The following is a 72089-nucleotide window of genomic DNA, read 5'->3' as shown; positions in this document are numbered from 1 at the left end:
ACATCATTCTATGAAGGTCACTTGAATTCATGGCTGGTAGATTTTTGGTGGTTATTAGAGACAGGCTTGGGTATTCATTATGCAGTGCCTGTGCCGAGCCACAATAATGCCATGGTAATGGATTCCTCAAGTGAAGTAGAACACTGTGACCAAATAATCTTACTGCCTTTATTCATAAAGATGTCCTCTGCCTTCTAGTACTGCATGATGCTTAATGAACAATAGAAGAACTTCATTACACTTATTTGAATGTATTAATATTATCCATCCATTTTCCAACCCACTGAATCCGAACACAGGGAGCCAATCCAAGGGCACAAGGTAGGAACCAATCCTGGGCAGGGTGCCAACCCACCACAGGACAGACACAAACACACCAAGTGTCAATTTAGAATCACCAATCCACCTATTCTGCATGTCTTTGGACTGGGGGAGGAAACCCACACAGACACAGGGAGAACATGCAACCTCCACACAGGGAGGACCCGGGAAGTGAACCCAGGTGCCCTAACTGCAAGACAGCAGCACTACCACTGCGCCACCGTGTGTATTAATATTAACTATATTTAAAGTTAAAGAAAACAGGTAAACAATGTTTTTCAAATAGTAACCAGTAGCTGTAGTGACCATGCTTTTTTCTCTTTTCAGCTTTTCAGATTGAAGCTGCAGAATTAATATGACAACACTCAACTCACTGACAGTGTTCAGCTACCATTTGTTGTTTGTTTTCAGTGAAGCCCACCACATGCTGATAGAATGTAGCAAACGGAAGGAAAATTCCCACAGCATAGTATCTACTGAGAGGGAAACTCTTCTCCACACCAAGCCAGAATTCACTCATCATCTGAGATATGAACTGCAGTCTAAAGTTAGAGTTTCCTCCATCCACTGCTTCCTCTCAGCAGAGCTAAAATCAGCAGATGCTGGAGCACTGAATGAATCTGTCTCAGGCAAACTGATCACTGATTACTGTGAAATTTTGATTTATTATTATATATTATTATATTTTATGATTGAAATGAGCTCCATAAGACAAGCAATTTCAGTGATTTATTTCACGTCACTACTTTTAATTATTGAAGCCATGTTCTCAAACAAGCCAGTGTTTCCTTGTTGACAAATCCAGCTGCATATCTTAGTTATATAGGCAAAGAGTTGATCTTGTCAGCTATATGTGACAGATACTTGTCTTTGTCCTTCAAATTTACTTTTAGATGGTATGCCAGTGAAATTGAAAGGTTTTCATTATCAAACTTTTTAGTAAACTTGTTGAAGATGACACTGCATATTTAGTTAGCATGTACTATTACTGGAAACAGCCAACTGAGGGACCCATAAGGCATTTGTTTCTCAAACTACATACTCTGATGTACCAGTGTATCCTCTTGTGTAGCTGTGCATCTGTGCCGTTACTTTTTCTATACTGATATGATTTAGCTTGTCTTTGTCTGCCAAGACAGTGATTGACACCTTTATATTAAATTTTTAATTTCCTGGCACATTGTTGCATGGAATAACCTTCAGTTTGCAAAACAAAAATAGAAGTATATGTTTCTTAGCCATTTTCTAACCAGAATTGAACTTTAGGAGTGACAGTACCTTGAAATCCAAGGAAGACAGTTTACTTGCCTAAATGAGTATAATAGCAAATAACAGCTGCACAGCTGAAAAGCAGGCTTTGAAGCCATATATAATACATTATAAATCATTTCTTTTTAGCATTAATAGTTATTTACAACATTTGCAATGTTTTAATATGTTTTTAAATCAATTATATATACATAAATCTATCTGCATAAAAAAAGTGTTGATTTCTATCAAAAGTATAAATATTACTGTGTGATTCCAAACTTTAGAATGATGGAGGTAGTAGTAGAGGAGCGAATGAAGACAAATGCCATTATGATCAATGTTGCACACTTACACACTGGCACTGAGTACTTTTAGCCAATTGATTACTCAACAGAAGTGTGTCAAGAAATGCCATAGGCTCTCCTCTATACCCCTTCGTAATGCCTCACTCTGACTATGAATGTTCCTTTTACCTTTAAACAAGTGAGACCTTTTTTTTCTTTTTAGAAATTCTGATTTTAATTTCAGGGTTATTTTTTTGTTGTTGTTATTATGTAAAAAGCTAAATTTTCCATTTGGCACAAATAAAGTACTCTATATATCTACTATCTTTCTATCTATTGCAAGGGTCCTCAATCATAGTCCTGGAGGACAGCAGTGGCTACGGGTTTTCATTCCAGCCTGTGTCCTTATTAGAATTCAGTCCTTGCTGATAATGAAAGTTGATGTTTAACTCTATGCCTTGTTAGTGGCCTTTATTCATCAAAGACAAATTTTAGTTACTTTGTAGCTGCAGAGTGTTGTACCCTGTTAACCATAGACTGATACAGGAGAAACTGTTACTTTGTAGATCAGAGGTCCTCAATTACAGTCCTGGAGGTCTGCTATGCCTACAGGTTTTTACTTTAACCAATTTCTAAATTACTTAATTAATTAATGAATGAATGAATTGATTAATTCACTTGCCTGATACCATTCAGAACCCTTAATTTCCTATTTTAGATTTTAGCAGCTGCAGAAAGGACTGAAAAATGGAAGCTGCATCATCTGTGTCAGTTCTGTCCTGAATTCATGTCTGCAAAGACCTCTCCACAATTTTGCATGTTTTTTTTCATTCTGCTTTCCATTCAATTATACTGGGTAACCAGTCTGATAACCCTACTCTTTGACTTGTCATTCTTGTCATTTCTATCAGTCATCCCGGTTATTTTTTAGTAGGTGCCAGGAAGGACAGGCATTCTGTATGGGTTAAAAGTAAGGATTCTTACCTGGCTGGATTGCTATAATGGATAGAATGAACTTACCAGGAGCAGTTCCATACACAACACAACAAGTGGCAGTGTTCCATATGGCTGAACTCATTTACGACACCCACAGGTTGGCATGAGAGATAGAGTCCAGAAACACAACCCTCTGAGGGTCTTTGGGGACGGCCAGAGGGCACTGCTGAAGGAGGACTGCCCCAGTTTCCACACAAATCGGAAGTGTTTTGGACAGGAAACCAGAAGCAGTCCCTGGGTGAACTTTAAAGCAAAGCCTCCCGCCTTACTTAAACAAGTCAGGAGTCAATGGGCAACACTGTTTTGGAGGTGGAAGGAGATTTGATGTGCTTTGCTGGTGTTCTGATGAAAAAGATTTTTTGTCAAATAAAATCCTTTATCTCAATTTGGAATTTTGTTGGGCATAATTGTGTCTGTGGTTTGGGTAATTTCTGTTCTTTAATAATACCATATTTTACAATTTTAAACTACAGCCTCTGCTTGTAACAATGGCATTCACAGTTGCTCTACAGTTTGATTGACCTTCTGGTGATACTGTAAGATGTCAAATACAGAATGAAATCTATGCATCCTGATTAAAGTTGTGCTGCTCACCTATCAAGATTGTCAAAAAATGTTAGGTTAACACATTTGATTTATTTGGTTGATTCCTTTAATCATGGTGACTCACAGCATTTTTTGAGATGCAATTGATTATTTTTCTTTTGTTTTTCCAGTTGGATCACAGGCAGGTGAAGTGACCTGTTTGTGGTCGCAAAGTGTTAGTGGAAGGATTTGTACCCACAATCTCAGAGTTTGCAGTCCAAGCCTTAATCACTATTCCTTAATAGAAACTTAAATGTGTTATTCCAACACTGATAGTCCCACCATGATTTTGGAATTATCAGGTTTAAACTGATTTTTTGACCTAAACTATCCATCCCGCTATATCCTAACTACAGGGTAATGGGGGGTCTGCTGGAGCCAATCCCAGAGTGCAAGGCAGGAAACAAACCCTGAGCAGGGCGCCAGTCCACCGTTGGACACGCACACACACACACACATACCAAGCAAACACTAGGGACACCACTAGGGAATCACCAATGCACCTAACGTGCATGTCTTTGGACTGTGGGAGGAAACCCTCACAGACACAGGGAGAACATACAAACTCCACGCAGGGAGGACCCGGAAAGCGAACCTGGGTTTCCTAACTGTGAGGCAGCTGTGCTACCCACAATGCCACCGTGCTGCCCCTGACCTAAACTAGTTAATTATAAATATTTTACTGATATGATACTGCATATATGTGTGATTTTTAAGCTAACATACAGTTTAATAATATTAATACATTTAAAAAAATGAAAAGATTGTATAAGTCTCATAATTCAAATAGTATGCCATAAAAAATATATAAATCATGAATGAAACAGCATTATTGATGAAAAACAGTTCTGCAGCATTAACATATAACACTCTGGATTCAAAAATATATCACCAGAATTACTATTGCCACAATAAATGTCCAACTGTTCACAGTGTATTACTCTCAAAGGTTAAGAACATAAAGATTTTACATAATACATGGCAAAATGAACAGTGCAACTGAGACATTTACAGGTAGTACTGGTGGTCATGCATCATGTTTGTATGGAAGAAGGGTCTTATGGTCAATTATACTTGTCAGTTATGGTCAGTTAAAGATAGTATTATGTGTTAAGGACATGCAGGCTAAATAAGATATTAATGACAAAAAACATCTATCTAATTTTAAACCTTAAATGTAGTTTTTGTTCAATTTATATTATAGTAATCCTTCCTCGATCGCGGGGGTTGCGTTCCTAACCCCCCCGGAATAGGTGAAAATCCGCGAAGCAGAAACCATATGTTTGTATGGTTATTTTTATATATTTTAAGCTTTTATAAACTCTCCCACACTGGTTATACACTCACCTAAAGGATTATTAGGAACACCTGTTCAATTTCTCATTAATGTCTAATTAATAATGCGATTATCTAATCAACCAATCACATGGCAGTTGCTTCAATGCATTTAGGGGTGTGGTCCTGGTCAAGACAATCTCCTGAACTCCCAACTGAATGTCAGAATGGGAAAGAAAGGTGTTTTAAGCTATTTTGAGTGTGGCATGGTTGTTGGTGCCAGACGGGCCGGTCTGAGTATTTCACAATCTGCTCAGTTACTGGGATTTTCAAGCACAACCATTTCTAGGGTTTACAAAGAATGGTGTGAAAAGGGAAAAACATCCAGTATGCGGCAGTCCTGTGGGCAAAAATGCCTTGTTGATGCTAGAGGTCAGAGGAGAATGGGCCAACTGATTCAAGCTGATAGAAGAGCAACTTTGACTGAAATAAAAACTCATTAAAACTGAGGTATACAGCAAAGCATTTGTGAAGCCACAACATGCACAACCTTGAGGCGGATGGGCTACAACAGCAGAAAAACCCACCGGGTACCACTCATCTCCAAACATAGGAAAAAGAGGCTACAATTTGCACGAGCTCACCAAAATTGGACAGTTGAAGACTGGAAAAATGTTGCCTGGTCTGATGAGTCGCGATTTCTGTTGAGACATTCAAACGGTAGAGTCAGAATTTGGCGTAAACAGAATGAGAACATGGATCCATCATGCCTTGTTACCACTGTGCAGGCTGGTGGTGGTGGTGTAATGGTGTGGGGGATGTTTTCTTGGCACACTTTAGGCCCCTTAGTGCCAATTGGGCATCGTTTAAATGCCAAGGGCTACCTGAGCATTGTTTCTTACCATGTCCATCCCTTCATGACCACCATGTACCCATCCTCTGATGGCTACATCCAGCAGGATAATGCACCATGTCACAAAGCTTGAATCATTTCAAATTGGTTTCTTGAACATGACAATGAGTTCACTGTACTAAAATGGCAGTCACCAGATCTCAACCCAATAGAGCATCTTTGGGATGTGGTGGAACGGGAGCTTCATGCCCTGGATGTGCATCCTACAAATCAACTGCAAGATGCTATCCTATCAATATGGGCCAACATTTCTAAAGAATGCTTTCAGCACCTTGTTGAATCAATGCCACGTAGAATTAAGGCAGTTCTGAAGGCGAAAGGGGGTCAAACACTGTATTAGTATAGTGTTCCTAATAATCCTTTAGGTGAGTGTAAATATTCCCTGCACAGTTATACAGCATAATCCCTTTGTATTCTCTTAGATATTAGGTAAGATTCATTGAAATTATGTATAAATATATGTATAGATGGATAGACAGGCCACCAACAATAAATACGTACAATGCAAGAAAAATAGTATACAGTAAATGTGTGTACAGTGACACTAAACGTACGTACATGTACTAAGTACTGTAAGTAGAAAATTAATTATGGTTACTAACCAACAATGACACGATGACTTGTCCGATAACCATAAGCTTACTTTTACTGCACAACAAAGGAGAGCATTACAACCCTTCTAAAGGAGCCTCTTCAGGCGATTGTGTAGCACTGCCATTGTTCTTCTTCTGGCAGTCTTCAACCCAAATCCCTCAAGCAGATTCCATCCAGACTACTGCCTTATTACATCCACTTACAACTCATTTTGCACCCTGGTTAAAAGGACACTGCGGCCGTATATCTTATATTCCTTTCCTACTTTTTAAATAAAAAGAATCGTAGCCTCATTGATGCTGTAATAGCGTCCTACAGCGGTGTAGCTTTTCCCTTCCTTCAACAAAACATTTACCTTTTCGGCAATCGTTAACATCTTCCGTTGGCATTTGGGCACGGCCCCTGAAGCAGGAGCAGATCTTTTTGGAGCCATAATGAAGGGCTTGACTATGCACAAAGATAAACACAAAAGAGCACAAAAGTTAACTCTTTACACAGCAAAACACGTTGAGACGAGACTTCCTGGTTAACACTGCATTCAGCACACAGGAACTTAACTGTGTGCTCTGATTGGTTAGCTTTTCAGTCAGGAGAACTTAACTGCGTGCTCTGATTGGTTAGCTTCTCAGTCATCTGCCAATAGCGTCCCTTGTATGAAATCAACTGGGCAAACCAACTGAGGAAGCATGTACAGTAAGTAAAAAGACACATTGTCCGCAGAACCCGCGAAGCAGCGAAAAATCCGCATTATATATTTAATTATGCTTACATATAAAATCTGCGATAGAGTGAAGCCGCGAAAGTCGAAGCACGATATAGCGGGGGATTACTGTATTCTTTATTATAATCAACATGTACTTCAGGGGCTAACAAAGAGGTCTTAAAGTCCCACAACTAATTAAGGTCCAAATATGCCAAAGATTGAAACAGCCTGATTAACGTGTACATGGTCACAAAAACTGCTGAATTACAAGAAAGACAAACAGAGATGTCTTTAGTATGCCTAAGGTGGTGCCGCACTGAATTCTCTGGACTGTGTGATGTGGCAGTACAGGTAAGTGATGCCTGTACCGTAAAGCAGGAAATAGGAGGGCAGTGCGAAAAGGCAGCAGTATATGTCAGTTCCGCTTGCCAAGTAGCCACACCTCCTACAGGGGACACAGCTGCGATGACTGGGGGCACAGCTTAGGGAGGGGCACTGTGGCGGACGGTCCTGTTGGGCTTCGTGGTCATCACTGGGAGGTGCCGCATGGCTTAATGAGCCTATGTGGGCTGGAATGCAGCCACACTTGGACGCAGCCACAGAGTTCAACAGGGCTGACCCCTGAAGTCCCACACCTGTGCCTCTGATGTAACCCAGGAGGGCAGCCACTATGCATTGTGGGGTTCGTAGTGTGCATCCCATGGCTGCTCCCCCAGATCCAGTGTCAAAGGGGCATCCTGGCCAGGCATGGGACCTGGCCGTCTGCCACACCTTGTTTATATTGATAACGCCAATCTTTTTCCAAATATTTCGAGATTCATAAGGATATGTCAGTTCCGCTTGCCAAGTAGCCACACCTCCTACAAGGGACACAGCTGCGATGACTGATCGTGCGGCAGAAGTGTGTGTAAGGAGGCAGCTGGTGCATACTAGCTGCCAAATTACCTTTCCTCAACTGCCGGCGTCGGTGTCGCAGGCATCTATCAGGGCGCAGATGGCAAGGCATCTCTTTTCTTCCCATAAGGGGATTCAGACCGTCATTGTGCTCCAGAGGAAGAGGAGGACCCGGAAAAGAAAAATGGGGACTCTGAACAGTCCGCAGTATGAGGCCGTCGGCTTAATGGCAGTCGGGGGCTGCTCTACAGAGGAGCAGAGCCACCAGCTACCCTCAGCTGAACAGGGTTCGGAGCAGGAATTCCCAGCCTGTTTCCAAACCCGGAGGGCTCATAACAGAGGGGATTGGCACTGCTATAATTGCAATCATAATGGCCACGGCTGGCGGTGTTGTCAGTGGAGTATGCCTGGAGATTGCAGGCGTCAGGGCAACACCTCCCAGTCTGTTCATCTTGTTTTGACAGGACAGAGCCGTGGACCAAAGAGCGTCGACTCCCCTTCCTGCAGAAGACCAGCCCTCATGGGACCAGCTGTTATGCCCCATGGGGCACAGCTTAGGTAGGGGCACTGTGGCGGATGGTCCTTTTGGGCTTTGTGGTCATCACTGGGGGGTGCCACATGGCTTAATGAGCCCATGTGGGCTGGAATGCAGCCACACTTGGAAGCAGCCACAGAGTTCAACAGGGCTGACCCCTGAAGTCCCACACCTGTGCCTCTGATGTAACCCAGGAGGGCAGCCACTATGCATTCTGGGGTTCGTAGTGTGCATCCCATGGCTGCTCCCCCAGATCCAGTGTCAAAGGGGCATCCTGGCCAGGCATGGGACCTGGCCGTCTGCCACACCTTGTTTATATTGATAACGCCAATCTTTTTCCAAATATTTCGAGATTCATAAGGAACATGTAAAAGAAGTAAGTTTTGAAACATTTAAGAGCCAGTCATCTATTTGTGGAATTAAAAATGTGAATTTCATAAGGGTAAAATAATCTTTCTGGGTTATGAAGTTACTTGTAAGGGTCTGAAATTGGATTAGTCAAAGTTACTATAATGTAAAATCGAATTTACACTATAACATGGCGTAAGCACAAAAGCGGAAATGTGCTTACACACAAAAAAATCCAGATGCATGATTCTGCGCGAATGGCAACTTCCACGTTCTTCCTCTACATAAATCCTGGTCAGTGTGAAAAGTAACGCATGTGCTCGCTCCTGCGGTCCCGCCCCGTATCCTCCCAGAATTACGCTTCTTTGAATATGCAAATCAATATAAATAGCCCTTAAGCTCAGCGTTCTGAAAAAAGGCAATGGCAAAAGCACGGGGGTGAAATAGAAGAAGTTCAGCGAATACCAAGTGGAGGCAAGGAAAAATTTACTGTTTGTTGGTTTAAACACTGGTATAAACAACAACAGGAAGCTGATTGAGTGACATAGAGTGTCGGAGAAAAGTTCATAAAGTAACACAGTGCCTGAAATAAAAAAGAAATTGTCAGATATCAAAGTCGCAGTGAAAAGGTGAGTCGTAGCCCACTGTCTGAGTGTCATATGAAAGCTTATTAGGGTACAGAGAAAAGAAAAATAGGCACACAGTGGGAAAAAAGCATGAAATGTCAACTTTAATCTCGAAATTTCCACTTTAATCACGTAGTTTATTTTGTCATTAAAGTAGAACATTAAAAACTTCATCTTAAAATCATTTAATCTACTAGTTTCTCAAATCCCATCGTAACTAAAGTAGCACGTTGCTTTGTTTTATATTTGATCTACTGTGCTCTATTTGTGTGAATCACTACGTGCTTCTGGGCTTTCTCTTCCTCCGACAGGACACAGAATCTATTACATTTGTAATATTACAGCTCTCTGAATAATTAAAATACAGAGATGTATACTTGATAAATGAAGATATGAGTTAAAGCATGTTATTAAACATGGGAACACAGTGATACAGTGATTGTGTGCAACCTTCGATGAAATAATTTATTGCAGCAGTACTGTCTCTTTCAAAAGTACTAACCCCCAATTCCTATCCTTACTTTTGTTTCTCCAAACACCCTACACAATCAGCTCTGTAAGAGATGTTAAGCCATCTGTAAGCTTAGAATGCAGATTCTTTAAAACTTTTAAGGAACATTGAAATATCTTCGTAGTACATGTTTAATTATTCTATCCTTCCAGTGTTGCGCCAGTCCCAGCAAGCATACAGCGCGAGGCAGGAATAATCCATGAAAGGAGCACCAGATCCTTGCTAGCGCAGCGACACTGTGTCCTCACACGTTTAATTATTAACAATATAGATTATTTAAATGAAAAAAGTTTTATCTGTATAATATAATAACTATATTTTGCTGCATTTCATCTTAAAAATGATATCATCATCATATGTAAATACGCACTTTATAAAGTGGCTCAGGTTGTGCAATATTATAACTGTAGTGCAAGTTTACAATGAAGTGATTGTAGTAATAAATACAAAGAGTTCTACAAGGAGCACTTGATGGACTGATTGATTGCGTTTATAGTTCTTTCAATAAAACTGTTTCTGAACCACGAGGTCCATACAGGAAAGGTTTTAAAACATTTGCTGTGTGAGAGCAGTTCAAATGGGCAGCATGGCTGAGGCAGCGTGTGCTTGATGCTGTATACTTTCTGAGCAGCTGCTGTAGATCTGTAATTCCCCACTCAGATATAGTGATATAAATACTCTGAGTGGTGCAGTGAGAGTAATATGGAAAAAGATGATCCACTGTGGCAACACCCAATGGGAGCAGTTGAAAGTAGAAGAAGAAGGTGCAGTGAGAGTAACAACTCTAAAGTAGCTATGGTATTTGGAATAGTTTGGTCAATCCGTGGACCATTATATTGTTACAGGTTAATTACAATTAGATGCATTAAACTAATAAACAATATGCGGTTAATTTCAGTATATTTATAAAGCTGTGTCAGGGATGTGGGTCTAGAAGAAAGGGAAACAACACTGGAACAGTAACACTGCTTTGACGCTGCGCCAGTCTGCAAAACCGAGTGCAGAAATTGCATATGCCAGGGTATGAGCTACCGTGGAAATGTGTATGGTTTTACACCAAGTGTAGGTTTTATACATCGTGATTTTAACGTGGAAGCGGGCTTACGCAACATTTTTGTGCGTACGTATCATTTAAACATGAGGCCCCAGGATATTATATGCCATATCTTGATAGAAAGTATAATAAAAAAACAGATCTCTTGGTTGTGGAGACTTTAGAATTGTTATTTGTTTATACATTAATTATTTTTTACCAATCCACTTGTAACTTCACACAAGAAGTACAAGTTAACTGCAGTATACTGGGTTCTTCTTAACTGGCCATCAGAATTTCAAAGCAATTTCAATTCAATAAAGTTAGCACCTTTAAGCAAAAGTGCAGATGTAAAAGAGTTTGGTTATGATGCTTTTGTTGATAAAAGATTTAAAGATGCTTGAACGAGAAGGTTTGCATATCAGTAAACTTCTGGAAAAATCATAGGGACTATGTTTGTGTGTTTCTCCTAAAAATTGTATTGCAGGATTTCAGGAAAGCTTCAAGAAAGACAAACTGTTGTTTCTGTTTAGCATCATTAAGTGACATTCAGAAAATAGAAGTACAACAAGAAATGTTTCAAGAAAGAACACAACAGGGGCATGATGATTTAATTAAAGCAAACCACAAGTCTGTCAGTGGTGTGAAAGCTGAATGTGCGTTGAGTAACCATATGACTTTTCCTCACCCTGTAAACTGTCCTTCTTCACCATTTTCTTGAGGCTGTTGTGCCTTTTTAGTTGAGTGTTTGTTTGCACAATTTTCCATATGACCACTCTAATAAAGTTAATCGGCCACAAAAAAATTTCACAAGCCTTTTGTTCCAAAAAAACAAATAGTGGTACACTGGACACTGTTGAGACTCTTACCTTTGAGGAATGATAGTTTAGTGCTCAAAAAAGAGAAGACTTGGCAAATTTTTATAGACTTGAACGATATTATGGAACTTGCATTTTCAAAGAAATTTTCTGAGGAAACATTGTGCTCTTTGGAGTTAAAACTCTCAGGACACTGATAACTCTTTCAAGAAGTGTTTCCAAATGAAAAGCTAAAACCCAAAAACCATTTCATAGAGCATTATCCAAATATGATAAGATGTTTTGGCCCCTTAGTTGATCTGTGGAGCATGAGATATGAATCTAAACATAGTGTTTTCAAGAGGGTAGTTCACATTTCATTCAATTTTAAAAATATGGTAGTTACTTTGGCAAAAAACAGCATCATTTATTGCAAGTTTGTGTTTTGGACACACCCAATGTTTTTAAGCCTTTATTGCAACCTGGCAAAGGGGGTCCATATCCAGTTTCTTCAACCGAGGCTTAAGGATGTTATCAGTAAATAGTATCCATAACAGAACAATTTGTATCTCATAGATATTATATGCTTGCGTGGAACTAGTTACTCAAAAGGTTTGGTAATATCTGTGGGTTCTTCTTCTGGTCTACCTGACTTGGCTTTTTTTTAGAATATTTTAATAGTAAATGGTGAAGTTTCATTTGTTGTTGAAAAACAGAGCTCATGGTACCCTGAACATCTTCGGTCATATGAAGTTACAAGGTGCAACTATGGAGATGTAAATATTGTTCATCCAGACTCTCATCCTCTTACACCTTACAAATTCAGGGCAAAGCTTTTAATTTCTCAAGAGATTTATAATTTGTTAGCCATTTAATGTAATTCTGGGGAACTTGTTTTTTTTTAATCTTGTTTTTTAGTCAAATTTGTCACTGTTTACTTCGAGTTATTTTCTTACCTGACAGTATACAAAAAGTGTCCATTCCCAATCATTCTTCACTTAATGACCTCAAAGAAATTCTATCTGAAAAACTACAGATTGAGAAAAGATTTTCAATGCAGTATGAAGATCCTGAATTTGATTATCTATTATCTATCTACTTTACTGCAATCTATGAAATGTCCAGGAACTTCCACCTGACATAGCCACTATAAGCCTTTTTTGAGAGCTAATGTTGAGCCCAATAGAACAACCTGACAAAGAGTTATTAGGTATTTCTTTTGACACTTTAGATACAGCAAGTCTCGTATCAATATAATTTATATCAAATCAGAGTATAAAAAATAACATGCATTTTTATTTCAAACAAATCTAATCCACTTCAGGTGTGTGGGGGTAGTATAAGACAGTATATATGTTTCACATGAACACTTAATCAGATTAAGCTAAAAGAAACAGCACCCTCAAATTGAAAAAGAGTTTAACAGATTTGTGTAACTACAATACTTTGATGATTTTTTTCTACACCTACATCTACACCTTTTGGCAGAGTAAGTTTATTTCTGAGAGAGCCAGGTTATATGTTCAACGTTTACACTTTTACTTCATAGAAAATATTGAAGATCATTATAAAGTGTGTTTGTGGGCCACTGAAGTTGCAGTTAGTTTCACAGGTCATGGTATGTCATTTTTTAACTGGATCAGTCCAGAGCAGAGTCACGTGGTGTAGGTTTGTGCATGAGCCTAACCGAGCAAGCATTAAGTGTAATGCAGGAGCAATCCCCTGGACAGGTTGCCAGTCCAACCAAGGGTGAACACACACATACACACACACACACACACTACCCGCACACAACCCCAAGGCCAGTTTCACGTCACCAATACAACAAACCTGCATGTTTTTAGACTATGAGAGGAAACTGGGACACCCAGAGGAAACTCATGCAGACATGGGGAATGCATGCAAACTCCACAAAAGAAGGTCCCACGATGTGACCACAGGCCACTTTACTGCGAGGGAGCAGTGCAACCAATTCGCCATCATGCCACTCTAGTTTCACAGGTACTGAAGCAAATTTGTGCAAATTGATGAAAGTATCCTTGAGAGACTGAGGGATGGAGAGGACATCCAAATGTCATACAGTAATCCCTCCTCGATCGCGGGGGTTGCGTTCCAGAACCCCCCACGATAGACGAAAATCCGCGAAGTAGAAACCATATGTTTGTGTAGTTATTTTTATATATTTTAAGCCCTTATAAACTCTCCCACACTGTTAACATTATTAGAGCCCTCTAGACATGAAATAACATCCTTTAGTCAAAAGTTTAAACTGTCCTCCATGACAAGACAGAGATGACAGTTCTTTATCACAATTAAAAGAATGCAAATAGATCTTCTCTTCAGGAGCAGAGAATTTCAGAGGGAGAGAGAGAGAGAACGCTCGCAAAGAAAAGCAAACAATCAAAAAATCAATACTTGTGGTTTTAAGTTCGCCGCGGCATTTTTTAGAGGAGCGTCAGTATCTTCTAAGCAAACAGCTCCTCTGCTCACATCTCCTCCGTCAGGCGCAGAGAACATCAGAGAGAGAGAGAGAGCGAGATTAAAGCAAACAATCAAAAAATCAATAAGTGTGCTGTTAGAAGCACCGCGATAAAGCGGCCGGCTTTTCTTAGAAGTGCGTTCGTATCCACTAGGCAAAAAGCTTCTGTGCAAACAGCACCTCTACTCACAGCCCCTCCATCAGGTGCAGAGAATGTCAGAGAGGGTGAGAGAGAGGCAGAGACAAGCAAACAATCAAGCTCCGCGCGGGATGCATATCTTATAGCATTGAGGAGTTTTAGTTAATATGTAATACATGCTCTGATTGGGTAGCTTCTAAGCCATCCGCCAATAGCGTCCCTTGTATGAAATCAACAGGGCAAACAAACTGAGGAAGCGTGTAGCATAAATTAAAAGACCCACTCTCTGCAGAAATCCGCGAACCAGCGAAAAATCTGTGATATATATTTAGATGTGCTTACATTTAAAATCCGCGATAGAGTGAAACCTCGAAAGTCGAAGCGCGATATAGCGAGGGATTACTGTATTCCCATTCTGTACATCTTCATTTTTTCTGTTGAGAAAGCACTGTATACAATCAAGTTCAATATTTAATGTTTTTATTAGGGATTCTATAGTCCTGAACAACTGGCAGCAGACACTACTTGCCTTCATGCAAACTAAGAAATGGAACTTGCAGTAATGAAAAATGTCTTTCCAATACATCTATAATGGAATAATAGTTATTTTATTTATGATGGTGATTTATTGGTAACATATTTGGATATGAAGCTGTCTAAGTCTGCTGCAAACTAATGAAGATGTATAGACTGTAGTTGTATATCTAAGGAAAGACTAATGATTTCCTTCTTTCCTCTTGCATGAATCTGTGTCAATATACAGTATATATGAGAGAGGTATAGAGAGCAGAATGTGATTTCTCCATTACTTGTTTTTGCTCAGCATGTTCCTCTGTTTTTTTTTCTTTTTTTGGTCTCTGTTTTTTGTAGCTTACAAACACACTATTTTGAAATAAACTATTTCAGAATCTTAGAAGAATACACAGTTGCTATCCTGTGAATCAAATTAACTATAAATGGGGATAAAATATATTAAATGCAACTGTACTTTTATGAGTAAATCTATTTAAAGCTAAAGTTAAGTATCTGGACAGCTTTGATGATATCCAGTGGTGGTATTATATTATTATTATTATTATTATATCATCCATAACTATAGATGATTCAGGAGCAGTAACAATTTCTTTTTAGGATTTTACAAGGAGTCCTTTAGTTTTTCGGACACTTTAGTTGCAGCCACTGAAAAGTATGTAGGGGAACACAGAGAATCTTTGTTTCTTTAATTCGACGCTTTGACAATAAAGACAAATATTACATAAACAATAATAGTTAAAAGCACGAGCAATTCATTTTCAAAGGAAGAATGTTTAGAGTGTATGTGTTAAGTTAGTTAACTTACCTCTTTATTTGTAAAAATTAGAAAACCTTAGATGACAACATGCCATTTGGTCCAACAAAGCTCAATAGTACAATTCACTTAATTTTTCCAAAGTAACAAGTCAAGTTTTGAACGTCCCTAAAGTCCTACTGTCTACCTCACTAGTAGTCATGCTCCGTGTCTGTTTCTGTGTGTCAAGAAAAACTTCCTAATTTTTGTGCAAAATTTAACAAGTTTCCAACACTGTCCTTGTGTTCATGTTGAACTCATTTAAAAGTAACAATCACGCCACCCCCTGGTCTGGCGTGGAATTACTCTCATTCAGGCCCTTTAGCTGCATCCCATGCGCACCTATGTGACACACTGTATTAATTCTCTTCATAATTATAAAAACTTAAGTTATGCCACCTCTTAACCTCCTTTTGCTTAAAATGGAAAGGCTCAGCTCTTTTAATCATTCCACTTAATTCATTCCTAGAATCAGTCTAGTTACCCTTCACTAGAATTTTTTTGCTTCAACGACACTTGAAAAGTCTCAGATTATTAGGGTAAATGGCTCATTTCGACCACAGATCTTATTTCTATTTAATTTTCTTTCACATTTACATTTTGATTATAAAAAAAATTCTTTCTTAACTTACCTGAGGTCATGGCTTGAATTATTTACAATGTGACAGTTTAACACAGTGAATGTATTCAGGGTTCTCCCGTAACCTATTCTTGGTTATATACTGAATTAAACTTTACACATACATTGCTCAAATTTCTTTTCAGTAGTTAACTTAAACATCTTTTGTTATAACACACAATATGTCTTTAGTCACCATAACCCGAGTGCAGGTCACTCCATTTTTTTCTAACAATGTAATAAGCTTAAACAACAAGGTACGAAATTGTGCTGCTTTGCCCATCCTGTCTTTTTTGAGCAGCTCAAAATCTGTCCTCATCATTCCAGTTAGAATATACTGTAAATATCAAGCAAAGATGAGGACAAAACTTAGGTGGTTTATTTTCTAAAAGCAAATTTATTACGGAAGAACCTGGTTTTAATATTTACGTTATAATAAATTTAAATCCCTTTCTAAACCAAGAATAAAAAAGTCCATAAACGAGCGGGTTCAAGGCAAAGTTGAACAAAACACTAATATTCAACAATATCCAAAGCCAAAACAGATATTTTTTTTTTTGAAGTTTTATTAATTTTATTGCAATCCATACAAATCAATCACTTTTTTACAAAAAGTAAAATTGAGTTAAGAACAGATCGATCCCCACCCCTGAGAGAGAGAGCAAGGTAAACGGCGTGAAATTTAAGGCTTGTAAACATACCTAAATTAATACATTTGATAAGCCAATAGAGATGGATGCAGAAGACAGAGAAATATGGAAATAATTGCTTCCTCTGTGCTTTAAGAGCTTATTTTAAAATATTACTGATTAGATCCTGCCATGTTTTGAAAAAAATCTGTACGGATCCTCTAATTGAGTATTTGATTTTTTCCAGTTTCAAATAGTATAACACATCGGTTTACCACTGACTTAAAAGAGGAGAGTTTGGGTTCTTCCAGTTTATCAGAATAAGTCTGCGTGCCAAAAGTGTAGTGAATGCAATCACAATTTGTTTGTCTTTCTCCACTTTAAACCCATCTGGAAGAACCCCAAACACAGCTGTTAATGGGTTAGGAGGGATTGTGAGTCCAAGGCTGTCTGAAAGGTAATTAAATATTTTGGTCCAGAATAATGTTAATTTGGTGCAGGCCCAGAACATGTTACCCAGTGAGGTTGGGACTTGGTTGCAGCGTTCACAGGTTGGATCATGCCCTGGAAACATTTTGGAGAGTTTTAGACGAGACAGATGTGCTCAATATATAATTTTGAGGTGTACAATTGTATGCGTTGCGCATAGGGAGTTCGAGTGAATTCTCTGCATTGCTACTTTCCACTCCTTTTCTGATATATTAATTGAGAGATCTTTTTCCCAGTGTCCTCTTGGATCTTTGAAAGGGAGGGACTGTAAAATGATTTTATATATTGCAGAGATGGTGTCTGAGTCCTTGAGATTGAGCAATATTTTTTCCAGCATGGATGAGGGTGCAAGATGAGGAAAATTGGGAAGGTTCTGTTTAACAAAGTTCCTGATTTGAAGATAGTGAAAGAAATGTGTAGCTGGAATGTTAAATTTGGAATGTAATTGTTCATAGGATGCAAAGACATTGTCTATATAAAGATCTCTAAGCAAGTTAATTCCAAATTTTTTCCAGATATTAAAACTGCATATGTTTGCGAAGGTTGAAAGAGGTGGTTCTCTTGCAGAGGTGCCACAGATAAAAGCTTCTCCATCTTAAAATGCTTTCTACATTGGTTCCATATTCTAAGTGAGTGAAGCACAATTGGGTTATTAGTATATTGCCGATAACTTGTGTTTATTGGAGCACAGAGCAGGAATATAAAGAAGTACTGCAGGATTTTACTTCTATTGCAGACCAAGCCTGTATATGTTCTTTTATTTGTGTCCAGGTTCTTATCGCCTGTATATTTGCTGCCCAGTAATAAAACTGGAAGTTAGGTAGAGCCATGCCACCTTCTGCCTTTTGTCTTTGTAGGGTCGCTCTTTGGATGCGTAGATGTTTTGAGTTCCAAATAAATTAGGTTGTTGTTGAATCTAATTGCTTAAAGAATGATTTATTAATGTATATTGGAATGTTTTGAAATAAAAAAGGAGCTTAGGAAGAATATTCATCTTAACAGTGTTAATTCTTCCAGCTAGTGTGAGATGAAGGGTTGACCATCTATGCAAGTCTTGCTTAATTTTTCCATGCAGATGGTGAAATTTTGTTGATAAAGAGCTTTATGTTTACTTGTGATGTTTACCCCTAGGTATTTAAACTGTTCTGCAATGATAAAAGGTAGAGTGTCTAATCTAATATTATATGCTTGAGAATTCACTAGAAAGAGTACACTTTTATTCAGATTAATTCTGAGACCAGAGATCTTTTGAAATTCTGTGAGTGCTGTTAAGACTGCAGGCACAGAATTTTCTGGGTCTGATATATACAGTACCATATCATCTGCATATAATGAAATTTTCTGTTCCAGTCCTTCTCTGATAATCCCTTTATCTGATCAGTATTTCGACAATGTATTGCCAGTGGTTCAATGGCATTCGCAAACAGTAGAGGTGACAAGGGGCATCCTTGTCTAGTACCACGTTCTAGTTTAACGTAGTCTGAACAAATGTTGTTGATAAAAATTTAAGCTTCTGGGTAGTATACAGTAATTTGATCCATGCACAAATGTTCGGGCCAAACCCAAACTTCTCCAATGTAGTAAAAAGGTATTTCCATTCAATCATGTCAAATGCTTTTTCTGCATCCAATGATAATAATATTTCTGGGGTGTTTGATTTAGTTGGTGAGTATATTACATTAAACAGGCATCGAAGATTTGAAGATAAGTTTCAGCCCCTGATAAATCCAGTTTGATCTTGTGATATTACCGAGGGGAGCACTTTCTCCATCCTTCTAGCTATGATTTTAGAGAGTATTTTAACATCATCATTCAGAAGTGAAATTGGTCTGCATGGTGCACATTGTAATAAGTCCTTATTTTGTTTTGGAAAAACGGTGATTAGTGCTTGGTGAAAAGTTTGAGGAAGAGTTTGGTTGTTTCTGGCTTCTGTAAATGTTGCCAATAGGAGGGGAGATAGCTGAGCGGAGAATTTCTTGTAAAATTCTGCAGGGTAGCCATCAGGGCTACTGCTTTCCCGCCTTGAAGTGACTTTATAGCATCTAGTAATTCTGATAACGCCAGAGGTTTATCAAATTCCTCCGCACTAAAAGTGTCTATTTCTGGTATTTGTAATGTATCCAGAAATGCATTAGATTGTGTGTTGTCTTCTTTAAACTCAGTAGTATACAGTAATCCCTTGCTATATCGCGCTTCGACTTTCGCGGCTTCACTCTATCGCGGATTTTAAATGTAAGCACATCTAAATATATATCAAGGATTTTTCGCTGGTTCGCCGCTTTCTGCGGACAATGGGTCTTTTAATTTAGGTCACATGCTTTCTCAGTTTGATTGCCCAGTTGATTTCATACAAGGGACGCTATTGGCGGATGGCTTAGAAGCTGCCCAATCAGAGCATGTATTACATATTAACTAAAACTCCTCGATTATATAAGATATGCTTCCCGCGCGGTGCTTGTTTGCTTCTCTCTATCTTTCTCACTCTCTCTGCCTGACGGAGGGGGTGTTAGCAGAGGGGCTGTTTGCACAGAGGACACGGAGGCTCCTCTACAAAATGCTGTTTTATGGCGGTGCTTCTGTATACTTAAAAGCACGTATTGATTTTTTGATTGTTTGCTTTTCTTAGCGAGAGCTCTCTCTGACATTCTCTGCTCCTGAGGCGCGCTCTTTTGAAGATAAGATATGTTTGCATTCTTTTAATTGTGAGAAAGAACTGTCATCTCTGTCTTGTCATGGAGCACAGTTTAAACGTTTGGCTAAAGGGTGTTATTTCATGTCTAGAGGGCTCTAATAATGTTAACAGGGTGGGAGAGTTTATAAGGGCTTAAAATATTTAAAAATAACCATACAAACATATGGTTTCTACTTCGCGGATTTTCACCTATCCCGGGGAGGGTCTGGAACGCAACCCCCACGATCGAGGAGGGATTACTGTATAGGGATTTATAGTAGTCTCTGAAAGTATGCATTATATTTTTGTGGTCGATGATTTTATCTCTGTTCGTGTCGGTGATTACTGAGATTGCGTTGCACACTTCTTGCTTGTGAATTTGTTGAGTTAAAAGCTTATTAGCTTTCTCTCCATGTTCATAGTAATGATGTCTGGATTTATAAATTAGTTGTTCAGTTTCTTTAATTGTCAAGAGGTTTAGTTCTGAATGCAGAACCTGCCTTTTCCTATGTAAAGTTTCGCTTGGTAGTCTGGCATGTTCTTCATCTATTCAAGTAATTTATTATCTTTTATTATTTTTTATCTCTGCTACTTTCTTGGTTTCTAATTTATTTCTGTGGGAAAGATATGAGATAATCTGTCCTCTTAAGAAGGCCTTAAGAGTTTCCCAGAGTATTCCTGCAGAAATCTCTGAGGATGTATTTGTCTCTAGGAAGAAATTGATTTGTTTGGATATGAATTCTGTACAATTCTCGTCTGCTAATAGAAGCGGGTTGAGACGCCATCTGCAAGGTGAGTGTGTGGGGCTTAGTAACTTTAGCTCCAAGATCAGAGGTGCATGGTCAGAAATAGCAATAGCATTGTATTTGCAAGATTTAATCATAGGCAAGAAGTTATCTATAAAGAAATAATCAATCCTTGAGTAGCAATGATGTACTGGTGAGTAGAAAGAATATGTTCTTGAGTTTGGGTTTAAAAACCTCCAGGGGTCTGATAAGTTGTGATCAGTTATAAACTTTATAATTATCTTTGCGGTATTAGATGCTGTTCCCCCTGTGGAAGAAGTCCTATCTAAGAGTGGATTTAACACACAATTAAATTCCCCAGCCATTATAATTTTATGAGTGTTCAGATTGGGAATGGATAGAAATAAATTATGTATAAATTCCTTTTTATCAACATTAGGTGCATAAACATTTATCAAAATCATTTTACAGTTAGATAAGTCTCCCATGACCATTACATATCTCCCTTCAGGATCCAATACTACATCTGATGCTACAAATGAGACTGTTCTATGTATGATAATTCCCACACCTCTAGTTTTCTTTGTAAAACTAGAATGGAACATTTGGCCAGTCCAGTCTTTTTGCAGCCGGAACTGATCCTTGCTTAGTAAATGGCCCTCCTGTAAAAATACTATTTTAGTGTTTAGACCTGTTCGGTGAGAGAGTACTTTCTTTCTGTTTAAATCGTGATTCAGACCTTTAACATTCCAGTTCACGAAGTTAACTGTCCCATCATGGAGACATTGATTCTGAGTTTTTGATGTCATTTTATAGTCTTAACTGGAAGTGAGACAGCTTCAGCCTTAATTTCCTATTTCCCCAAGAGTTATTGCCATGCAGCCTATTATTACGTTGGTAGTTATAATTATAAAGATTAAAAGGATAGATTAGGTATAGATCAAGCCTGCTCTCTTTCTCTCCCCCCCTTAACCCCCCACCCTCCCTTTTTGCCTCTCCACGTGAGGCTAGATCCAACTTTACACAGTCCCAGTCCTCTGACATACCCAGAGACAGAGCACATTCAAAGCAACACAAGCCCCCACGCAGCGGCATTTTAGGATTAAAAAATAGAGATCTCTATTACTAATATAGTCTAAAAACCTGTGCACTTAGAAAATATATTTAATCTAAATTAAGATAATACACCCGGATAATAAACCCGGGGAATGGTGTTAAAAAGTGGTCCAGAATAAGCATAATAAGTCTTAATGCAATAATAGCAATAATAATAAACCAAGGGTATGATGTTGAACAGTCTCGTTTAGGGTAGAGAGAAAATCTATACTAATAAAAGGCAAAGCCCTCACTGACTGACTGACTCACTGACTGACTCACTGACTCATCACTAATTCTCCAAGTTCTCGTGTGGGTAGAAGGCTGAAATTTGGCAGGCTCATTCCTTTCAGCTTACTTACAAAAGTTGGTCAGTTTTCATTTCGAAATTCTATGCGTAATGGTCATAACTGGAAGGTATTTTTCTCCATTTACTGTAATGGAGTTGAGCTTGAAAGCCGTGGGGGCGGAGTTTCGTGTGACATCATCACGCCTCCCACGTAATCACGTGAACTGACTGTCAACGCAGTGCCTAGAAAACCAGGAAGACCTCTGTGGTATAGCGGGTCCACAGCTCACTGAGCAAAGGCCATTTTTTAAATAATCACCGCACCCGAGGCGGCTTTGTGAGGGGGGGCGATGTTGTAGCGAGCCGCGGGGCAGTCGTTGATGTGGGCGTTTCTCACCGTGTGCACAGGTGAGGAACTGCCCACATTCGTGATTGCTCCCGTGGCTAATGCCACAGCTGTGATGGCCCCTCACGTTATAAAAAAGAAGCGCAAGTCGGTTGAAGGGTGAAAAAGAATTGATCGGAGAGAAAAAGGAAAGGAAAGAGGATGGAGGTTACAGGGAGCGAGGAAGCATGCGGTGACAAACACGCGGTGCGTGCGTGTGGTGAGCGCGTGATCGAGCGCTCTAGGGCAGCTGTAAGGAAGCTGGGTGTTGGGCCAACACCCAGGCGTTTCAGTTGGATGTCGCTCCCGCTGAGCGATTATGTAGCGGGAGTGACCAAGGGAAGGCGACTGGCCGCAGAGAGGCCACGGAAAGGCAGCGAAAGTCGGGAGACTTGGTGGTTGGAATCCCCAACGTGGGCGACCTGGCCATTGGTGGAAACCAAGTTCTCCGAGGCTGGGATGAGTGCCATACCGGAGCCAGGGATCGGGAGATCTCCAGTCTCGAATGTGTGTTGTAGGAGGGCAGCTGCATAGAGAGTGTGGCTCCTCTGTTGCGAAGCCTGGACAGGGAGATGCAGGGGAGTCACATGTTAAAAGAAGCACCGAGCTTGTTTGTTGTTTTAAGACTGCTTCCTAAAGAAGATTTTTAACCTCTCGTTTTAAAGGATTGTTTGTTCTATTGGTTTTAACCTCCACATGTTTTATTGGATTATTTATTGAATGAACTGCACTATTTATTGGAACACTGTTTTGTTTTGATGGACAATTTTAAATAAAAGCCCTATTCACTTTTTGCACCACCCCTTGCTCAATTGTTTGTTTGCCTCCATTGACTAGCTCATCGGTGACATTACCGACGGTGTTGGGTTCAAGGGTTCCCAAAATCAGATGGGAGTGTGGAGCTAGAACCCACATCGTCACAACCTCCAAAAAGCTCTGAAGAAAACATGCATTATATAATTGAGAAGGCAGCGAAACAATAAGAAGTGAGCGAGTGACATATACTACCATATTCACGAGTGCTGCTACTTCGGAATGAAAGCACGGTGGAAACCTAAAGTTTAAATTAAGTTCATAGACAGGCTGCCGCTGGCGTTTCTCATGCCCACGGGTAATACGGGATACAAGTTTAATGAGAGGACGCAGGATATAAACGAGAGTTTTGATCACTTTGTAACTAAGTTAAAATTGCAGGTGAAGGGGTGTGCTTATGCAAATTCCGAGAGACTGTGTTTGTGGGGGATTGACAGTTAAGGCGGATGGGGGAGTCACGTCATCATATCCCCTCCCATTTACCTCATTTCGCTCTGAGCTGAGCTCCACGGCTAACGCCGTCTTTCAAAGCATCTTCGTCACACTGCCACCAAATACTCACAGAAAAATCCACAAGTTAATACACACGCTGTCTCTAGAGTTTCTCCATACTGAATCCTCCAGGCACTACTTACAAAAGGTTACATTGACAATCGTGTTACGTTATTTTTAAAATCTTTCCTTTTCTTAGCACAAGCACAGCTGAGAAGCTTCGATGCATGTGCTCCATAACGCGTTAAAAAATAATGCATTTAATCACACTTTGCATTACAAGCAAAGGGGAACTTTTGTCAAAGCATGATTTCCTGGTACACCGATTACATTGATCAGCGCACCCCGATTCATTTTACCCTCGCACCACCTTGGTATGAGAAGAAGTATGAAAAAATATGAGGTTAACACAGAAAAACAGAATACCAATTCAAGCTTTATGAATAATCGATTCGTCATCAATAATTGTTTTGGTAAAGCCATACTCAGTGTAATCCTCCTTCCATTTTATAATTTTTCCGCCACTAGCCATGATTAAATGAACGGTAAAAAAGTAAGAGCGAAGCGAGGGTGACTTATTTAGGCAGGCATATATATGACAGCAACACTCATGACAATGTCAATCATGTTACGTTATTATTAAAATATTTCCTTTTCTTTTTCATTACTTCTTTAACACATTACTTCTCTGCTGCGAGGCGCGGGTATTTTGCTATATATATATATATATATATATATATATATAAATATGAATGACCTCCAAAGAGCGCTGAGACTTTTGATATCGTAAACGTGTCTGCAAAAACTGAGGTCTCCTGCCCAGCAAAAGTCGAGCAGCCGGCGCGCGCGCATAGCTGTGCCGGCCTTTGAGATGCTGACTGCGCTTCTGCCTTAAGTCAAAGTGAGCACTTTTAGTTTTTTTCATCCTCCCCCTGAGCTATAGCCCAGACAAGTGCAACGGCGAACTAATATTAAGCCGATTTGCACTTTCTATTTTGCACGCATATGATTATGAGGTCGTCAGCTCGGATTATGAAGACACGCACAGGAGTGGAGGACTGACAGTGCCATCACAACCCTGGAGCCCAGCACTTCCGCCACACCAGGAAGTGCTGGGGGAAGACGACATGGGACACCTGGACGGCTTCCGGGTGTGCAGCCGGCACTTCCGCCACACTGGGGTGTGGCTAGGACTGATTGCCGGGAAGCAGCTCGAGCCCATCCGGGTTCCTATTAAAAAAGGTCAAAGTTCACAATATACACACACAAACACCTATCTACATTATATATATATATATACACACACACGTACATACATCATTAACACACTACTTCTCCGCTGCGAAGTGCAGGTATTCTGCTATATATATATATATATATATATATATATATATATATGCCAGCAACACTCATGACAATGACAAAACAATTACATTGTCAATCATGTTACGTTATTATTAAAATGTTTCCATTTCTTTTTACTTCTCCGCTGCCAAGTGGTATTTTGGTATATATATATATATATATATATATATATATATAGATAGATATAGATATAGATATATATATATATACAGATATGAGAACAACACTCATATCAATGAAAAAACAATTACATTAACAATCATGTTACGTTATTTTTAAAAATTTTTCCATTTCTTTTTCATAACTTCTTTAACACACTACTTCTCCGCTGTGAAGTGCGGGTATTCTGCTAGTATTTAGATAAAAGAAAGAAAAAAAAAGAAAAATTAATTAAGCACACTAAAACATAAACAGATAGCGCCCGAGTAATAATGAGTGATAATGAGAATATATAATGATAAAAACCCGTATATTAAACAATTAGATCAGACAGTAGATTATTAATCCTTGCCATATCATTAACGGCCATGACTCACTATTATGTATCAGAATAGTCCCGGGATCAGCTTTCTTAATTCCTTTTCTGCTTTTTCCTTGCTAGCGAAGACATAGAATTGACCCTGCAATTCCACTTTCAATTTGGCCGGATACAAGAGGCTGTATTTGACGTTGGCTTGCCGTAACCGCTGTTTAATGTTGTAGAAGGCTGCGCGTTTAGTAGCTGTTGCTGGAGAGAAGTCAGGGAAGATAGGAATGTGGTTATTTTCATATATAATCTCTTGCTTGTGTCTGAGGAGTGCCATCACCTCTAGCTTAAATGATAATCTTTCAAAGCGGATAATAATAGATCTAGGTCTTCTGCTTCCATCTTCCAAAGTAGCCAGTCTGTCTCTGAGTTTTTTGAATTTGGAGCTGACATTTACTGCTTTTTCTTCGGCACTGGCAGCTAAATTTTCGGCTGTTTCAATCCGAGTCGTGAATGTCTCCTTGACATCCTCCAGTTGATCAGTAAGTTTGCTCAGTTTAACCGTGTTTTCCTGAATGTGCTCTTCAATTTTACCCAGCATATCTTTAAAGACTTTATTATCCTGCTGCCGCATCTGTTGCAGCTCCTGTCACAGCCTTTCATTTGCCTGTTGCAGCTCCTGTCGCAGTTTCTCATTTGCCTTTACCCTTGCCTTCTCATTTGCCTTCTCGCTATTCTTTATCTCTTGCATCAGCTCAGCGAACATCACCTTCAGTTCAGACAGTTCAATTGTGCTTTCTTGCACTGTAGGTGAAGCGGCAGGGTCTATTGTAGGCCGCTATGTCCCCGCTGTTCCCAGCTCACGTGGAGTAATTGAAACTGCGGACTGCAAGGCCTTTTCCAGTTTCAGGTGATCTTCTCCAATCGGCGACCTGCTTCACTCACGATCTTACATTCACTCCCCTTTTCAATCTCAGCTGGCGACGATGTAGCGAACTGTGGTCCCGAGGAGTCTGTACTTTCCCCCATCTGATCCAGGTCTGCCTCTGAAAGGCTGTATCTTGAACTAGGGCTTGCTGATCTTAGCTGGGTGCAGCTTTAGTTTTCGGTTCTTTCGGACCCCCTTTCTTGTTGGCCATGTTTATATATGCTTACATATACTGTAGCAGTGCCCCTCAGGTTGAATAAATAGAGGATATCTCAGGATAATAAGCAGATAATATGAAAAATAACACCGCTGCTAGCGGAGCTCCACTTCAGACGTCCATCTCTCGCAATAGACGAGACCAATTCCTCAAGCCAAAACAGATATTGTGATGAATTTTGATTAAAGCGCATATATATAAAATTGACTAATAAATGAAAAAAATGTGACAATTAGAATTCCTATCATTATTGTAGCTTTATTTTGCATCTCTGTAAATACTTTCTACTTCTTCTTCTTTTGCACAGTCTGAACTTCATCTCCTACATTCCTTAATGCTTTTGAGTGCTGAATTCCAACAATCAAGATCTTAGAATACTTAATCAGCGTGACAGAAAATGGAAGTAGACTATTAAATAGCATATCAACTATAAAAATTATTATAGTAAAAACAAACAAACAGATTCCTACATAAACATTTTTGTCACTATATATAAGGGGGAACTGTATATAAAATAGCAAAGTAGTGTAGCAGATCAAAAAACTCCAGACTAATTGCAGCAAATACCCAGGCTCTGTTATTGTAATTTTTGTTGAATAATATAATGGGTAGCAAACAGCATAGTATCTGTCAACAGAAAGAAAAATAAGATATGTAACAGAAATTGCAGTAATAGCACCATAGCAAAATACCATTACCATACAAGTATGAATTCACAAGGCCCAGCATTTATCCGTTGTTTGAATCAGTTTAACAAGCATAATGAATATTCCAATAAGAAAGCTGGCAACAGTCATAGAGAGTGTCAGTATATTGGTAGGTGTGTGCAACGGTTTGACATGGATGATGGAAATGATTACCACAAGGTTTACAAATGTTGTTAAAAGAACTCCAATCATAAAGACAATGAAAAATGTGGCTGATTTAGATAGATAGAAGATAGATAGATAGATAGATAGATAGATAGATAGACAGATAGATAGATAGATAGATAGATAGATAGATAGATAGATAGATAGATAGATAGATAGATAGATAGATACTTTATTAATCCCAAGGGGAAATTCACATAATCCAGCAGCAGTATACTGATAGAAAAACAATATTAAATTAAATAGTAATAAAAATGCATGTAAAAGCAGACAATAACTTTGAGTAATATTAGCATTTACTCCCCCGGGTGGAACTGAAGAGTCGCATAGTGTGGGGGAGGAACGATCTCCTCAGTCTGTCAGTGGAGCAAGACAGTGACAAAAGTCTGTCACTGAAGCTACTCCTCTGCCTGGAAATGACACTGTTCAGTGGATGCAGTGGATTCTTCATGATTGACAGGAGTTTGCTTAATGCCCATCGCTCTGCCACAGATGTTAAACTGTCCAACTTTACTCATACAATAGAGCCTGCCTTCTTAACAAGTTTGTCCAGGCGTGAGGCGTCTTTCATCTTTATGCTGCCTCCCCAGCACACCACCGCGTAGAAGAGGGCACTCGCCACAACTGTCTGGTAGAACATCTGCAGCATCTTATTGCAGATGTTTAAGAACGCCAACCTTTTAAGAAAGTATAGTCGGCTCTGACCTTTCTTACATAGAGCATCAGTATTGGCAGTCCAGTCCAATTTGTCATCTAGCTGCACACCCAGATATTTATAGGTCTGCACCCTCTGCACACAGTCACCTCTGATGATCACAGGGTCCATGAGGGGCCTGGGCCTCCTAAAATCCACCACCAGCTCCTTGGTCTTGCTGGCATTAAGGTGTAAGTGGTTTGAGTCGCACCATTTAACAAAGTCTTTGATTAGCTTCCTGTACTCCTCCTCCTGCCCACTCCTGATGCAGCCCACAATAGCAGTGTCGTCAGCGAACTTTTGCATGTGGCAGGACTCCGAGTCGTATTGGAAGTCTGATGTATATAGATTGAACAGGACCGGAGAAAGTACAGTCCCCTGCGGCGCTCTTGTGTTGCTGACCATAATGTCAGACCTGCAGTTCCTGAGACGCACATACTGAGGTCTGTCTGTAAGATAGTCCATGATCCATGCCACCAGGTATGAATCTACTCCCATCTCAGTCAGCTTGTCTAAGGAGCAGAGGTTGGATGGTGTTGAAGGCGCTAGAGAAGTCCAAAAACATAATTCTTACAGCACCACTGCCTCTGTCCAAGTGGGAGAGGGATCGGTGAAGCATATAGATACAACAACAACAACATTTATTTATATAGCACATTTTCATACAAACAGTAGCTCAAAGTGCTTTACATATTAAAGAATAGAAAAATGAAAGACATAATTATAAAAAAATAAATCAACATTAACATCGAATAAGAGTAAGGTTCAATGGCCAGGGGACAGAAAAACAAAAACTCCAGACGGCTGGAGAAAAATAAAAGCTGTAGGGATTCCAGACCATGAGACCGCCCAGTCCCCTCTGGGCATTCTACCTAACATAAATGAAACAGTCCTCTTTGGATTTAGGGTTCTCACGGAAGGGCTTGATGATGATGATGGTCACGTAGACTTCTTCCTTTTAATCCGTCCATCATTGTTGGAGCATCATGAAGCTTTGAGTAGGTGGAGGTGGCGCAGGCCACCACCACAAAGAAACCGGAAAAAGAAACAGAAAAGAGAGTAGGGGTCAGTACCGATTTTAGAGCCACCATGAATAGTTGTTATGATGAATTGAAGATACAGAGTATCAGGATTAAGTTAAATTACGATTAAAATGAAGTTATAAAAAGGCCATGTTAAAGTAATGTGTTTTCAGCAGTGTTTTAAAGTGCTCTACTGTATCAGCCTGGCGAATTCCTATTGGCAGGCTATTCCAGATTTTAGGTGCATAACAGCAGAAGGCCGCCTCACCACTTCTTTTAAGTTTTGTTCTTGGAATTCTAAGGAGACACTCATTTGAGGATCTGAGGTTACGATTTGGAATATAAGGTGTCAGACATTCCGATATATAAGATGGGGGAGATTATTTAAGGCTTTATAAACCATAAGCAGAATTTTAAAGTCAATTCTGAATGACACAGGTAACCAGTGTAGTGACATCAAAACTGGAGTAATGTGTTCTGATTTTCTTTTCCTAGTTAGGATTCTAGCAGCTGCATTCTGCACTAGTTGCAAACGATTTATATCTTTTTGGGTAGTCCTGAGAGGAGTGCGTTACAGTAATCTAGTCGACTGAAAACAAACGCGTGAACTAATTTCTCAGCATCTTTCAGTGATAAAGAGGTCTAACTTTACTTATGTTTCTTAAGTGAAAAATGCTGTCCTAATGATCTGATTAATATGTGATTTAAAATTCAGATTACAGTCAACAATCACCCCTAAGCTTTTTACCTCCGTCTTGACTTTTAATCCTAATGTATCCAGTTTATTTCTAATAGCCTCATTGTATCCATTATTGCTGATCACTAAAATTTCAGTTTTCTCTTTATTTAACTTGAGAAAATTACTATTCATCCATTCTGAGATACTAGTCAGACATTGTGTTAGTGAATCAATAGAATCGGGTCATCAGGTGCTATTGATAAGTACAGCTGTGTGTCATCAGCATAGCTGTGGTAGCTCACGTTGTGCCCTGAGATAATCTGACCTAACGGAAGCATGTAGATTGAGAATAACAGCGGACCCAGGATAGAGCCTTGTGGAACACCATATTGGATATCATGTGTCTTGAGTTGTAATTCCCAACAACTAACAAAATATTTTCTCCCTGTCAGGTAGGATTCAAACCAATTTAAGACACTGCCAGAGAGGCCCACCCATTGACTAAGGCGATTTCTAAGAATGTTGTGATCAATGGTGTCAAATGCAGCACTCAGATCTAAGAGGATGAGAACAGATAAATGGCCTCTGTCTGCATTTACCCGCAAGTCATTTACTACTTTAACGAGTGCAGTTTCTGTGCTGTGATTTGTTCTAAAACCTGACTGAAATTTATCAAGAATAGCATGTTTATTTAGGTGGTCATTTAACTGCATAATGACTGCCTTCTCTAGAACTTTACTTAAGAAGGGCAGTTAGAGATGGGTCTAAAATTTTCAAGAGCGAGGGTCAAGATTATGTTTCTTAAGTAGGGGTTTAACTACAGCAGTCTTAAGACAGTCTGGGAAGACCCCAGTATCTAGTGACGAATTTACTATGTCAAGAACATTATCAATTAGCACGCCTGATACTTCTTTGAAAAACCTTGTTGGTATCGGGTCAAGGACGAGGTGGAGGGTTTTAATTGAGATATTATTTTTGTAAATCAGGTAAATCTATCCTAGTGAAAGAGTTTAATTTGTTTATAACAGGATGTTGGGGTTTAGGGGATCCTTAGTGTTGGGGAGATATACTATGTTATTTCTAATATCATTAATTTTTGATTGAAGAATACAGCGACAGCCTCACAGGTTTCACTGGAAGCACTTAGGAGGCATTCCTTTGAGCTACCTGGGTTTAGTAGGCGATCAATTGTTGAAAATAAGACTCTAGGATTACTAGCATTGTTATTTATAATATTAGAGAAATAGCAGCGTCTCTCAAGACGGACAGTGTTATTGTATTCTGTTATTTTGACTTTTAATATTTCGTGGTGGATAGTAAGTTTACTCTTCCTCCATTGACGCTCAGCTCTACGGCATGTTCTCTTTAAATCAGACACTCTTTGGGTCTTCCATGGTATACCAATGCTAGAAGATTTTTTCACTGTCTTTTCAGGTGCAACTATGTCAACAGCAGCTCTCACTTTAGAATTAAATCTTTCCACCTTACTATTTACATTGTCCTCGCTATTATAGCTGGCACTATAAACGGACTGATTGCTTAAAATGTTTGTAAGTTTTAAAGCTGCTGCGAATCAAAGAAGCGTTTTTAACAATATGCTTCTCATGAGTGTTTTTATCATTATTTCTATATTAAAAAGTAGAAGAAAATGGTCTGATAGACCAATATCAATGATCTGTTTTATATCAACTTTCAGTCCTTTAGTAATCACTAAGTCTAATGTATGACCTGCTTTATGTGTAGGCTGATTTATGAGTTGTCTCAAATCAAAAGAATCCAGGAGGTTCATAAATTCTTTTACTTTTAGATCACACTGATTATCTATATGAAAATTAAAGTCGCCAACTATTAGGAGTGTGTCATAATTAGTAATTAAAATTGACATTAAGTCAGAGAATTCCTCAAAAACGCGTTATATTTAGGAGGTCTATACACGGATAGTATTAGAACTTGAGAATCTCCATGAATAACAACGGCGAGATACTCAAAGGACTTGAACTTACCAAAACTGACATCTTTACATTTTAATCGCTCGAGTAAATGTTAGCCAATCCGCCCCTTTTCCCTGGCGGTTTGAATGAGTAAAACTGTAATCCGGAGGCAGATTCGATTAAAACTGACGCGCATCTGAATTCAACCATGTTTCATTTAGTGCAATAAGATCTATTTTTATCACTAATAAGATCGTTGATAAAAACGTTTTGTTAGTTAAAGCTCTGACATTTAATAGTGCCATATTTAATGTTTCGGAGGTGCAGAGATGAGTACTATGTGCGTTATTGTTATTTGGAATAGGAACTAAATTATTATTATTAGCGCCGCTCTGTGTATATTTTTTGTTTAATCTGTGATCTGTTTTATAGTTTTAATACATTGTTCCTCTAAAATAGTGATTTTAATTAGATTATTGGAGTTTATGCCGTATTTCCTAGGTTTTCTACGTGCATTGAGATTGCTTATTACAGTATTAATGGTGTGAACTTTAACGGAAGACTCTATTAAACATTCATCATGTCCTGGCACAGCAGTATTATTTCGGAAGGGGTTAAGAGCAGAGATAGATAGTCAAGAAAAACGAATTACCTTCGATATGTTTTCGGAGAGGACCCGGGCGCCGAAACTGTTCGGATGCAGGCCATCACGCTTGAAGAGACGCGGCCTTTCCAAGAAGAGATTCCAATTGTTGATGAAGCCGACATCCTTCTTCTTGCAGAAACCCTGTAGCCAGTTGTTCAACCCTAGCAGACGACTGTAGTACTCGTTGGATCGTCTGACGAGAGGTAGTGGACCCGAAACGAAGATCTTTGCCGATGGGGTCAAGATGATGATGATGGCATCCTCCGCTCCTACCTTCTCCTGGTATGCGAACTGCAGAGGGTCGAGGGCGTGGCGGACCTGTGGCCTCAGGTGGTGAAGCAGCAGCCACTCCATGGTCTTCATCAGATGTGACGTCAGAGCAACAGGCCGGAAGTCATTCAGCTCACTAGGACGTGATGCCGTTAGGGACTGGGGTGATACAAGATGTTTTCCAAGGTCTTGGGACTCTCCCCTGTTCCAGGCTCAGGCTGAAGATGTGCTGTAGAGGACTCCCCAGTTCCAACGCACAGGCCTTCAGCAGTCGTGGCGATACTCCATCTGGACCAGCTGCTTTGCTGGCACGAAGTCTTCTCAGCTCTCTGCTCACATGGGCTGCTGTGATTGTGGGTGGGGATGTCTCACCTATGCTGGTATCAACAGAAGGATGGTTGGAGAATGCAGTACTCTGAGGTGAGAGTGGGTTAGGGTGATCAAACCTATTAAAGAAGTTGTTCATTTGTTTTGCTCTCTCCACGTCTGTCTCGATGGTGGCACCCGCTCGAGCTGCAGCCAGTGATAATCTTCATCCCATCCCACACTTCCTTCATGCTGTTATTCTGCAACTTCTGCTCTAGCTTTCTCCTGTACTGCTCCTTCGCTGCCCTGAGCTGGACTCGGAGTTCCTTCTACTCGCGCTTGAGCTCATGCTGATCACCGTCTTTAAAAGCCCTTCTTCTGGTTCAAAAGGCCTTTGATGTCACTTGTAATTCATGGCTTGTTGTTAGCATAGCAGCGTACTGTTCTTACTGGAATTACAATGTCCATACACAAGTTGATGTAATCAGTTGTGCAATTACCAACCCCCTCAATGCTCTCACTATGTGATCCCTGCAATATACTGTATCCCAGTCTGTAGTTCCAAAGCAGTCTCTCAGAGCCTGCTCTGCCTCAGGGGACCACTTCCTGAATGATCATGTGGTTGTAGGTAGAGCCTTCACTCTTGGTTTGTAGTGAGGCTGAAGCAGAACCAGGTTATGATCGGCTTTCCCAAGCACAGGCAGTGGGGTGGCGCTGTATGCGTCTTTAACGTTTACAGTAGGTCGATAGTCCTATTTCCCCGGGTGTTACAATCCACATACTGGGAGAAGGCAGGTAATGTTTTGTCCAGCGTCACATGGTTAAAGTCTCCAGAGATTAGCACAAGTGCCTCAGGGTGCTGCGTTTGTAACTTAGCAACTGTGGAATGGATGATGTCACTCACTATCTCCGCATTCGCTTGAGGGGGGATGTAAGCAATACCAACAATTGTGAGTCCAAACTCTCTGGGCAAGTAATAGGGACGCAGACTTATGGCCAACAGTTTCAATGTCCCTGCAGCAATTGGAGATTTTAACGTTTACATGTCCTGAGTTGCACCACTTTGTATTGACATAGAAAGCGAGTCCTCCTCCTTTCTTCTTCCCACAGGTACTTGCGTCTCTGTCCGCTCTAACTGTGGTAAACCCGGGTAGCTCCACGTTAGCATCTGGGATGATAGACGTTAGCCATGTTTCACTAAAACACAGCAAGCTGCATTCTCTGTAGGTTCTGACATTTTTCACCAGCACAGCCAATTCGTCGATCTTATTTGGTAGTGAGTTCACATTTCCCAGGATCACAGAAGGCACCGACGGTTTATAACGCCATTTTCTCTCAAGTTGCCTGGCTTTTATCTTATTTTTTATCTTTGCGCCGCCTCGGCTGGCCCGATATCGTCTTCTTACCTCGTCAGGTAAATGAGGAACCACACCGGCATGAGCATTTCTTCTCAGTGCTTTAAGTTGATTACTTGAATAGGTGAGTCTCAGAGTGTAAAAATCCATGTCAAGTAGTAAAAATAGTAAAAAGTGTCCAGGGAGAATTCCACATAAAAGAAAGTGGTAGAAGTGATCATTGAAATAGAGCAAAAAAAAAAAAAATAGAAAAAAGGTAAAAAGATAAAGTCATACACGGAGCTGCTGGAAAGGCTGCCTCTCGGATGGAAAAAAAAAAAAAGATTTCCAGCGACCCTTAATCTTGAGAACAGGTTGTGTTTTCTGGATGAGGGCAATAGCATTCTTCTGCTTCTTTTAATCCCATATTGGTGGATAGGGAATAAATTACTACTTATTAATTTATACAAATTTTATTCTTTCAAAGACTGAAACATACAACATACTTGCCCTGTATTTAAAAAGGGAAGTTACAATCATAAGGGTTTTACTTTTATCACATTTAATTAATTCTCTGAAGAACAAGTTGATAGAACACTGTTTAATTTAGAAATAATAAGCATAATCCCCCTTCTCTCTCTCTCTCTGTCTATCTCGCTCTCCTAGGACGTGAAGCAGAAGTGGAAGATGGCTGACTGTGAGCTGCAGAGTACTGTCAATGAACTATAGGCCCTTGAGAGTCAGATTCAGCAGCAACGTCTGGCTAGACAGACGCACCTCAAGGAACAGAATGCTCACCTACTAAAAAAGACCTCCTCAGCATCTGAGATTGATGCAGCTTGATTCAACTCTGCAACATCAACCCTGTGCCGTACAGCTCATACACTGGGCCAAGTGTGTTTTACACCTACCCCTTCTCGAGAAAATGATGATAATGGAATCTGGCTGTTTCAGCAACATAGGCGGGGGTTCAAGGCTATATCATCTCCATCATCTGAGGAAAGCGTCACCATCCATAATCACTTTGACTGTGTCCAATTCTCCACTGTGCTTGTAGACATTGATGATGTACTTGTTATTGGGGATTCAATTTTACACCACCTCAGTATTTCATGTCCTAAATGTAAAACATTTATTTCTTGTTTTTTTTCTCAATGCAGAAGTACAAGATATTATGAAATGAGCCATGACAGTTATCGAGAAGCACAAACAGGGCTGTAAGGAAATTCGTACTCCGCTGAGGTGTAAACTACAGAGATATTGACACTCACGTTCAAAAAAGGCAGACTATGTTACACTAATTAAAGCCACAAAGGAGACTACAGCTGTGAGAATCATCATTTCAGGTCATTTGCCCTTGGCTAGAAGGTTGGATGAATCCTATAGTTGACTACTGGCCTTGACCAACTGGCTTAGAGGATTTTGTAAGAGAGAAAACATCGGTTTTGTGAATAACTGGGATATTTTCTAGGAGAAACTGCATTTCTTCAGATGAGATGCTCTCCATCCAAAAAAATGTGGTACCTGGGCCCTATCCGAAATAATCTCAAAAGCAATCTGTCTTTCTTGACTATGTAATTTTAGAGCTAATGTTTTTTTATAATGTTCTGTCATGATGTGATAATTCTGTAGTGAGTTCACCTTTATTTGTGCACTGTATTTGCACTGTAATAGTCCACAGTCCAATAAAAAACCTGGACAAAGTGATATAAATGTAAATAATTTAATTACTATTTCACCTATAGATGCGCACTATATTAGAACTTTGACAACAGATTAGAGATTAAATTTAAAAAAGTGGCATGAACACAAGTTCATTACCAATTCAAACTGCCATAACAGTCTTATTAAGCTCTGCTTTTCTGAGACCTTAAATGTGGCTCTACTAAATGTTAGAATATTAACCAGCAAGACTTTTTACAGTACTAACCTTATCAGTGATAGGAAAATCATCTTTTTTACATTAAGTTTAATGTGGCTCAGCTCTGATGGTGCAGCAGTGTTAATTGAAGCAGCTCCAAATTACTTCTTTGCTCATTTGGTTCGCCAAGGCAGCAGTTTAGTATTTAAGCTGATTAAACCTTAAAGATGCTGGTTTTGGTACTTTACATCTTTCGAGTATATTGCTGTGGTTATTCAAGGAGTGTTGCAGTAACTTGTATTGGGCATTTATAGACCTCCAAAATATAATGTGTTTTTTTTTGAGGTAACTATAAAAATAACTAATTATGACAGGTTCTTAACTGTAGGCAATTTTAATTTTCATGTGGATACCCAATGTGACCCAAAAGAAATGCTCTCTTTTGAACTTGGTCAACACATCAGACAGCCCACACATAAGGGAGGACACATACTGGAATTAGTGATTTCAAAAGGATTAACCAGTCAGTCGGATTGTAGTGCTTACCTTAATAATGCTAGTAGTGTAACCAATAAGGTAGAAAATTTTAATGCTAGGTTTAGAGCTACAGCTGACATAATGGCCCCTGAAAAGACTGTTAAGAAATCCTCCAGCACTATGATACCTTGGAAGACCCAAACAGAGTTTGGTTTAAATAGAACATGCTGGAGAGCTGAACCTAAATGGAGAAAAACTAAACTGATAGTCCACTATGAAATATTGAAGGCAAAAATAACTGAATATAACAATGTAGTCTGTCTTGAGAGGCAGTCCTATTTCTCTCAAATTAGAAATTATAATGTTGGTAATGCAAGAGTTTTATTCTCAACTATTAATCATCATCTAAACCAGTGCTTCTCAAATAGTGGGGTGCGCCCCCCCCTAGGGCGGCATGTGGCTCTGTCAAGGGGGGCGCGTTTGACCTCGGGGAACATGCTTTTTTATTTTTCTATTTTGATTTTTTTTACTGTTCTAAAATAAAGTGCAATACCACTCCACTACATTAAGGGGCAGTGGCGCTCTCATTGGCAGAGTGTGCGCAGGGAGCATTCGCTTGGTGGTGTAGGGGTTTTGTTTGCACTGAGCATGCGCGCTTTGCACACAGTACACAGTATGAGTATGAAGTGTAGACACAAAGTGTAGCAGACCCTCAAGTGACATCATGAAAATTTTTTTTAACAGGGATGAGAAGACAGGCGGAGAAAGAAGAAGATAAAGAGACAAACGAAAGTCTCCCAAAAGCTAAGACGAGGAAATATGACGAAGCGTATGTAGCGCTTGGCTTCACTGTGACTACGGTGGGAGACGAGGAAAGACCGGTGTGCTTACTGTGTCTAAAAATGTTGGCAGCGGACAGCATGAAGCCAGATAAATTAAGGCGTCACTTAAAGACATTACACCCTAATCACGCTGATAAGCCGCTTGAGTTTTTTCAGCGAAAACGTGTTGAATATTGCCAGCAATCATCCTGCTTTCTGACTGCTACTTCAGTAAACCAGCGAGCGTTGTTGGCATCATATAAGGTGGCGTACCAAATTGCTCAGTGCAAAAAACCCCACACCATAGCAGAAGAGCTGATACTGCCTGCAGTATTAGACATGGTCTCTGTCATGCTGGATGACGCAAGTGCTACAAAAATAAAAACTATCCCTCTGTCAAATGACACTGTTGCTAGATGTATAAATGAGATTGCTGACGATCTTAAAGAACAGCTGGTAGAAAAACTCAAAGATAAACGTTTTGCCTTACAATTTGATGAACAATTGACAGCAACAAAGACTGTTTGTTTATTGCTTATGTACGTTTTGAAATGACAAATTCCCTGTGTGAGGATCTACTTTTTTGTAAATATGTCAGAGACAGAGCCACAGCCGAAGAGCTATTCAAAATGCTAGACTGCTTCCTGACTGAGAATGGGCTAAAGTGGGAGAACTGCATTGGTGTTTGCAGTGATGGTGCACAGACCATGGCAGGGATGAGAAAATGACTTCGGACTCTCATAAAGAAGGCTTCACCTAATGCAAAGTGGACACACTGTATTTTACATAGAGAGGCACTGGCATCAAGGCACCTTTCCTCTGAATTAAGTGAGGTTATGACTGACATTGTAGGAGTAGTCAATTTAATAAAGACCAGACCACTAAAAACAAGAGTTTTCTCTGCTATCTGTGAGGAGATGGGAGCTGAACATCAAGCTGTGCTGTTTCACAGTGAAGCAAGGTGGCTGTCACGAGGAAAAGTGTTATCCCGAGTTTTTGAGCTCAGAGAAGAGATAAGATTGTTTTTGGAGCAGGAGCACAAGTATGAAGTTGCAACAAAGTTTAGTGATGAGAACTTTCTGATGAAACTTGCTTACCTGAGTGACATATTTGGAAAGCTCAATGAACTAAATCTACAGCTTCAAGGGAAAAATCAACACCTCCCTCAGGTCACCGACAAGATCAACTCTTTCACTCGAAAGCTTGCAATGTGGGGCAGGCGACTTGATGAAGGAAATACTGTGTCATTTGAGAACTTGCAGGAATTTGTTGACACTACTGACTATGATGTCACCTCAGTGATTCCATATTTTAAGCAGCATATTTCATCACTGATGGGATTCTTTACAAAGTACTTCCCTAAAAACAGTTCCCAGTATGACTGGGTGAGAGATCCTTTTAACACTAGAATTATCAGAGCCTACGAAAAAACTCGTAATTCCGTCCCACCTTAAACTGCTTCTTAAATCCCTTCACACCTCTCCGCCAGCGCCCTTTGTCTTCTAAATGTGTTGATAAAGAGAAGCAAGGAGCAGCCGGCTATTCCATCCCCCACCAATTTAGAACGTGCACGAACTTCTCTCAGCTCATGCCTTGATTGAGTATCTGGGAGTGAAGTGGAGTTTTAGAGTGGAAATAATAGATCGTTGTTTGGAACACACGCATTTCATGTCTGTTCAGTTTCTACAGTAATCTGTTTCAACACATTGTTAAAACAGAAACGTTTTTATATTCTAGTAGTAGATGACAAAATGTAGGCATAAACTATATAATGTATGAAGCCTGAAGTCCAAATAGCAAAGAAACATTTTCACAAGAATAACACAATTGCACTTTTATTCAAAAATATAACTGCAGAAACAAAAAGCCGCCTTAACATGCGACATTGACAACCAGATTATTGTAACTGCCTCTGTGGTTCAATAGACTCAGCCCCCGCTTAGAAATCCAGAGGTCACGAGTTCGATCCTGCGCCCCTCTGTTTTGAGAAGTAAACTGCTCTTAGTCTTTACTGTTTTAGAATAAAAGCATACATTTGATTTCAGTCTGTAACAGCCGGTGCAGTTTATGATCCTTGTAAAGGTTAGCTTTTTTTATTCACTTTTCATTCTCTCAGTCGCGTTCAGAATCAATCCATACAACCCCATCTGACACGGCTGTTTTCACTAAAGACGCGCTATAGCTCTGCAGTGTACCACGATGCATACTAACGCCCAAACCCCCCCGGGTTTTGAAACACAAACGCTGGCGAAGCTGCCTTCTTCGTATCTCACCGTCACTTGATTTTCTTTTTATTCAGTTTTATTGAGTGTTCCTGCCAGTCCCCGCATGTTGCTGTATGCTGTTTCTTTTGTACTCCAGGACACGCAGAGGAAAGAATGGTAAAGACCAGTAACTTCGGCGCTATATGCAATCATCAGACACTCCCCATCTGCCCGTGTCGTTCAAACACAGGAACATATATTGGTGTAAAGTATAACAAAAGTGCACTTTTATTCAAGTGCACTTTTTCCATCGCCTTTTCCTGTAAGAAGCAATGTCTCTCTATGCTGTGGTTTCTATTACACACCTGAAAGAAAGAGACAATACATGTGAAAATATCCAGCATACAGCAACATGCGGGGACTGGCAGGAACAGCTTCGCCAGCGTCTGTTTCCGAACCGGGTTGGGGGGCGTTAGTATGCATCGTGGTACAACGCAGAGCTATAGCGCGTCTGTATTCTGTTTCTTTTGTACTCCTGGGCACGCAGAGGAGAGAATAGTAAAGAGCAGTAAGTTCGGCGCTATATGCAATCATCAGACACTCCCCATCTGCCCGTTGTTTTGTTATACTTTTCAATACTGTTTATACTGCTCAAACTGGCATGCTCAAAAAATACACGTGTAATGCCACGAAAAGTGCACGCAGACACTTCATTTCGCAAACAAAACAAGTGCACTTTTATTCAAAACTACCTGTATAACCGAAGAAAAAAGAAAGCAAGTTACAGTAGGCGATTGATACGACAGCTTGCATGGTGCAATGCTAAGAAGTGCAGATTTTCATTCCGTGCTATATAAAATCATCACATTCAAATATTAACAGTTCCCACACACCCAAGGACCGTCCTTCCTACATTTACGACACGTGTACTTGTTGCCGTGTACACACCTCTCTGTGCTATGGTTTCTATTACACTGAATGAGCACCTGACACTGTACTTTCCCGCATCAGAGAATTTCCAGTTCCTGCATAAATTCACACCCGATCTGACGCTGTTCGTTTTCAAATAATATTGCATTAGTGCGATTATATTTTCACATATATTGTCTCTTTCTTTCAGGTGTGTAATAGAAACCACAGCATAGAGAGAAGTGTGTACACTGCTTCTTACAGAAAAAGGCGATGGAAAAAGTGCACTTGAATAAAAGTGCACTTTTGTTATACTTTTACACCAATATATGTTCCTGTGTTTGAACGACACGGGCAGATGGGGAGTGTCTGATGATTGCATATAGCGCCGAAGTTACTGGTCTTTACCATTCTTTCCTCTGCGTGTCCTGGAGTACAAAAGAAACAGCATACAGCAACATGCGGGGACTGGCAGGAACACTCAATAAAACTGAATAAAAAGAAAATCAAGTGACGATGAGATACGAAGAAGGCAGCTTCGCCAGCGTTTGTGTTTCAAAACCCCTTTGGGCGTTAGTATGCATCGTGGTACACTGCAGAGCTATAGCGCGTCTTTAGTGAAAACAGCCGTGTCAGATGGGGTTGTATGGATTGATTCTGAACGCGACTGAGAGAATGAAAAGTGAATAAAAAAAGCTAACCTTTACAAGGATCATAAACTGCACCGGCTGTTACAGACTGAAATCAAATGTATGCTTTTATTCTAAAAAATAAGAATAAGAGCAGTTTACTTCTCAAAACAGAGGGGCGCAGGATCGAACTCGTTACCCCTTGATTCCCAAGCGTGAGCTGAGTCTATTGAACCACAGAAGCAGTTACAATAAACTGGCTGTCAATGTCGCATGTTAAGGCGGCTTTTTGTTTCTGCAGTTATATTTTTGAATAAAAGCACAATTGTGCTATTCTTGTGAAAATGTTTCTTTACTATTTGGACTTCAGGCTTCATACATTATATAGTTTATGCCTACATTTTGTCATCTACTACTAGAATATAAAAAACGTTTCTGTTTTAACAATGTGTTGACACAGATTACTGTAGAAACGGAACAGACATGAAATGCGTGTGTTCCAAACAACAATCTATTATTTCCACTCTAAAACTCCACTTCACTCCCAGATACTCAATCAAGGTCTGAGCTGAGAGAAGTTCGTGCACGTTCTAAATTGGTGGGGGGATGGAATAGCCGGCTGCTCCTAGCTTCTCTTTATCAGCACATTTAGAGAACAAAGGACGCTGGCGGACAGGTGTGAAGGGATTTAAGAAGCAGTTTAAGGTGGGACGGAATTACGAGTTTTTTCGTAGGCTCTGGTAATTCTAGTGTTAATGCACCAGCTCCAAGTGGTTTTAGCCTTGCAGAGAAGGAGCAGTTCATAGAAATCACATCTGACTCCATATTGAGACTAAGTTTCACATCCCAGACACTGAGTGAATTCTGGCTGAATGTGGAGAAGCAATATCCACTCTTAGGACAAAGAGCTGTGCACATTATTCTTCCATTTGCAACTTCTTACTTGTGTGAGACTGGCTTCTCTACTGTTGCTGCTCTGAAAAGCAAATACAGGTCCCGGCTACACATTGAGAAAGAGCTGAGAGTTGCTGTGTCCTGCTTCAAACCCCGCTTCGAAAAGCTGTGCATTGCAAAACGTGCTCATTGTAGCCATTAATCCAGACATCATCTCTGATTAAAAAATCAGCTCAAATTATTTTATATATTTTTGTTTTGCAGGTTAAAGTTTTTTTAATATTGTGGTCCTGAGTAAATGTTGGTGATCAGTTTGAATGCATTATTATTTATAGATTTTATGTATTTTTTTTTTCAGTATCATATGGTTTGACATGGTCAATCAAAAAATGTTTATAGTTTAATTAAAGATTTAATTTTTTTTTAATTTAGAATGCACTTTAAATCTTTTCTGTTACATTTAATAAAGCTATTCTTTGTTGTAAATTGGTCCATATTTCTTTCTTTTTTTATTCTCTTATACGTTAATAAGGATACAGTGTTATGCAGAGGTGTACTTATAACAATTTTATATACAAATGATACTATTTATAGTGCACAGGCATAAGATGTTTTCTTCTTCCTAGGGGGGGCATGACAGAAAATAATTGAGAAACACTGATCTAAACCCATCTCACTCAGTGAAATTCCTCCTAAGAACTACTATTGAAATTTGTGAGGCTTTTACTATATTTTTCAAACACAAAATAAATGATGTTAGAAATAATATGGTACATCCTCCTAAAATTAATCCCGTTGAAACCCAGCATGCTCTTTTAAACAAGTTACATTTTTTCACTAGAATAGATCCACCCAAACTACATAGAATAATTTCTCAGCTAAAACCCTCCACCTGCATCCTTAATCCAGTATCAACAGGCTTTTTCAAAGAATGCTCTGATGTCCTAATTGATAGTGTACTTGACATAATAAACTCATCATTAGATAGGGAGATCTTTACAGATTAAGAAAGACTGAAGTTGTTAAACCCCTGCTTAAGAAAAATAATCTTAATTCTCTGTCTTCAGCAAATTTAGACCTGTCTTTCTTAAGCAAAACTCTAGGAAAGGCAGTTTTTAAGCAGCTAAATTAATACTTGAAAATCTATTCTTGACAACTTTGCACTGGTTTAAAGTAGTAAATGATTGACAGGTTAATGCAGACAGAGGCTGTTCTTGTTCTCTTATACCTGAGTGCAGCATTTGACACCACAGACCACTGTATTCTTATAAATCGTCTTAGACAATGGGTGTGCCTTTCTGACAGCATCTTAAGATTGCTTTCAGTCTTACTTAACAGGTAGAATATAGGTAGAACTAGTTGTGATGAAATTACTTTGGAGATCCATGGTATTTTATATGGTGTACCACAAGGATCTATTCTATGCCCCCTGCTTTTTTAATCTACATGCTTCCATTAGGTCAGATTATCTCAAAGCACAAGGTGAGTTACCACAGCTATGCAGATGACATATAGCTTTATTTATCATTAGTGCCTGATGATCCTGACACTCTTGGCTCTCTGATTCAATGTCTTAGCAGTATTTCCGTTTGGATGAGTAGAAACCTCCTCAAACTAAATTAGGAAAAAAGAGAAGTCTTAGTGTCTGGCAAATATGAAAATACTCAGAGCAGAGGTAAAGAATTAAGGGGTAATCATTGGTCTGACCTTAACTTTAAATCACATATTAACCAGATTACTAGGAATGCATTTTTTCACTTAAAGAATATAACAAAAGTTAGACCTCTCATAACATTACAAGATGCTGGAAAATTAGTTCACGCTTTTATTTTTAGTCGACTAGATTACTGTAATGCACTCCTAACAGGACTACTGGAGAAAGACATAGATCAGCTGCCTTTAGTGCAGAACGCTTCAGAACTTCTAAAACAAAATCACGATATGCTTAATCAGCTGCAATACCCAAGTTTGAGGCATTTTCTTAATGCATTTGGTGTTAAGCCTCATATAGAAATTCAGTAGATGTTCTCCCTTGGTACCACATATTTGGAACAGTATAGGTGATATCTGTGAAATGATTATTTGCCTAAACTACTCCTCAGACTGCATTTCAAGCCTGCTGATAAAAGCACAATGCAGCATCAGGTTCTTGTTCATTAGTTCATTCAGTAGACCCTTTAAAAGATTTTGAAAAATTTTGTTTGCACTCTATTGGAATCAAAATCATATTGTTTATTAGTCTCGCAAAATCATAGCTATACAGTAATGAATCCTGACTTGTGTGTTCTACATTAAATAATTATTGAGCAGTAAATGCCATTTCATGACTGCTATTATTAACTTTTTAAAACTGCCTTTGTCAGAAATAGTTTTTTTATTACTTATTTTTCATTAAGAATTAATTTGTATAATAATACAGTCAAAAAATGAAAACGGATTTTTGTTATTTTTTAACACAATGGTGTGAAGCGCTCAAACAAATTTGTTCAATGCAAAGATCATATTATACAAAAGGAAAAATGATAAACAGTGATATTTACATTGCAGTGAAAAGACACAATATATAAACACTGTTTATTCATTTAACATTTAAGGTCTTGCATTCAAATGAAATTATTTTTGCTTATCAGATATTGAAGAAAAGAAGAAATTGGAGTATATTCTAAATCAAAAATAAAATGGTGCTGATTCATTTTATGTAACATTTTATATAAAAAATGGAAATAATTACTTTAAATATTTAGAATACAATTACGCTAAACAAAAAAGCCTACTGTCAGAAAATTTTAGTAAGCATGAATCTTCTTTACAACACAGTGTGGCAAATCAGCAAAATGCATAAATAAAATAACAGTCTGCAATGAAAGCTTCAAAATTCTATTTAGATTTATTACTTATGATAAATTTTGGTCTTTTCTATTTTGATTTGAAATATGAAGTACATAAGACAATATTATGCGTATAAATGACATTTTGTGAAACACCTTTTGTGGTATTCTATTTTATAGAGTTTTATAATGTACCTACAATCATTCTGTCTGGATTTATCAACATATATATTTCTTCTATCTCTCATAATCATGAGATATGTATGATAAATCTGATCTGCAATAAAGCAAGCACAATTTGTATAATAGCACAAAAAGAAAAGACAACGCATTACAAAGTGGGTAACTATAATCAAAATAGAAGTTAAATGAACAATTTTCTCTAAAAACAGGAAATATTTTATATGTCTTTAATGCATTAGTGCTTTAATTGTAATGTTTTATAACTGAGAAATTGTGTTTTCGTTTTACTTTCAGTTCACATTAAATTTTTTATCCATTAACTTCCAAACTGAAAATTTTATCCTCCTATTATTGCCTTTGATGTGTTACAATAATAATGAATGACATGCTGGAAGAAACAACAGAAATCCAATCAGCAAAAAAGGATATCATAATAACATTTCACAAAAAAAGAAAAAGAAAAATACCCCAGGTGGCATTTGTGAATCAGCCAGAACATTTAGGCAAGAAATAATTCCTCAAATTGTGTTCTAACAGTAGATTTTCCTATAATAAAATATTATTTTTCTGTGAAAAAAGAAGAAAGTGAAGACGCTGGATTAAATATTTTAAATGTAAGAATCATTTTCACAGCTTGCCTAAACCAGGAGTAAAAGAGTGCATAAATATATGGATTCATACCTGAGTTCATATTACTCAGCAAAAAAAATGCATCACTCAGTTCTATAAGTAACAGTTTAGAAGTTGACACACTCATAGGTAATGAACCCAACAGATAGGATGGTGATACAAAGATAATAAAGACAGCCACAACTATCCCTATTGTTTTAGCAGCTTTTCTCTCTGATGATTTAATCAAAGTTGTTTTTTGGCATTCTGCCTGTGCCACTTTCTGTGCTACTGACCTGATGGCTCTTGCATGACTCCTTGCCACTATAAATATTATTGTATATAAAATAATCATGACTGAAACAGGTAAAGCAAAATTTGCAATAAAATGTACAATCCACCACTCTTCATAATGCCTCATTCTGCAGATTCCTGCACAAGTATCTGTTATTATCACTCCACCAGTGAAATAAATAAATATAATTGTATAAAAAAGAGCTAAAAGCCAGTTGAATACAATACATATCCCCATTCTTGCATTTGTTATTTCAGCGCTGTAGAAGAATGGATGACACACAGCGATATAGCGATCCACAGATATGGTTGTTAAATTTAAAACAGAACCTAAAACTAAAATTGTGCCATAGTTGACATAGAATGGGCAAAATATTTTCCCAAAATACCAGCAGTATTCAATAGTAGATGAGAACTCAAAAGGCATCACAAATAAACCAATTAAAAAATCCACCACAGCCAGCGAAAGAACAAGAAGGTTAGTCGGTGTGTGAAGCTGCTTGAAATGAGCAACAGAAATGATCACTAAGAGATTTCCCAAGACTGTAAGTATAATGACAACTACTGCAAAAACATAAAGAAATAAAAAGTTTTCCTTTTTTCTGATTAATTTAAAGCATGACTCATTATTATTAGGATAACAATAACCTATTTGGATCTCCACTAATCCCATTTCTTGAATTGTATTATATTTTCATTCACATCTGCTTGTTGACAAATTTAAGGCTGTCTGCCTTGCAATGACGAGGGTTGGGGAATTTATAAGTAAGCTAAGGTGTGAAACTCTCACGTGTTCCTTCCTAATTAGCACAATGCTCTTGTGGTAGAATAGCAAAATATATGCATAGTGTCCATTTGTCAACAGAAGTGTAATTCATTAGACCTCAGAAATCATAAATAAATTTCCCTAAGGTAATATGGAAAATATGATATGCATAAACAAAAAAAAAATGAACTGAAAGATACATGAAATATCTCAAGACAAATGAAAGCTAGTAGCAATTTATGGCTTTTCTTTACACAATAATCATACACACTATGCCACCAATGGCTGCTTACGTATTGGGGCTCCCCTGCAACATTATAGCACATAATATATACTCAGCCATATAAATATTTTATACAATATATGCATTAATTTCTGACAGCCTTTTCCTCCTATAAATGTGTTCTTATTTTCCTTTTAATGAAACTGGAGAAGCCACTTGCCTTCTTTCTCAGCTCACAACCTGCCTTAGTGAAATTAAAACCTGTATGGAGCAGAACTCTTTAAAATTAAACTGCAACAAAACTGAACTCCTGCAAATTGGGACTAAAGTGCAACTTAATAAAATGAGCTCCTTCCCAGTCAATCTTGGCGGTGATCTCATCAGACCTGCCTCTACTGCAAAGAATCTTGGTGTCATTTTTGATTCCTTCCTTTCTTACTCTGCCCACATAAATCACATTAAGAAACTTTCTTACTTTCACCTCCGTAAAATATCCCGTGTTCGCTCCTTCCTCTCCTTTTCTAATGCTGAGAAACTTGTTTGTGCTTTTATCACATCCCACATAGATTATTGTAACTCGCTGTTGGCAGATGCCCCTTCTAATCTTATATCACAGCTCCAGCTTATTCAAAACTCGGCAGCAAGAGTCCTTACTCGAACCAGCAGCAGCGAGCACATCACACCCATCCTGCTCCGTCTTCACTGGCTCCCTGTGTCTTACAAAATCGAATATAAAATCCTATTAATAACCTATAAAGCCTTAAATAACCTTGCATCAAACTACATCAGTGACCTTCTCCATCACTATGTGCCTGCCCGCTCACTAAGGTCCTCTGATTCTGGCAACCTTGTTGTGCCCCACACTAATCTACACTCCATGGGTGACAGGGCCTTCAGCTGTATAGCGCCCAGACTCTGGAATGACCTACTGAAATTAATCAGATCAGCTGACTCCATGAATTCTTTTAAAAAACAACTCATCTGTTCAGGAAGGCTTTCAGCTCTACTTGACTTAATTCCCCTTCTCTCAGTTTACCTCTCTGTCAAGATGCTCATGTAACCTGTATGTGTGTGCTAGACCATCAGTTCTGTTGTCTGTTGGGCTTTCTCTGAATTTACTGTCTTAATCTTCTTTATTTATTTATTTGCTTTGTACTATGCTATATTCTGTATATCCTGCCGTTCTTTCTTATATTCTGTAAGTGCCTTGAGCATGGGAAAGGCGCTATATGAATAAAATGTATTATTATTATTATTATTATTATTATTATTATTAGTGACTACATAGAGCATTTCCAATAAAAAAGCCTTGTGGGCAATCTACTGTATATCTACTGGCCACACAAGCTTATATTGTAGAAGCAAAAGCTGGAGTCTACTGACTCAAAATGTGTTAAGTGACCTTTTCTAAGGCCTCAAAATTTGCCAAACAGCTAAAATCTAATTAAAATTAACGTTTATATTATAGTGTCCTTTTCAGCACCATGCTCTAAATCTGCTCTCTGTGTCAATCTGTAGAAATTAAGATTTTAGCTCAATTTTATGTGCACACAATGTTGTTTTATTCCCAGGATAATTTCCAGATCTCACTGATTAAACTAAATAGCATCCAGTCCCCCTTTAAAAGAAATGTTAATTACTGTTTTTTTATGTTATGTGTAATATAAGCATTCAAATGTTTTAATAGTATAACAATTCCATTTGTGTCAATGATTTTATTTCTCGATTGATTGTCAGGGTTTAATGTCCTGGTGGCAATGATGTCATTGAACCATCCACATGACCCCCTAGTAGTTTGTAACTGAGATGGGCACAGCAGTAAGTAAAAGACAAAAAATAATTCTGAATAGCCAAAGTGCACAGTGCAAGTTTGTTAAAACAAAGTCAAAACAATAAAGTGCAGTGCAGAAAATAATACATAAGATATGAAATAATCTAGCTAAACATCAGTGCTCACATGGAGATTAAAAATTGAACAATAAATATGTTAAAATCCCAAAATGAAATACTCCCAGGCATCAGTTAAAACTTCTTAGCAAGACAGACACAGCTCTCTCTCTGTCTGTCTCTCCAACTCACCCTGATGGGTCCGCTCAGCTGGACACCTCCAGTCACCATCATCTGACTTCAGTCTTGCCTGTCCCCTTTGCTTTCAGCTGAGACACACCTAGCCAACCCTCCATCATTCCATAAGCTGCATCGCAATTCCTGAATCTTGGTAAGGTCAATTTCAAGTTCCTTCACTTATACTAAAGCTCAATGGGGGCCATCTTTCGAAAAAGCCATTGCTTTCACTACCACCCAGGTACCACCTTGACTGCCCTGCCTCCTCTCCATGTCCAAATTTACTTACTCCCCTGATATTGCCTTGAAGTTCTCTTTGTTTACTCTCCATAACGCTTGTCCTTTTCTTTTAAATTTTGGCACGTGTGGGTGCGTAATTATGCACCCCAGAGTGCTAATGAGAAAACTGGCCAGACCATGCAGTCCATGAAGGCAAGTGTGCCAATTCCTTCATCAGCAGCCACAGGGCTGCTCTGCTATGCTACTACACTCCTGTACTTGAGCTAAACTGCACTATTTCTTTTTAAAATCCAGAACCTCCACCAAGGTCGCTTCACAACAGTGATTTTTACTTATTTGTTTATAATAGAAGATTTTGTATTTCAACTGAAAGCTTTATTTTAATTTATTTAGTGCTCTTCTGATATCAGTTGGCATTTTGAACTCTTGCAATTAGAAAGAGAAATACTATATGATTGTCAAAATATGTTTTACCTGTTTCATCAAATATCACTTTCTATGTAATCTTATGATTTATGAGTGGTCTATTTTGCACACAAGAGCAAACAACTGATCTTTAACAATCATTATTTGCCTTGTGTGGACACTGCTCTGCATTAAAATTATATGAAGGGTTCCATTTGCTTTTGCCATTGCAGTTTTTAAGTGAGGTGCAGTATGTAAAGAAGATGTACAGTAATCCCTCCTCCATCGCGGGGGTTGTGTTCCAGAACCCCGTGCGATAGATGAAAATCCACAAAGTAGAAACCATATGTTTGTATGGTTATTTTTATATATTTTAAGCCCTTGTAAACTCTCCCACACTGTTAACATTATTAGAGCCCTCTAGACATGAAATAACACCCTTTAGTCAAAAGTTTAAACTGTGCTCCATGACAAGACAGAGATGACAGTTCTTTCTCACAATTAAAAGAATGCAAACATATCTTCCTCTGTGCAAACAGCCCCTCTGCTCACACCCGCTCCGTCAGGCAGAGAGAGTGAGAGAGACAGAGAAAAGCAAACAATCAAGCACCACGTGGGAAGCATATCGTATATCATTGAGGAGTTTTATTTAATACGTAATACGTGCTTTGATAAGGTAGCTTCTCAGCCATCCGCCAATAGCGTCCCTTGTATGAAATCATCTGGGCAAACCAACTGAGGAAGCATGTACCATAAATTAAAAGACCCATTGCCTGCAGAAATCTGCGAACCAGCGAAAAATCCGTGATATATATTTAGATATGCTTACATTTAAAATCCGCGATGGAGTGAAGCCGCGAAAGTCGAAGAGCGATATAGCGAGGGATCACTGTACAGTCATACAGTATTTTTAATTTGGGAGCAGTAATGGGTATTTTGTTTTGAAGCCAGGAGCTGGAACATCTTACAATGAGGGCTTAGTGAGCAGCTAAGCCACTCAAAAGGCTTAGAGACTGTTTCCAGTTATGCCATATTCCTTGGAGTTTTAGTGTGTTTCCTATGTCTCAACAAGGCTACTCTTACATACAGTACTTAAATTTTCCATTTAAAAAAAAGCTTAACTTCTTAAAATAGATGTGGATTTACTTGAATTTTAGGGATAAATTAGAACTCTTGCAGCTTTAGAAAAAATGTATTGTTAAATGATTCAACCAGTTATGATGTTTTTTTGTTCTTCTCGTTACAACCTTATTCATTATATATTCCTGACTTATTCGTTTTGTGACATGCATACTAAGCAGCCATGTCTGCACTGTGTTGAGGAAAGTATACAGTAAATAAAGCAATGTCTAGAATCATCAAAAATTGCATTCAAAATAGACATTCATTTATTACAACAGTTGCTGGATACCCATATCCTTTTGTTTAATGAAACATGGTAGACGAAAGAAATATAACAGAATAGCTTACTTTATCAGTTAGGTTCATTTACATATAATAGCTAGAAAGCATTTAATGACACCAGTTAATGGTTTATTCTAGTAATATCCCTCAGCTTTCTGCCATTAAGTAGCATCCAAGGGTCTCAAAACAGTCAATCATTGAAAGTCTTAGGTATGGTTTCTTACATGAAAACTGTTATCAGAGAGAAAAATATACAGTTAAAATGTTAAGTATATCCATCCATCTATCCATTTACCAACCCGCTGAATCCGAACACAGGGTCACGGGGGTCTGCTGGAGCCAGTTCCAGCCAACACAGGGCACAAGGCAGGAACCAATCCCGGGCAGGGTGCCAAGCCACCGCAGGACACACACAAACACACCCACACACCAAGCACACACTAGGGCCAATCTCATTTTCTAATTTAAATGGGTCAGGGTGTCCTTGTTAAACAGGCAGGCAGCTTCTTGCACATTTTTCCTTACAATTCCTTACAAAAACCAACTAATCAAAGTTTATAAAATTATCACAAACATCACCAGATTTATCCAAAGTCTTGGTTTGAAAAGAGATTTCAATAAGTATAGTTCAGTTGTCTTGACGTAAAGACAACCATAATAAGAATACCAACAATTATAAGCAAGTCCTGCTGCCATCTCTATATATATAAAATCCAAAGTCTGTCTGTATGTTTGTCTGCTTTTCACAAGAGAACTACTTAACAGATTTAGATTGAGTTTTTTTCTATAATTTGCTTGAACATTCCGGTTGATTTTGCGACTTCTCTCATCACGTGAAGTATCATAGTTCGGTTGCAGCACCGAGTTATTTGCGTGAATCCAAGAGCGAGGCTACGGGACAAGGGAAGAGGGAGGTGGGACAATCCTCACTCATGCACCTGCCTTTGTTTGAGTCGCTCTACCTCTCGCCACATGTTGGAGCATACCTTGCCTCCGCTTAGCTAGCAATACTTGTTTGTTCAGCTGACATTATCGTCTAGAGATTGGTAAAGAGTAGCGTTTGATGTTTTTCAGAGAGAGATCACAGCTACGTGTATTTTACAAGGTACCTGCTCATTGCCAGTGATATCACGGCCACATGTTCTTCTCTCCACGTGGGGGACACTCTCCCGTCAGAGCTGAACAGGATCAGATACAGAGGCAACGTTTGATGTTCCTACTTTTCACTTGGCCAGAGATACCTTGCCAACTTTTTACATTTTTGGCAAAGAGATCACAGCTGCATTCTCGCCCCGATAGCAAAACCAGTAATATTGTATATCAAGGGGTACTCGGATATAACAGCTATTAATATAAATTCTTCTCAATACAAATACTTACATTTTTTTATTGATTTTTAAAGTTTGTCCTGTTTCACTACTATGTGGGCAGAGCCGCAGGGGACAGCTAGTCTAGAAATATAATAATGATCATTGTTAAAAAACAGTGATTTGATTTCAAAAGCCGTCCCTTAGTCTGGAATCAAATCAATAGTTGGAGCTTGAATGTCTGTTGTCCTTTTCCTTCTGTAACAGGACAGCTGCAGCAATATAGAGAGTATAGTGAACCTAGGCTGAAATAACAGATCCCACATCACTATTTGGGCAATTCTGGATAAACATTCTATATACTGACAAGGTAAGTAAAATTAAAGAGCATCTAGGGTAATGTCAACTGTGAAAGGAGTTCTTTTTAGATCTTGGGCAGTTCTGTAAGAGCTTACAGTATATACAGGTAACAGTGGTTTGTTCATGCAATTAAACTAGAATACAGTGACTCACATTAAGACCCACTATTACTTAAAGATGACCTGATTTTCTACTTTAACCCTGTCTGCTTTTAACTATATAATTGTGTGTGATAGTGATATTGATTACACTTTCTCTTCTATAAATCTTAGAAATGTGTTCCATAACTTAAGAAGTTCTAAATGTGGTAATTAAACATTATCAATGTCTATTTGACCAATGCCATGCTTTTTCTCGTGTTAAAATAACTATTTCATTCCCGTCTTATCCAAGAAATATTACTTTTGCAAAAACGTACCTGTTCCTGTATTTCCTTATTCAGTAAAACTGTTGGTGGTGGTTAAGACAGCTGTAACATGTACTTCAAGAACTTTAAAAGTTACTTGTTTATGTTACTAATGATATGTGTACAATAATGACCAGAAGTAGAGTTCTCATATAAATAACTATGCTTACATTCTCATGCTCTCATCCCCAGACTCTACCTGATTTCTATCCAGCTACTGTTGATCAGTACTAAAGACAAGCAGCATCTGTCCTGAACGGTACCTGTCACTTTTACCTTCAGGACCACAAGGCACTGGCCTTATTCGGGGATTGATTTGAATTGTAAGGGATGTATCCAAGCTTTTATAAATCTTCTGCCACCTGCTGCAATCTTTGTTTTGTGTCTGGTCTTTCCATTTCACACATTGCAGATTTGCAGCCACTCTTTGCATAAGACACTCTATCTCTGTCAGGCCCAATTACTACTTTATGTTACATCTCCTTTAGTCACAAGTTGCCAATGTCATTAAGAATCACCATTTTAGAATTGTTTGCTATGGTGGCACACTTTGCTAAGGGGGTGTGTCATATATAAGTGCATGTGATTTCATGGGGTATGGTCATATGGTCCTTTTGGCTATCCGGAATTTAATGTGGCATGTTCAGTAATTGATCACATTTGGGACAGATCTATTTTCTAGGTTTCTTTTCTTAGTTTTTTTTTGGTTTAGACTTCCAGCACATTGATCACGTATTTTCCCCTTCATTCTTTTTATCAATCCTTTGACTTTTCAGTGTTAGAACTTTGCTTTGTATGTTCATTCTTTTTCAATCACTAAAATATTCTCTGCCATTCACTACTTTTAATCCATACAGATTTTTTTACTCTTTCACGGACAGTGATAAGCAGTGTTTACAAATGTTATGGTTTGTTGTGGGTCTTACCCTGTAGATTTGTTTTCAGATTTTTTGTACATTGTTTTCTTTGCCTTTTTTGTAGTTGTAGGACAACCAGGAGATTTGAGAATCTGGACCAATGCTGCAGTGATGTATCTGCTAAAAAAAAATTGTCCATCTTTCCACAAAACACCTTCTCGCGCAAATTTTGCACTCATCCCACAGACACACTTCATCCTCCTCTGAATCTTCACTTCCTTCTTCCTCATCTCCGCGTTCAAGTACTTCTCAACCAGCAGTTTTCTAAAGTGCCAATGACTATTGTGGCAGCAGGATCTCAGAACACTTACCTTAGTTCAACAGCTGCACAGATTACAGGTGTGTTAATTAGGAAGATGTACTATTTAAATTGAAATAATAATATTTCATCAATTGACATTTAAAGTAGAATAAAACTGACCGAAACACTCATTTTGTGGCACTAATTACTCTTTGATGACCTACAAGTACAGTATGTGTTAAGAATTAATAATAGGGCTTTGTGCTGAAATGATGTGGATCAATACATTTAAAAATGCATTCACTTTATCCAAATGTTCCAAATGTTGGAATTTCTCCTATAAAGTGTATTAGTCTATCTTTATGTATAATATGCTACCTTGGCTGTTTGTTTGTCTGTCCAGGGTTTTAAATCATCTGTAGCTCGCAAACTGTTTGACCAATTGACCTGAAATTTGGTACACATATACTCTGTGACGTCTACTATCCGTTTTGATTGACTTCCAAGATTATTCCTCTTTTTATTTTTATTTTAACTTATTGTAGAAACAACACTCGGCAGTGGCCAGTAGGGCGGCCATGTGGCACATGCATACAGGTGCCATTCTCATTCCCTACTACCTTCGCTGTCACTTCCCCTACCTCTTCATATCTTAAATCATTGTTGAGGCAGATTGAAAACTTAAGTGCCAGCTTAAATGAAAAATTAAGGAAAACGTACTAAGTAATTGCAACACAAACACTGACTTAATCAGTTTTAAAGCGAAAAGATGTCAATGAAAGAAGAGAAGAAGCGAGCCACTAGGGTGGAGAAAAGAAGAGCTGCTCATGAAGCAGCAAACACATCAACCTCAAATGAATGCTAAATGTACAGAGAAAGAGGATGAAAACTAGGAATGCCCAAGTCAGGTGTATTCACTGCACGTTATCGTTCAGTGCGCCATTACTGGTAGTTTATATTGTATGAATATTTATAATGTGTAACATGAATTTCATCCATTATATTACACTGAAAATTTATGGGTGCCATTACTTATTATTCAAGGAAATACAAAATAGATCATTGCACAGAAACTGACCCAAATCTGAACCAAGAATTACAGTAATCCCTCTCTATATTACGCTTCACTCTATCGCGAATTTTATATGTAAGCATATCTAAATATATAACGTGGATTTTTCGCTACTTCGTAGGTTCTGCGGACAATGGATCTTTTTACTTCCTGTACATGCTCCTGTACATGCTTCCTCAGTTGGTTTGCCCAGTTGATTCCATACAAGGGACGCTATTAGCAGATGGCTGAGAAGCTAACCAATCAGAGCACGCAGTTAAGTTCCTGTGTGCTGACTGGCTCATTGATGGAGCTCAGAATTTGATTCCGTGACATTAACCAGGAAGTCTCATCTCGCTCATTCAGCATCAACGTGTTTCACTGTGTAAAGAGTTAACCTTTGTGCTCTTTTGTGTTTATCTTTGTACATAGTCAAGCCCTTCATTATGGCTCTAAAATGATCTGCTCCTGCTACTACTTCAGGGGCCGTGCCCAAGCGCCAATGGAAGATGTTAACGACTGCCAAAAAGGTAACAGTTTTGGATATGCTGAAGGAAAGGAAAAGCTACACCACTGTAGGACGCCATTACGGCATCAATGAGACTATGATTATTTTTATTTAAAAAGTAGGAAAGGAATATAAGATCTACAGCTGCAGTGTCCTTTTAACCAGGGTGCAAAACGAGTTGTAAGTGGATATAATAAGGCAGTAGTCTGGATGGAATCTGCTTTAGGGATTTGGATTGAAGACTGCCAGAAGAAGAACAACGGCAGTGCTACACAGTCGCCTAAAGAGGCTCCTTTAGAAGAGCTGTAACGCTCTCCTTTGTTGTGCAGTAAAACTAAACTCATCGTTATCGGACAAGTCACCTTGTCATTGTTGGTGAGTAACCATAATTAATTTTCCACTTACAGTACTTAGTACATGTACGTACGTTTAGTGTCACTGTACACACATTTACTGTATAAAATTTTTCTTGCATTGTACATATTTATTGCTGGTGGTCTATATATCGTAATGGCTGTAAGATATGTGATATCGGAGACACTCGATATCTTTAAAATAATATTTAGGCTTTACTGTATATAAACAGTGTGTTTACATACATAATTTCAATGAATCTTACCTAATATCCAAGAGAATACAAAGGGTTTATGCTGTATAACTGTGAGGGAAATGTTTATAATAGTGTGGGAGAGTTTATAAGGGCTTAAAATATATAAAAATAACCATACAAACATATGGTTTCTACTTCGTGGATTTTCACCTATTGCGGGGGGTTCTGGAACGCAACCCCCACGATCGAGGAGGGATTACTGTACACTAAATTATCAAACTCTGAAGTTAGAAATGATATGGTATAACATGATAATTCACAGCAAACCTTTATTGTGCACAGAGTAAAAGAAATAAAATGCTGAAAAAACTAAATCACGCATCAGCTCTCACCACAGAAAAATAACATTATGGTATTATTTTGCCAATTTGAGATGTGAGCTCCTTTGAAAACTGGAGGCTTAAGTCCATCTTTCTACAACTGTCTATATCATATCAGTGTGTGTGTGAAATGGCAAAGTAAGTGTAACACAGATACAGTAAAGACTAGATACGAAATTCAGTTTCGGTCCATTCCTAAAAAGTTATAACATTGTTAAGTGTTTCGTTTATTTTCTCTCATTAAAAACATCGAAGTTGGATTTTCATGCGTCTGTCACAGCTTGGGATTGGTATATTGTCTCCACCATACAGAGTATTAAGGAAGAAATTGTCATACTGATAAAGATAGTCATAGTCAAAACTTGCCATATTGGAATGACTGATGCAGAGGGTGTCAGCCTACCCTTGAGGTCAATGGAAGATATTGACAACCTACAGAACCAGAGTAAGGACAGTAACAAAATGCAGGAACGTGTGAGTAATAGAAATATAGTAAAATTAATATATTTGTGTTAATCTTTGCTTTGCAGATTAACACTTTAAGCCATTGATTAAAATTTCTTTTACATTTCACATTTTATTGACAGCGATCTTTGGGTTCTACAGGTAACACAGATTGAATGTTATTGGTAGTACAGCAGTTGATGAGTTTACGAAGTTCAGAAAATTTATAATACTAAATATTTGCTTTTTTAATGGAAGTATGGAGGTCACATCTACAACAAGAAGCGTCATGTCCACTCTAATGATAAATGAACTAGCCTTGCTGCTTAACTGGATGCGCCATGAAGAAAGGCTTAGCTTTCAAAGCCTAAGAATCTTCTGACTTCTCTGTGGTAAGCAAGGCTTTCTCTGGGTTTTTGACCTAAAGTTCACAATGGACAGATTTTTTAAAATGAAAAAATCTTAATAAAAGCCTACACTGTGGAAGGCAAGGTAAGCATTTATTGTGTGAAGAACAAGGAACTGTAGACATGTGACAAGAAATAATAAGATGTTTAGCTTGCTGTATTTTGATTTTGGGTAGTATAAAACTTGTATTCTTCAAAACAAGAATTGAGTTTAAAATTCTCAGATTTCCAAAGTTTCATATACTTAAGTTTTATTTTCAGTTTAACAGTTTTATCTGTTTACATTAGCACCTAACATTAACACTAAAAAGAAACCAATGGTACAGGTGTCTGCTTTTCCAGGTTAGCTTTAACCACTGCAATTTGTTTTTAAATAATGTACTGAAAATTACTTTAAAAACTTGAATATTTAATATATTTTAAAATAGACAGAAGATTTTAAGCTTTGAGTGACTTATATTAAAAGGTTCACAAAGAAGAGTTTGATCCCACCAGTGAAACTGACTCCAGTGAAGAATCAGAATTTGATGAACAAATAGATATATCCAAGGAGTACTAAATTATCAAATAATAATGCTGATGGTGTTCTACTCTACCAGGATAATGCCCCTGCTGGTCCCCAAATGTTTACCTTATACGAAATCCGGTCTGGGTATAAGATTAACTGGTCTAAAGCGGTTCTTTTCCAACTGAGATTTTTCCTATAATCTCTCTACATTCCCCTCATTTACTGTTCACATGAGGTCTTTCAGATACCTGGCATTAGACATCTAAGCCACAGTCCAGGATCTTGCAGCTACTAACTTTTGTTGCAATCTGAATAGTGTCAGAGACATTTCCTCTTGGTCAGACCTCCTTCTCTCATTTCATTTCAGACTGGCAATCACTAAAATGAATTTGCTCTGTAGAATTAATTTTGTACGCTCTATGCTCCATGTTTCTCCCCATTCTACATACGGACAATCTCTTACACCTCTGATGTCTTCATTCCTTTTGAATCACAATATACCATTTATTAAACACTCCACTCTGATTAGCAAAAGGTCGGATGGGTGTGTCTCCTTCTCTGATTTTGCATTATACCACCTTGTCTTTACTCTTAACAGCCATCAGCAGTGTGTCTATTTGCGGAGAGAGTGTAAACCTTGTTGAGAGGTTTGCTTACCTTGGCAGTGACATTCATGTCTCTGGTGACTCTTCCTGTGAAGTATTGGGAGAGCATGGGGAGTAATGAGGTCGCTGTAAAGGGGTGTGTGTCGCTCCCGATATCTATGCAAAAGGATAAAGGTCCAAGTCTTTAGAGTCCTGGTACTTCCTGTCTTGCTATATGGTTGTGAGACATGGACACTATTCAGTGACCTGAGACGAACACTGGACTTCTTTGGTACTGTCTCTCCAGAAAATCCTTGGGTACCGTTGGTTTGACTTTGTGTCAAATGAGCAGTTGCTCATGGAGTCCCAAATGAGGCACATTACCTGTATTGTGAGGGAGAGTCAGTTATGGCACTACGGCCATGTGGCGCATTTCCTCGAGGGTGATCCAACTCATAAGATCCTCATTGTTGGGGACCCAAGTGGCTGGACCAGGCCAAGGGGTCGCCCACGTAACACCTGGCTGCGGCAGATAGAGGGTCATTTCTTATGGGTAGGACTGGACAATATGTCTGGGGGGTTGCCAACTGGGATCCCGAGTTGTTTCGCCATGTAGTGGATGCGGCAACGCACTGTACCAGTGCATGCTCCCCAATTTGACTTGACTTGTCTTTACTCTAAGGCTTCTATGGAGCTGGGTTTACCTGCTCAGTATTCTCCTTATTAGTTTCCACTAGAAACAAAACATATTTTTTCCCCATTGCTCAACCTAATTTTTTATTCCCTCCAATAAATGTACATACTTTTCTTTTATTTCAGGCTCCTTTGTGTCTTTTACCATTCACGTGTGTTGAACAACTGATGGGTCCCCTGCCAAGATGACACCTCCACACTCCTTTCTTCCACAGTTCTCCCATTAATATCAGAGGGCAATGTTCTCTGGGGGGTAGAGTAGAGTATATTGATTTAAATTGTGTGTGCTGGCGTTTAAGATTTTTAAAACAATTTGTGATATTTTGAAAGACAGTTTGCAGGCACAACATGCAACCACTGCTTACTGATTAAAGAACTGACTGCGTCTTGAATTAATTTTTTTTTTTTCACTTTTTATATATTGAAAAGGAAATACATATACTGACTCAATTATAAAATGATGGTGATAATAATGTTTATTAACCATTCCATTAAAAACATCAACATTAGTTCACAAATTTTCTTTAAACATTTAGATTACAATTTAACTGAACAGAAGTTAATTATACTTTCAGAAAATGTATAGTTCAGCAAATTAACACAGAGTATAGAATTTGCTACAGGCAATTGCACATTATATAAAGTAATAACAGAATACCAAATCCCGTCTGCAGAATGAAAATTGCATACTGAAAATGTAATATTACGGAAAATGTTTAATTTTCTTCAGGCTGTATTAACAGAACACATTTGTCATGATGTCCAACTAAGAAGAATTTATTGATACTGTATATATACTTTATGCCTCCAAGCTATTACAATATTAACATATGCACAGTAAAGAAATTGGCGTGTATATTGTGCAGCAGTGAGACGCTGTTATACACACGATAATCTGCATGTTCCTCCTTTTAATTTTCCATACTTTCCTTCCCCATTTTATTTTTTATAGAAATATTCACTCTGCCAGTCAGATAGCCCATCACAGTAGTGGGGGTGCAAAAGTCCATAATACATGCAATAAAACATGTTAACAGTCCATTATGAAATATGTTTGTTCTCTTACTTGAAAACAGATATGTGGGATGTTCAGAAAGTTTCCACACTTTTTTTTAAACTCTATTTATTAAGAATTTCAAAAACAAATCACATCACTTTTCTACACAGTCACCTTAGTTTGCGATGCAATTTTCCCAACGTCGTGCCAACTTTTTAATGCCGCCATTTCCAACAAAAATATAAAAGTGTGGAAACTTTTTATTCATTATTTAAAATATGAAGTTCAGAAACCAATATGAGGAGCTCATTAAAATTTATTTTAGACAAAGCTGGAATAATATTTGTGATATTATTTTTCATACAGCTTAATGATCCAACAAAAGTCATTATGGCTGCATAAAATATTTTATTTTATTATTCCTGAAATCATGATATATGTATGATAAATTTGGTCTGGTATAATTCAACAACACTATAAAGACTTTTTACAATACTACATAAAGAAAAACAGCTTGTATATCTGAATTCATTCTCTTCCACATAAATATTATTTTTCTGCAAAACAATTAGAGAGTGAAGATGTTGGGGAAGTTATTTTAAATGTCAGAATCATTTTCACAGCTCGCCTGAACCAGGAGTAAAAGAATGCATAAATGTATGGATTCATACCAGAGTTTATATTGCTTAACAAAAAAAATGAATCACTCAATTCCATAAGTAATTTGTCTGAAGCTGACAAACTCAAGGCAAGGAAATTCAGAAAATAGGATGGAGACACAAAGAAAATAAAGACAGCCACTACTATGCCTAATGTTTTAGCAGCTTTTCTCTCTGATGATTTAGACAAAGTTCTTTTTTGGCTTTCTGCCTCTGCCATCTTCAGTTCTACTGACCTAATGGCTCTCGCATGACTCCTCGCCACTAGAAATATTACAGTATATAAAATTATCATGACTGATACAGGTAAAGCAAAGTTTGCAATAAAATGTATACTCCACCATTCTTGGTAATGAAAAAGTCTGCACATTCCTGCACAATCATCTGTTATTATTTCACCACCAGTGAAGTAAATAAATATAATCGAGTAAAAAAGTGCTGCAAGCCAAATGAGTACAATACACAGCCCTATCCTTGCATTTGTTATTTCAGTGCTGTAGAAGAATGGATGACACACAGCGATGTAGCGATCCACAGATATGGTCATTAGATTTAAAACAGAACCTAAAACTAAAATTGTACCATAATTGATATAAAAAGGGCAAAGTGTTCCCCCAAAATTCCAGCAATATTCTATTGTAGAAGAGAACTCAAAAGGCATCACAAATAAACCAATTAGGAAATCCATCACAGCCAGTGAAAGTACAAGAAGGTTTGCTGGTGTGTGAAGCTGCTTGAAATGAGAGACCGAAATGATCACCAAGAGGTTTCCAAATACAGTTAGTATAATCACGAGTGCTGCAAAAAAGTAAAGAAACAAATAAATTCCCTTTTTTCTGATTATTTTTATGCATGATGCATTATTATTAGGATAACAATAATGTGTTTGCATGTCCAGTGAAGCCATTTCTTGAAAGGTATTGTATTTGTATTCACTTCTGCTTTTTGATTTAAATGAATCTGTGAAAAGGGGTAGAAGTATTTATAATAAAGCAAAGATGTATGTTTAACATACCTACTAAACATAATCCTCTTGTGGCAAAATATGTGTGTAGTGACTAATTGCTCACTCAAGAGATATAAGTTATCATACAACACAGAAATTGCCAGTAAACATGAATGGGTTGGCATGGAAAATATGGTATACATACACAAACACAATATAATGGTAAGTAAGCAGAAAGAAACACAAATTATATAAATGGCTCACAGCCAGCCTTTAGACTACAATGACACTTGCAATACCATAGAGATGATTCACCTGTCACTATAACATTACAGGACATAATGCTTACTCCATTATACACATACATCTTAGAAGCTTTTCCTACCTTTAAGTGCATCTCTGCTTTTCATTTAGTGAAAACTGCTAGGAGAAGTCATTTAATATAAAAAAAACAAATACTCAGTACCTAGGTGGAACGTATCTGACAATAAAGAGAGAATAATGAAAATAGAGATTAATGATACTTTAATCTCCAATGACAACAACATGGTCTTTAAAAATACAAATATGTACACCAAAATAAAGATTTTATAATTTACAGAAGACACATTCTTTTGTGATGAGGCAATATATAGAAAACCCAGAAAGGAAAAGTAAAATCTCGAAATATTTTTTGATCCAGGCTCAAAACAAGCATATTTCAAAACCCAATAAAGCTAAGAAAAAAAAAAAAACAAAGAAATGGTCAAAATGGATAAATAAGGACATCATTAAAATGTAAGGCTGTAAAGATCACTGTACAAGAAAATTTAAAAATACACAACTACAATGTAGAATAGATACCAGCTACTGAAAATAAATTCCCAGATTCTATACAGTTACGTTTTTGGGTTACTTTAATAATTTCACATTGGTGTCTGAATTGAACAAATACAAACATCTGGTGAGATTTCCTACTAGAGAAGAAAACATTATTAGTTGGTACGAGACAGTCGGCCAACTGTGCGTTGCCTTCCCAGCATGTGTGGACGGTCTGATTGTCTCATTATCAGCCCAGGGCCGCAATCAGGTGTTCACACCTGCAACCGCTCCCCAGCATATAAAAGGGGAGTGCAGGAACAGGGAGGTAAGGAAAGGAAATGGGCACAGAGGTTAATTAAGGTGAGGGAGAGGGAGTAGCAACAATAACAACAACAATTCCAACAACAACAAAAACACCAACAATATCACACAAACACCAGACAAGAGTGAGCAGGTGTAATTAGAGGAAGCAGGTGAATGAGAGTAGAGTCCCAGGAAGGAGTGTGTGGCTGGCGCTCAGGAGAGGGCTGAGGAGTAGCTCCTGTTGAATGTCCAAGTAGCAGGAGCAACCACTATGCTCTCGCTGGGTGGAGTAAGGAAAGGCAGCAGTGGGTGTGGAGCAGGGCTCAGTGGTGGTTGTTGGATTGTAGGACTGTAGGATTTTCAGTGGCAAAATGGGCCAGGAGAAGAAGGCAAACCTATCCATGGGCTGCAAGATTCACACAGGGCAAACCGAAGAAAAGTCGGATTTTCCTTCCTATGTTTTAACTTCATTTTTAAGGGATTTTTCTATTCATTGAATTTTTACCTTGATTTGCACTTTGTTTTCATGGATTATTTATTTATTATAGAAGGTGCACTGCACTTTTTGAATACCGTTTGTTTATAGTAAAATCATTCAAACACTTTTCACCATCCCCTTGCTTGCTGTGTTTGTCGTCATCTGCTTAGCTCATCCCTGTAATGACTATTGGCAGGTTGGTAGGCTGAAGAGGCTCCTGTTGGGACCCGGTATCATGGGGGTGACCCGCACCATCACAACATCCATCTTCTTAACCTGCAATGTGGCAGAGCAGCTGGAGTCTACACCAACAATCACCGAGTACCCAGAGCTCCATCCCATCACAGTGATTGTCATTTTTGTTATAGCAATTCTGAGCTTCCACAGTTGATGAGTTTGCAATCCATTTAACAATTATAGATTTACCTTTTAGTTTCATTAGATTGTTTAAGCGCACTTATGTACTTCTTGCATGTTTGAATTCAAAGAATACAGTTTCCAGTAAAACTGTTTTGTAATGACTAATAACAAAAGCCAAGTCACTAACAAAAGCAGGAATTTATCCATGACAGGAATGTTTCATTCATGTTGAATTGTGTGTTCAAGAGTAAAAAGCTTTAGTGAACCAATAATATTATCCCCAGAGGGAAAACAAATCTTGTATTCAGAAAAGGATTGGTACTTATAAAGTACTTCTGATACATCCCATTTACCCTTGGCAATATAACCAAGGTGAAGCCGGGTAATACCAATAGTTTTTAAATATAGCAATTAATAACATGAGAGACTTAATCACTGGCTCATCATGATTATTCTAGAATAAAATTAATTAATTCTTGCCATATTTAAAAAGAATTGTACATATCCCTTAGGAGATAATTTTTTATTCCCAGTTTGTGGTAATATAGAATGCCGCTTACCCAGTGAATTATAGAAGGTAGTTTGGGATTCTTCCAGTTATGTGAAAAACATGCAATTATTTTTTGTTTTTTGCTTTTGTTTTGTTATATATATTATTATTTGAGGTTTTGACTTTTTATAATTTTCCTAGTGACAGCTTTGTGTTGCAGTTTTATGCTCCTGTTATACTCTGGAAAAATCACTAGCAAAGAAATTGTGCATGAACCTTCATAAGATACTTGGTGCTTAAGCAACAAAGAAAAACTAAATAACTGTGAAAGCATTACTGGTTTTTTTTTTTCATTTTGACTTCAAGAGTGGTTATATGCAAATAATGCTGGAACAATTAAAAAAAATCCCAAACTAAAGATCTCATAAAATCTCTATCATTATAGCATTTTTCTAATTTAAGACACATTATTTATCCTAATGTACAAACTATGTATTGTTTCATTTCCTAATTAAAAATAATCTCTTCTTCCAAATCCATTTGCAAGAAAGCTAGAGCATATGCCAGCAAGCATCGGGCACAGTCATGCACAATACCTAGACATGGCACCAATCCATCAATAGGGTGAACATTCACAGACCCATGAGAGGCCAATTTACCTTCACCAACCCACCATACCAACATGTCTATGGACTGTGGGAGGAAAACACATGAGCAGACCATGCAAACTCCAAGAAAGGAACAACCAGGACGTGAACCTCTGTCTCTGTGTTGGAAGATAGCATTGTTACCATTGCACTTTTGCACCGCCCATTTACAAACTTACAAAGACAATAATTTGTATTTCCGCAATCAGTGATAAACGCAAGTACAATTTTAGCACAGCAGGTCATGCTATATATAATTACATTTTTTTCAATTGCTAAGACAGATTCTGCAATACACTTTCTCAAAACTCTTCATACAGTCTGCAATACCAACACACAGCCTGAACAAATAGTTAAACTCTCCTCCAAAATGCACTACAGCACCAAAACAGTAGCACTTTAAGCCTTCTGGAAGAACACTACATCATACACAAAACAAAAGGCCTACAAAACACTAACAACAGATAGAATTAATTACTGTAAAATGGTTGTCATGAAATTATCATCTGTAAAGTAACTGACATTATTTGTCGCATAAAATTGTATTGCAAAACAGAAGATGTCTGTATAAAATGCCCAGGAATGAACAAACCACACAGCAGTATATGTCAATGGACTTTATTCCCGTCTGTGGTCTACTGTAAGTACAAAATATTCATTCATAATCATACAGTAAAAAAAAAATATACCCAACTCAAAATGTAGTGTTGCAGAAAATACCATAAAAGCAAAATATACTGTGCATATATATATATATATATATATAAATACATACATACATACAGTACACTCACACACACTTGCAGTTGGTCCACAACTGTAACAATACCACACTGTAATGCTAATCCATCCTCTCCTCTGGATTGGGCCACAATTTCTCATCAACATCATATTTGATATCCTCTCTAGCTATTTAACACATCTAGGGTAACATATCTTCATATGCCTGATCTATCTTGGCATTGCTCTGGAGAAATATCTTGGCATCCAGCATTTATTGCACATTTCACTAAAACCTTCCACCTCCATGCAGAAAAGAATTCCTCAGTGGAATTCAAGAAGGGGGAATATGGTGGCAAAAACTATGAAGACATCCTTGGGTGTGCTGAAAATCATTCTGTAACTGCAGTGGTGGAATGCCACATTATCCCGCACCACAACAAATCCTGTAATAAAACATTTGTGCTTGGTCTTGATAGTAATTTAGCAAATTGTCATATTTCAGTTTTGAATATCTTATTAGTAGTTTTGGTGACAGTATGTAGGCATGTGCAAAATGGCCTTTGAAAATTTAATGTTGTGATGTTGATGTTTTTTGAGTGAGACAGGAATCCATGATTTTGAATTTTAGTCATTTAATGCATTTTGTATGAATGTAAAGAGAAATGCTGAACAGTTTGGCCCACATAAGCTGATGTTGTGGTGACTATATAAAGAGTTTTGAGCAAGTGACTTCAGTGTTGCAGAATCTGTCTTAGCAATTGAAAAAAACTGTAACACACAACCGACTGAATACTAACTTGGTAGGCTCAATTTTACTTTTTCATTTCTAACATAGATTGGAGCACTTCCCTTTCTTTGATTTTATTGATTTTATTCAAATCTAATAGCATTCCATACAAATAACTCAAGTTTTTTTGTTTTTTTTTAAGTTTCAAAACAAATTAAATCCCACCCCTAAGAAAGAGAGCTAGGCCAGCAGAGTAAAACTTTAAGCCAGTAAAATAAGTAAAAAGATACAGTAAATTAATGAATGAATAAAGATAAATGGAGTAAAAGAGGGGAGAGAATCTGGTTCCTTAATTTATTCTAAAATATTATTGATTAGATTCTGCCAGGTTTTGAAAAAGTTTTGTACAGATTCTATAAATGCAAATTTGATTTTTTCTGGTCTCAAATAGTATATAACATCAGTTACCCACTGACTTAGAATAGGAGAGTTAGGCTTCTTCCAGTTGACTAAGATAAGTCTAGGTGCCAATAGTGTAGTAAAGGCAATTACAATTTGTCCTTCTCCACTTTAACCCCATCTGGGAGTACCCCAAATAGCTGTTAGTGAATTAGGACAGATTATGACACCAAGGCTGTCTGAATGGCATTTAAAGATTTTGGTCCAGAATGATGTTAATTTGGTGCACGCCCAAAACATGTGGCCCAGTGAGGCCGGAACTGCATTTGCAGGTTGGATCTTGCCCTGGAAACATTTTGGACAATTTTAAACGAGTTGAATAATTCTATGCTTTGTGAATTTGGAGCTCGAGTGAATTCTGTGCATTGCAACTTTCCACTCCTTTTCTGAAATGTTGAGTGATTGTTGAAAGCGAGGGACTGTAAAATGTTTTTATACATTACAGAAATGCTGTCTGATTCCTCAAGACTGATCAATATTTTTTCTGGTATAGAGGTAGGTGGGAGGTGAGGAAAATTGGGCAGGTTTTGTTTAACAAAGTTTCTAATTTGAAAGTAGCAAAAGAAATGTGTTGCTGGAAAGTTAAATTTGGAGTGTACTTGTTCGTAGGATGCAAAGACTTTGTCTGTGTACAGATCTTTAAGTGTTTTAATCTCAAATGATTTCCAGAAATTAAAAACTGCATACGTTTGAGAGGGTTGAAATACGTGGTTCTCGTGTAGAGGTGCCACGGATAAAAGCTTCACAATCTTAAAATACTTGATATTTTGCAATAACTTGTATTTATTGGGGTGCTAAGCAAGGAATACAAAGAAGTATACAGGATTTTGTTTCCATTGCGGAACAAGCCTGTTTATATTCATCTATAGGTTGGTCCAGATCTAATTATGCAATTTTCTTTACGCAATAACTTATTAAGTTTATTAAATAGAAAATCACTTACTGTATGTACCTACCTAGAGACAATGCTCAAAGACAGAGCTTTGTTTCTAAGATATTAACAATCCTGTCTGACTTTATACAGCTTACTTCTTTAGTAGCCATTTCCCAGTCCAGTTTTTCTGAGCTTATAAATCTAGAACCGTATCGACCAAGCTTTCTTCTTTTTCAGAATTCACAACCAGTCAGTGGTGGAACAATGGTGTACATGTGTCATTTCACATTCGGAAGCAGGTTGGAAGTCTTGTAAAACCATAAAGTGCAACAGCAATGCATAACACTTAAAATACACACTCCTAATAAAATAACATTCCCTCCACCTTTGTTTTCAAAGTTAATTCATCAAACCTCTGGAAGATATATTAATACAGTACTGTGGAGGTGTTAAAAGCACACAAACTCAAGTGTTTAAAGGTACATAGTAACAACACAGAGAATGTTAGAACACTAATACAGTGATACTTTAACCTTTGTTCAACTCTATTTTGAGTGTTAATTGGTGTGTTAAAATCCAATAATAGATTACACAAAGTAATACAGTGAAACCTGTTATTCAAACCTCAAAAGCCACACAGCACGCAAGCCAGTTCACAAAATGCAACAGTCTATAACAACATAAAAATGCATCATTACCTTAAGCCAAACGCCTGAAATAAAATGGAGTCTACATTGTTGTATCAAATACGGAAACAAGAGCAACACAAAACAAAACAGATCAGTTGAGACTACAGAAATTTGTTTCTTTTGTTCAGTTACATAAAATGTATGAAGGTCCTGAATAAATTGTGCTTCCATATTTGATACAAGAAAGCAGACTCCATTTTTCAGAAGTATCCCAATGATTTTACTGAACACTGGCATCTTATTAACAACATCAGCACACACAACAAGACCAGTGCGAAACTCCATAATACTGCATTTTACCCAACTTGTTTTATTTCCCTGGATAAATCAAGCTGAAAACTGTCTGTAATTAATTCACCATTTCCGATTTCATTCAGTGTGTTAGTTTTGACAGGCTCAGATTCAACCCCTTTGATGGTCAAAGATTCCCAGTGATAATCAATAGCTATTTGGTGTTTAGTGAAGGGACTAAGCCAGATTCTTCAATTTTTTTATACTAGATTTGAAAAACTAGTGCTTTGCTACGTACCTCATGGTCCAAACATGCACTAAAGGACTAATTTGCTATATACATTCAGGGTAGTGAATCACCAAGTGATGTTTTGGGATCAAATTACTTTGTGGGTACACTTTAGTGAATAAATAATGGTGCTCTGATATAATATACACAGCCATGCCTTCTGCAATGCTAGGAGAGAGCAGAATATTGATTATGTCCAGCAGCAACAGTAACAGTAAATACCAATGTTCAATTCCTTCTGGAACAACAACACCAAATATGAGAAGGATGTTTCTGATAAGACATAGTGTTTGACCATCATTGAGATCAATACTATTTCCTTGAATGGTTATTTCAGCCGATCTATTTTTTTGTTCATATAACCATAGTTGAAGGCATTGTCACACACGTGCGAGTAGGAGGCAGCTAAAGGGTCTGAGTAAGTGTCTTTCTCAGTTCCCTACAGACCTTTCCCGGGAAATCCTGCAATTTTCCGGCGCCTCAGAAGACGTCACTTCCGAAGATGGCCCCTTTGCTGACGTCACTTCCAAAGCCGGCCCCTTTGCTGATGTCACTTCTGGTTCCGGCCATTCTGATGACATCATTTCCTCTCCAGACCTTCAAAGCCTCCATCTTGGGCTACAATAGCCAGTTCTGTTTTGGTCTCGGTGACATGCACATCGTGATTTTGATACGAAAAACCCTTTTGCAGCTGGGAAAAACAATATACAGATGGCTGCCCCAAACCTTTATAATGTCTTGGACTCTTAATTATCACAGTGGCGTGGTCAGCAGGATGAAGTTCCTGAAGAAACCGGGACTCGGACAAGTAAATAACCAGGTTGGAAAGTACTGGGGCCGCGTTTGAGGGTCAGGAAGGACTCAGTACAGGCTCCGCTCCTCAAATACAACCCCGGGCTTATAACTTACCAAATGGAGAATGTGAAGGGGACATACAGACGTAGGCTGGTTTCTGGGGATGAAACAAAAAGGGCTTATTATGCTGGTTTCTGGGGATGAAACAAAAAGGGCTTATTATGCTGTCTCGGAGGAGAAAGCTGAGCCGCCCATTGGGACTGAGGTCCCAGATAAATATGGGCTATCCCCAGTCCAGCAGGCAAAATTAATAAATAACTGAGTACTTGATCCAGAGAGATCAGTCCAGGAGCAGGCTATGACCCTCTGGGAGCAGGTGGCTGTATGGCTAAGGCCATTTGAATTAACCACCTACCAGATAGTACAACAGGTAGCCTGCCTTATCTTCCTAAAAGGCCTCCCTAAAAACTTTGCCCAGCCGGACTGGGGTGACTTTCACTCTATGGAAGAGCTTATAAAGCTCATTAAATCACCTGAGACAGTTTTAAAATCTGGGAGAGCAGAACGGTACTCTAGTGGATTTCCTAGAGATCACATCCTATTGAATAAGTCTCTTACACATACATCGGAGCCTGTTTCTGAGTTCCTGGGCCACCGGGTGTGCAACCTACCCAGGAGCGAGGAGGGATGTAGGTGGAGGGGGGAGATGGTTTGTGCGCTCTTGCCAACCCCCTGACGTGTTCGAATACAGGATCAGTAGTCATTAATGGTTATAAATTCCATGCCCTGTTTGATTCTGGCAGCAACATTTCCATTGTTGATTGCCGATATGTTTTACCGCGACGCAGAATTAAAAAGAAGACCAGTATTAAATGTATTCACGAAGACCCCGAATGTACAACACCGCCTTGTGTTTCGTCAGTCAGGGAGGATCGCTAAAAAAATTTCCCATGGCGGTACACCCTAATCCTCCCTTTCCAGCAATTCTAGGGCGGGACTGGTCAGAAAATAAATGCGGTAAACTATTGACTACTCCTGATAAAAACTTAGGGCTCATTGTAGATGGGAATAACTTGTCTTAAGCTGTCTCCACACCGTGTACACAGCCAGCGGGGAGAAATACGTAAGCCCACGAGTAGGAAGGGGAGATTCCTCGACCGTCGCAGGCAAATACATCATCCACCCGCACCTCGAAGAGTCGGGAGGAATCCCCTGCCCTTGAAGTCAGACCGGACCCTCTCTCCGACATTCATTTTCAGTTTAAACAAACACCGGCTTCTTTTAAAAGGGAGCAGTGGAATGATGACTCCCTAAAATTTGCAAAAACTGAAGTAGTCCTCGTCAATGGCCAAAGCAACACACCAGCCCATGCCACAAGGACCTCACTTTGTAATAGAAAATTATCTATTATATCGAGTCGCAGAACATGGGGCGGAGGTTCGGAAACTGTTGTTAATCCCACAAACCGGCGGAAGGTTTGTGAATTAGCGCACACCCACCTCCTTGGAGGCCATTTAGGCTCCGAAAAAACTTTAGAGCGGATTAAGCTCAGATTTTATTGGCCGGGAATTAACGAGGAGGTTCGCCGTTTTTGTATTTCTTGTCTAGAATGTCAATTATGGCAAAATCCTAGGAGGAACCGTGCTCCTCTCGTTCCCCTTCCCTTAATTGATATCCCCTTTGAACGAATTGGGATCGATATTGTAGGACCCTTGGAGCCCTCAGCCCGAGGACATAAATATACAGTACATGTATATTAGTCCTCATGGATTATGCGACCCGATATCTGGAACCTGTTTCCTTGCGCTCAGCTAAATCTAAAGCAATCGCACGGGAACTAGTAGGAGTATTTGCACGTGTCGGTATTCATAAAAAAGTCCTAACG

This window comes from Polypterus senegalus, chromosome 3 (assembly GCF_016835505.1).
Source record: "Polypterus senegalus isolate Bchr_013 chromosome 3, ASM1683550v1, whole genome shotgun sequence".
In the NCBI taxonomy this organism is placed as follows: domain Eukaryota; kingdom Metazoa; phylum Chordata; class Cladistia; order Polypteriformes; family Polypteridae; genus Polypterus; species Polypterus senegalus.
The sequence above is the reverse complement of the archived record's forward strand: the minus strand, read 5'-3'. Positions refer to the sequence as shown.